Below are 72,089 nucleotides of genomic sequence, written 5' to 3'. Positions count from 1 at the left end.
GTGTGGACTGGGGTGTGCCATTGTAGGCTAAAGCAGTACATGTATGCTTATTGATTGGTATTGCTGGTGAATCCAAATCCCGTATGAACTGTAGTACTACCTGAAGCTATATGTCTAAACAGCACAGTATGGTGTATGTCCACATTGCTTGGAAACACTGTAATGTGTGTTCCCTGTAGTCCTCACAGATTACATACCTCAGGCATAATGTTTTGTAAGTACTGACACACAGTCCTGTATGGTACATAGGTAAAGCTCATCTGGGTTGCCATACCTTTGTGTCTTGTATGTATGTGTGATGCGTGTGTGGGTATGCCTGTAACATAACCTCGGTCATATGTGTGTTACAGGATATAAGTGCTTATCTAGCAACATGTATAGTCTAGTACAGCAGTATGCCGCATATGTTAGGCAGGGGTTTGCCAACAACAACTAGTGTGGTATACTGGTAATACTGTAACTGGACTTTACAATCATTGCAATGGATGACATATTTCTTTATGCATTAGCTTGATATATACCTCCTGTGGCTAGGTGGTGCATTGTGTCACATACAGTGTGACATGTACTGTTGTATAGTCTTACATACTGGTTTCCCTTTGTTGCTGTGCAGAACATGGTTTGATATACAGAGCGTGCCAGACACTGTCAGGCAATTGTGGTATGAGCACTGATATGTGGTATTGAAAGTGTGTGACAGCCAATAGGTTGCTATATATGGCAGTTCTGTGATATCTGTACTTTAGAATGTTAAGTGTGCCACATGACTTGCTCACACATATTGATTCATTGTCTTCCAGGGTCATGGCTCACCATCGCAATCCGACATATAGCCCAGACGAGGATGAGCAGATCACAACCAGCCTGATTCAGCACTATGCCCTGCTGTTCTCAAGAACCAGCCAGGGCCAACATGAGTGGACTGCACTGTAGCAAGATGTTGTCCGTCGAGTAAATGACATAGGCATGCATAACCGGACATATGAGCAGGTACACCATCACTGCAGTGATTTACTTAGACATGTCCGGCAGCGTGCATCTGATGTCCGTAGACAACAGCTTGCCACAGGTGGTGGGGTAGCCATCCATCCCCCCCTCACCAGAGTGGAGGAGCTGCTCCTCAGCCTGGTGGCTCCTAGCCAACAACAACAACAGCAAACATGTATCATCATGGAGGCTGGAGCCATCCAGCGAGTTGACACGGAGAGTGCGGGTAACATGGCATGTATATAGACTACTGTTACTATTGGTAGATCATGCATATGTGAGATGTGTACTGTGTAATTAGAAGATGTGGAGCCTGGTGTTGTGCAATACTGATAATTTTGAACATAATCTGTAGGCCTGTGACCGTCAACCGTTGTACTACTCTAAGATTGCAAAGCCACAGTAGCAATGCCACAGTTGTTGCCACTGACAAACTGTCTCCTATCCTTGTAGGTCCCTCTGGTGTGACAGCAAGGCAGCAGACCCATGCTAGTGAGTGTGTTCTACATTTAATATTGCATGATATATGTGCATGTCATAGGTGAGGCGTAGGACATGTACACGTAACACACCTACACATAATGCATGTTGTGTATGTTTGCTGTGAGACTATGCACATCCCAGTAACGTGTGTAGCTGCTTCAAACACATGCAATGCACAAAGCATCCCACACAATTGTGGCAAAACTGTAGTGGACATTGGATAGGCAGAGTCGATACACATGCACACAACATACACAACATTGTCATATGCAGTACATGTTAATATGCTACACATGGTGTATTCAGACACCCGCTGTAAGGTCACACTCCAGTATCCCAAATGTCATCCACACAGTACACATAATATACCTGAGGGGTAGGGGCCTATCATGGGTCTGTGCGACACTCTGCAACACATAACACATTCATGTTAGGCAATGCTCCCTATTGGGCACCTTACAAACCCATGTAACAACTGGTTGTGAAATGGTGAATGTAGCCATGGTACTGCAGTTCAGGTACAGCATGCTAGGTGCCAGTCTGGCACACATTACTAGCCTTGAGTGACCACATGATGCTGCATGATGATGGCTCATGGTACTACACCCCATCCAGTTACAGTAACCACAGTACTCACATAGCATTCATTGTTATGCACCTCACTGTTGTGTGTGTGCAAACATATGCACCTAGACACAATATGCAAAGCAATCACCATTTGTACAAAGTGACACATATATGTCTTGTAATGCTATGGAGTGTATAGGTCACATGACACACATTGGGTATGTGTGAAGTTTAATGTTGCAGTTGTGTTGTAGCATGCCATGTCATGGCTGGCACTGGCATGTACACAATATGTCCTACACTCACCATAACCACTGTACAATGGCTATGTTGAGCAATGGTATTCCATCAGGTATACATGCACCACTCATCCTGTGTGTATACATAGCATGCATGTGCTAAACCTGTGTCCACAATTATCTGCTAAAAATACAGGCGCTCTAACCAGAAATGGATATCTATGTGACACACAGATACACATGCAGACATGGCATGTATACCTGTGAGTGATGGTACACAAGATATTGCAGAGCTTTCAATACTTGCACAGCAATGTTGTGTCCATGTACACATTGCATTCCAGGGTGAGGCCAATTACTGAACAACAACACACATGCATCAGAGCCATGTATACTGTTATTAGCAAGGGCTGTCTAAACCCGCACTACATGTTGTTGAGCAACACAAATCCTGCATGCTGACACATGTGATATGACTATTTGGCTTGTGATACTTTACCCCACCATCAACCGCTATTGAGTATGTTCTGGATTGCTGGTGGTGTGTGCGCGTGTGTGTGTGTGTGTGTGTGTGTGTGTGTGTGTGTGTGTGTGTGTCTGTTTAAGTGAGGAGTGTATTTGTGTGCATGTTTGCATGTGTGCATGTGTTCATGTATTCATGTGTGCATGTGTCCATGTGTCCATGTGTGCATGTATGCATGTGTTCATGTGTGCATGTGTGCATGTGTGCATGTGTTCATGTGTTCATGTGTTCATGTGTTCATGTGTGCATGTGTGCATGTGTGCATGTGTTCATGTGTTCATGCATTCATGTGTGCATGTGTGCATGTGTTCCGACATCATGTACAGGTCATAAAGTGTGTTTTCTGTCTTCCTCTCACAGGTGTTGAGGTTGGGTTGGTTCACTGCAGCAGGGAACTTGAATATAGTGATGATGAGGATAGGTGTGTTGAGGCACAGGCATGTTTGCCAGGGTCTGTCGTTGGGCCACCAATCGACAGAACACATGTTTCCACCCATCCATGCACACAGTCATACTGCCAATACATCCATCACCAATGCCCTTAGCTGAGGGACAATGTGCAGTCAGCATTGGCCAGGACAGTGTGGTATCTATGGCACATGCATCCTGACACAGCAGCCATACCCAGATGTCTGGAAGGGTACCACATAGGCAGATGTCCAGGGGTTCTTGTCAGAGCACTGCTGCTAATCATGCCCCTGGCAGATGTGCCACAGGTCTTACAACCTCATGCATGTTCCAGGCTGTCATGGAGGCACAGACACGTATGGAACGGTACACCAGACAGGGACTAAGGGCACAGTGGGCACATAACATCACTGTAATTGACAGTATCCGTGACCTAGCAGGTGCCATCCGTAATTACACTGAGGTCACTGATAGACATTGGGGTGAGACATTAGATGTCCTCCGTAATGTCATGTCCATGTGTCAGGACAGTGCGGGACAGTTGAGACGTCGACGTGGACGTATTCCAGCAACATCAGCAGCTGGCAGTCGCCGCGGATGTCCCTCAAGCCACAGCCACTCCCATAGTGCCAGTTCCAGCCCCAGCAATGTTGGGGGTGGGCTGTCCATAGACCATCCTAAAAGACCACGTGCACGTGGCTCTGGACAGTCCCAGCAGGGACCTGGGTCCAGTGTACATCTGTCCACCTCTGAGGATAGTACCCAGTCTGGCTTAGTACCTGATACTGTCAGTAGCACACCTGCCAGGTACAGGTACCGTGTTCTTGGCCAGAGACGGTGATCTGTAAAGCCTGGCAGGTACAGTCTGTGGCTGTCCCACAAACCCTGTATATGGCAGCCACATGGTGGAACTGTGTGCATGCAGACACACACACACATAAAACAGACACCTAGGGCTAACACATACCCGCACACATTACATCAACATTGGCCCATAGCAGTACTCTTGGCCCTCACACACACACACACACACACACACACACACACACACACACACACACACACACACACATACATGTCGATTGTATGGCTCAATGTAGGCCTCTGGCAAACCAACAACACACCCTGTGCATATGATGAAACCTGTGCCACCTCCTGTCATTTGTAACATTGATGCAGGAACAGGCTACCATAGTGCTGATGCATAGGGTGACTTTACAGCAGTATAGCAATGGTAGCATGTTGTCAGCATTAGAGTATAATGATATCCTTGAAGGTGTAGCTGAGCAGGCATGATGCATTAAAGCTATGATTGTCAATGTAGTATTGTTTACACCACTGTCAGTTCCAATAGTGTATTGTCCGCCCACATGCCACTTGGCTGATATGTGTAGTATTGGCAGCATGTGTTAGAGAGTGGACAGTATGTGTGGGATGTGTGTAGCACAGATTTGCAGGTGTACATTTGTGAACATGGTGGAGGTGCACTGTCTGCATGTACATGCATAGTGGATACATGGGCAGGGTGACATGCCCTGTGTTACACAGTAACACTCCATAGTTTCTATTGGTGGCCAGTATGCATTGTACTACACACATTTTGGAACTTGAGTACACATGTGTGTATGACATGGTTTGACACTGTGCTGTGGGTGATACTGTTACTATCTGTCATTGTTTTGCATTCTGGTAGTATACATAACCTCAACAGCCTGACCATAAACAATCGTTAGATGATGTCTTGACAACTGACACACAGATGTAGAACACACAGTAACATTTGGATCCTTCAGGTACTATACTATGCCAGTAACCAGTAGTATTCACCTGCACCCATTCCTGAGACTACTCCTGTTTGCCATATAGCTCTCTTAAGTACAAGCAATCACAGTAGGGATATGTCCGTCCACGTCTGGAAATGCATACTGTGACCTATAATGCATTCTCCAGATGACACACACATCCTCCACAAGGGTATCATACAGACAGATACCTGTTGTCAAACCCATGCTATAAAGCTATAAGCCAACCAGAGCATAGTCATCCACCTTTACGAAGCATAGTATCCCCACAGTACCACATAGGGTAGTAGCCGCCAACATGTTGAACAAGTATCGATGTGTATATGCAGCCAAGTGTTACGTCATCTCTACTTTGGTAATCACATTTCCAAAGGTATTTAGAAATCTCTTGCTGGATCACATAAGCAATAAGGGGTCTGCATGCAAATCCACAAAGGTTGTTGTACACCTATAATGAATAGTCATCACTGACAGACTTTGCTGCGTTTGAACAGGTCTGTAATATACCTCAGCTATAAACCCTCACTCACACAATTCAATAGAAACTGTAATGAGTGTGTGTGACACGGATGACCTAGGCTAGGGATCTCTGCAGTGGCTGGCCTTGTCACAAGCACACAGATGTGACCTAAGGTCTGGAAAGCGGCAGCACACTCTGGCAAAGATGACAGATGTGTTCATGGAGAAAGCAGGGTTCCCACCTATGAAATAATTGAGGTCACATGTACGTATATGTATTTGCCACACAGTTACCTGACATGTGCAATGCACATATTGTTGTCATACTAATATATCATACAGTAGTAAAAGCAAAACCCACAACACATTGACCAACAGTGTCACACACGTAGAGCACACACACACTCACCAAGTGCAGGATTCAAACCCCTACTTAACTACTTTATGATACTAGAAGAGTCCACATTAACTCGATGCGCTATACACATTACTGGGAGCTGTCTGTTCCACAGGTATATTTGTAGGATGGTGACATCATCAGACTTGACAAAGATAAGTATACCACTTTTAAGGTGTTCTACTACTCACCAAAAAGGTTGCTCCTCTCCAAGGTGATTACACACACCGCTGTCAAGTGCAGGATTCAAACTGCTTCCTCACTACTTCATAATACTAGAGGAGTACGCATTAACACAATGCGCTATACACAGTACTGGGAGGTCTCTTTTCCACAGGTATATTTGTAGGATGGTGACATCATCAGACTTGACAAAGATTAGTATACCACTTTTAAGGTGTTTTACTACTTTCCGAAAAGGTTGCTCCTTTCCAAGGAGATCACACACAAACACTTGTCAAGTGCAGGACTCAAACCCCTACCTAACTAATTTATGATACTACAGGAGCACACATTAACACAACATGCTATACACATTCCTGTGAGTTCTGTTTTCCACAGGTATATTTGTAGGATGGTGACATCATCAGACTTGACAAAGATTAATATACCACTTTTAAGGTGTTTTACTACTCTCCAAAAAAGTTGCTCCTTTTCAAGGAAATCACACACTTATCAAGTGCAGGATTTAAACCCCTACCTAACTACTTTATAATACTACAGGAGTACACATTTACATGACGCACTACACACATTGCTGTGAGTTCTCCTTTCCACAGGTATATTTGTAGGATGGTGACATCATCAGACTAGACAAAGTGGATTACATTAGGTGACATTAGGTGGGCTACATAGAAGGAATGTCTCTACACTTTGGCCATGTGATCATCAAAGGGAGAGTTTACTATTTACCTGTGTCCCCAGGGCCATAATGACTTTCTCCATACATACTGGATTACCACCTATGTGGTAATTTGTGTGCAGTTTGTTTTATCCAAAGGGGATGACTATGCATTCTTTGGCATTCTGCTTGATGGCATTGTTTTGACACCGGGTATCTGTCTCTGTAAGACCCTTCTAGAGGATGTCTGTGTCAGCCATAGAGTCAATTATGGACCACAGTTAGCAGTCATCTGCAAACCTGTTCAGCCATACTCCTCCCGTGCTTGCCTGTACCTCTGAGCAGTATCTACTGAACAGGTGGGATCCCAGGACCAAGACCTGTGTGATGCCATTTGTGACTGGTTTAGAGTCGGACATGGCACCCGCAACCCTGAACATGTGTGTTTGATCTGTGAGCCACTTGGCCACCTATCCTGCGACATAGCTGTTAATGTTCAAGCTGGTAAGCTTGTCCATGATGACAGAATGCGGAATGGTGTAGAAAGTCCTTAGAGAGGTCCAGGTGGGCTGTGTGGACTACTTTCACCCCCATCTATGTCCTTGGTAACTGTTTCAAATAGGTCAACTAGGTTTAGGAGGCAGGATCTGCCTTTAACAAGGCCAAGTTGGGTAGAGTCCAGTGTCTGGAGGTCCCCAATGTCTCTGTTTATGGGTTCCATGATAATTTTCTCCATAGCTTTGCAGACCAGGCTGAGTAGACCTATAGGGCAATGGTTTCCAGGTTCTGTTGTGGCACCCCCCTTGTGGAGCTGGATGACTGTTGGTGTATGCCATTCTTTGGGCACACAGCCTGTGGTACTATTGAGTCTGGACAGTAAGACGCAGCCTGGGACACCATCCAGTCCCATTGATGCTGTGTTCTTAGCTTTGGAGAGGGCTGTCTTTACCTGCATGTCCATGAAGTCTGGGGCTCTGCATTCTTCTGGGATGGACACAGGCCCTTTTGGGGGTGATGGGGGGGAGTTTGCACTGAACCTGTCCCCCAGGATGTGGGCAGTGTAAGTTGGTTCAGTGTATTTCTTGCCATTTTTCAGTAGCTGGCAGCATATTTGGAAGTTGCCACCTACATGTTTGGTATAGCTAACAAAGGCTTTGTGGTTGTTATTCTCACATTCCTTGACAATTTGTCTTTAGAAACTGGCCTTGGATTATTTTATGAGCGATCATTGTTTCTTCCTAATAATGATCAGTGATGCCTTTCCTTTAGTGAAGTTTGCTCTATCATGTGTTCATTTCCTTCTGCTGTTGTCTAGCTTATTTATGGACGATGACCACCAGATTGGTTTCTTATTTTTGGAGGAGTGCATCTTGGTTTTATTTGGGATGTCTCAATCCATGCATCCCTGTAGATGCTAATAGGATGCACTTGTAAATGATTCGGCAAATTGTATAGCATTAGCCTATAGCAAGGGGGCTTTGGAACTTTCCACTTTGGTCTTGGGAAGTGTGCAGTTTGCTTTTGAAAATGTCTTCACAGTGGTTTCATAGACTGGGGGGGGGGGTGGATGTCCAGTGTGATTACTTTATAAACTGATATTACCAGCGAGGGGTTTATTTCTGTTGTGGTACACCGGTACCCCATGTTGGTGATGATCAGGTCCAGTATGTTGTCACCTCTAGTGGGCATGGTGACTGGCTGTTCCAGGGTGTTAGAGTTTTTAAACTCTAGGAAACATTGGGCAAAGGACGTTGTACACGAGTAATTCTCCCACTCAGTGTTTGGCTAGTTGTAATCTCCTCATATGATGGTGTTTGATAGGACCTTTGTATTTTCCACTGTTCTCAGGAATACTGAGTCAGGTTCCTGAGACAAGGTAGGTGATCTGTAGCAGGCTACAATCTGTTAAGCAGCTTTGCCCAAGTTTAGTTGCACTTGCATGGTCTCCAAGGCCTCATGCTGTGCCACTAACCTGAAGGTGTGGGTATCCATAAGGTAAATGGATACACCCCTTCCTTTGGTATTTCACTCGTGGTTTTGGGTCCGAAGATCAGAGGGAATGTGAGTGTTTTACGTGGAGCATGTCCAACAGCTCTGTGTTTGACATAGCTTTGTATGTTAGGCAGAGAACACCTCTGAGTAGGCGATATGCAAGAGAGTACGGCTGGAGCATTTTGAGATGGTCTGTGTATGGCATGTATTTCAGGCCGCTAATGCTCTTTGTGAGGTATTGCTGCAGGCTTTCCAGTTGTTGTAGTTGTCTTGTGAGGTACATATCAAAAGGGGCATTGTACTCTATTATGGTTCTAGTGAGTGATGAGTAGAGGGGAACAATGTCCTCTTCTATCCTGCATGAGACACCTTTTGTGATGAGGTGTGCCACATAGGAGGATTTCCTGACTACTGTGGGGGATGTGATTATCACAGTTGTGTCCACTGTCCACCTGTGACCCGAGGTCTGTTGTCACACTTTCAGTGTTAAGTGTACTACCGTCTATGTTGTAGTTCATGACTACAGAGTTTTTAACAAAGGGGATGACAATGCACTTTTTGGCATTGAGCTTGAGCCCATGGCTTTGACAGCAGCCATCTGTCTCAGTGAGGCCCTTTTGTAGGATGTCCACATCTTTAGTGTTTACAATTATGGCTCCTAGTTTGCAGTCATCTGGAAACTTCAGTAGCCACAGACCTTCCATGTTAAAGTATATTTCAGGGAAGTAGATACTAAACAGGACAGGACACAGGACTGGACCTTGTGGTACTGCACTCATCACTGCTCCAAAGTCATATATGGAGTCTGCTACCATCACAGTGTGTGTTCTGTCAGTAAGCCTGTTGGCAACACATCTTGTGACATAGCAATTTATACCTTGTTTAGTGGGTTTATCTGTATTTACAGAGTGTGGGGTGGTGTTGTAAGCCATAGCAGGATCTACATAGGCTGTGCGAACCACCCTTGTCTATTGTTCTGGTGACTGCTTCAATGTCATCTATCAGGTTTAGGAGACATGATCTGCATTTTACAAACCCAACATGGTTGCGGTCCAGAGTTTGGGGATACAAATGTATTTTTTTATAAGTTGTATGATGATACATTCCATGGCCTTGAAGGACAGGCTCATCAGGCTAATGGGGCGCTAGTTCCTGGGGTCCGTAGTGTCTCCACCCTTGTGTAGTGGGATAACCATCGCTCTGCACCATTCAGCTGGCACAAAGCCTGAGGTGTGGCTATGACTGACCATGGTACGTCAGTGTAGTGCCTGTTTATTCGGTGGTTTGTGTAGAACACAGCCTTGGAAGTTTTCTGGTCCCATGGCTGCTGTGATACTGGCTTTGGAGAGTGTTTTTTACCTGTGCAGCCGTGATGACAGCAACTTTGCAGTCTTCCATTATAGTGATACGCTCTTTCATGGGTGAGAGGGGGGTAAAGATAACACTGATCCTATCTGCCAGGATGTTGGCAATATCAGTTGGATCTGTATATTTAGTGCCATTGAGCTGTAACTCAGAACAGATCTGAGTGTTGCCATGACATGGACCTGTCTATTGTGCAGAGATCTCCTGAGTAGACAGTATGCAACAGAGGACAGATCGGGTTAAATTCAGTCTTGTTGCATGAGGCAACTGTTTGAGGCCAGTGATCCTCTTGTTGAGGTACTTCAGTGGTCTTTCCAACTGCTGACGGTGCCTAGTCATATTCATCTCAGGTGTGTTGTGGTAGTCTCTGACGGGTCTGATGACTGATGAGTAGAGGGAACCTCCTTTGACCTGCATGCACAGACCTTGGCAGGTTGTGTGAACACATAACATGATTTTCTGACCACTTTGTGAATATGTTTCTGGAAGTAGAGATGACTAACCACATTTGTCCATAGATCCCTTATTATCATCTCCATATTTAGCCTAAGTATGTGAGCATGCCCAGTATGACCTTTCAGTGTGATGCTGAATGAAATCCACTACATTTGTTGAAGTGTGTGAGCACGCCCGCTATAGACATTTATACTAAATGTGTGTGGAAAATCAAGTTGTATTTTTACAGCAGTTCTCACCTTTGTGTCATAAATCAACAGGGATCATGCTTTGCCTGCAGGGCTTCCATGAGACACTTTGCATAGACTTATCAACATTTCTACATACAGGGGGGACAGCTATTCTTTGTACATTTCTACCCGGGGGCACACCTGATTGTTACTATGTGTGTACATAGGATGAGGGGTACACCTGACACTTATACACATTTGCTAGGCCTGCACTGCTATGTAAGGTACTCCATTTCAGTCTGTACTGTTGCCTATCATACTGGCTTGAGGCATACTACTGTACTACAGATCTTGGCGTCCACTGTCACGTATATTAGATTGCAAATTCATAGCCTACCCAACCCACATCACATCGCCTGGCCTGCTGTTCTCTGTCTGCATAGGCCTGTGGGGGAGGTTACCCATATGCCTCTTCATGCTACAGCATTTATTTGTGTTTGCATTAGTGTACAATTGTCCTGCTGTGTCAGTGCCAGCAAAATGCTGTCATGGCTTAGTGGTTCAGTACTGTGACTATAATACACAGTATCCTGGGTTCGAGCCCTGTCACTGCTTTTTATTTTCATGCTGGGCAGACCAGACTGCTTAAGGAACAGTAAAGCAGATATGAGCATGTTTACCTGACTTTGCCCGACTTTGCTCAACGTTGCCCGATGTTGCGCTAGTTGGCGCGGGATATTTTGTTTACATATACTAATTAGTGGTAAAATCTGCCTAGCACTGCTTTATATTGCTTAAAACATGGCAATCATGCCTCAGGTGGTGCTGCAGGGCTGCCTATGTCGGATGCACATAGTACACTCCCTATACATGTGTGTAAACAGGTAGTGTCAAGTCAGGCATCCCTTTTATTTTATGTGCGAGTCAGAGAGAGGTATCATTTCCAGGGTTCCTACTGAGCCAGTGTATGTGCTATGTGTTGCCTCTTTGCCAAGGCCAAGGCATACTGGGCACGTTTCCTTCTCCCTACTGGGGCAGGCTCAGGTTGTTCCTCCTCCAAGTCATGCTGTGCCTGTGCAGGCCTTGGCAATGGTGGGGGGCTGTTTGGCCCTGCCCCATGCTGTTTCTTGCTGCGGCTGTTTTCGCAGAATCATATTGTGTAGCATGGCACATACCATGACAATTTGGGTACATGTAGTTGGTGAGTACTGCAAGGCTCCACCAGATGTGTCCAGGCACCGGAACAGTGACTTGAGCATCCCAAACACATGCTCTATTACATTTCGTGTTTGTGCGTGTGCCTCATTATGGAGTTCTTGTTCAGGTGTGTGTGCATTTCTGATGGGTGTCATCAGCCACGGCTCCAGTGTGTATCCAGCATCCCCCCCTAGGTGACCATCAGGGATGTCCCCATTGGCAAATGTCTGGTACAGCTGCATCAGATAAAAGAAATGGGAATCGTGGTAGCTTCCAGGGCAGCCAGCACACACATTCAGTATTATGCCCTGGGCATCGCACACAACCTGGCAGTTAATGGAGTGGAAGCCCTTGTGGTTGATGTAGGCCCTATCCCACTCACCAGCTGGTGCTTTGATGTGTATGTGCGTGCAGTCAGTTGCACCCACTACCTCAGGATATTCCACTATTTGCTGGAAGAGATGCATATTGCTGGCCAATACCTCACGGGAATTGGGGAAATATACATGATCACCGACATGTGCTGACATGACATTCATGAACTGGTGCAGTACCCTGGATGCTGATGCCTGTGAAATCCCCATCATGTCACCAGTTGGACTCTGGAAGGTACCTGCTGCTAGTATTATTAGGCCAACACATACCTTGGTTTCCACTGGAATGGGTTCCCCTCTGTTGGTTCTGTGTGTGAGGCGTGGCCTGCACAGCTCAACAATTTGCTGCAGGAGGTCTCTGTCCACTTTATAGCGCTCCACTATCTCCAGCTCATGTAGCCTCTGGTATGTTACCCTGGGTCTGTACACTCTTCTCCGTCTCCTCACTGTGGGTTGCTCAGCAGCATTCACAATGGCACCACCCTCAGCATCTTGCACATGTTGCCTTATAATAGCAATGGCAGCCCCTAACATTTTTTTGTCTCAGTTAAGCTTTTTAAGTTTTCACTTCTCTTTGTATACTGCAGTGTTGCAGTGTTTCTGAGAAAAACATGGGGGAATGTTGTTTGCAGAGTTTTAAGTGCTGGGCTGGGCTAGTGTACTGCCTGCTGCCTGTGTAATTGGCTGATTCTGATTGATTTCACCTGGCAGCTCTGCTAGTTCTCCTTGGTTAACTTCCTACTACTTTTTTCCTTCCTTTTCCCTTTCTGTTTCCACAGGGAGCAGTGACACGCAAACAAGTGCAAACATGCACACATGAGTGCCAGGGATGTCGGGAGGTGTACGCACTGTACTGATTTCAGTACAACTTTTTTAAAAGGGGGTAGCATTTTTGAAAAAAAAACGTACGTACATATTTCTTCTCCCTTTCCTTTTTAAGGAGGTGCTGGCTCTTTAAGGAGGATACCAGCCAGTCGGAAGTGAGCTCACATCATGTCCGGCTGGCTGGCTGTGAGCGGGAACCAAAGCAAGCAAATGGAGTTGGAAGGCAAGAGCAGGATTATCGGAGTTGGAAGCAAATGGAGTTGGAAGGCAAGAGCAGGATTATCGGAGTTGGAAGGCAAGAGCAGGATTATCTGAGATGGAAGGCAATCGAAGTAAGTGCACAGTGTGTATGCAAAGGCTTTAGTGAAAGATCGCAAGTGGCTATTTGTGTGTTAATCAAGTTTATTATGTGAAGGGTGTGTGAACGATCACTTATTCAAGTTTTGTGTGTGAACGATCGCTTATTCAAGTTTTTTGTGTGTGAACGATCGCTTATTCAAGTTTTGTGTGTGAACGATCGCTTATTCCAGTTTTTTGTATGTGAACGATCGCTTATTCAAGGTGTGTGTGTGTGTGTGTGTGTGTGTGTGTGTGTGTGTGTGTGTGTGTGTGTGTGTGTGTGTGTGTGTGTGTGTGTGTGTGTGTGTGTGTGTGTGTGTATATATATATATATATATATATGTATAAAACAGATCTGTGACCCATTGCTAAGGTATTTTTCTTTCTTACCTGCACTTGTGTAGGTTTGTAGTAAATGCTTAAACAGCTACACTAACAGGAGTAATATTGCTATGCACTTTATATGTAAAATGCATTTATTTATAGAATGAATATGCATCAAGGAATCAAGATTCTGAAAAGAATCAAGAGAACACTGTCTGCAAAATGCACAGTAAACGGAACAATGAAATTAAATATAGAATAGTATTACAAGTTTTACGTTGGTAAAAATGATAACCTAGTCATCTGAAAGACACACATATTGGTAATCATAATGTTTGCCCTCTTAACATCTGGTAATTTCTGAAGATGATGAGTATTCGTACCTATTCAAATATTCTGAAAAGACACCTTTGATGACAATGTTAGCATGCTTACAGAACAAGACTGCAGGGCACCTTTCTAGAGAGTATGTGTGCTGTATTACTCATCAAACTGGAGTATATAAAAGTCCCAGTCAAATTCTTGGGTTGCCAGCTAACTTTCTTTTACGATTTTAACTTTTTACTAAATGTGACATCAGATCCTGAGCCGTACACATTTTTATTTATTTATTTGTATTAGTTTACTAGAGTAGAGCACTGACTTATCTGGACAACTTACAGGCTCATATTGGAAATTAATCTGTCTCCAAGGAAATTATTTTAATGTTTCCAAAGAATGATGGATAGACACAGTTCAGATATGATAGACTTATCCATCTGAAAGTAAACCCTCTGTGGCATTTTCAGAAAGATGCAAAGTGACATATCTTAAGTCAAGGTTGTAATAATTTTCCACAGGCTGCCACTGGCTGACCAAGGCCTTAGGAATGCTGAATACTTTATTAAAATTACAGTAGTCAGTTTTAACATTATTATTGTTTTCACATAGTAAGGGTCTTACAGTGAGCAAGGCACCGCATTTGATTTGCTCCTCATTCTTAATTAAATAATCTACATGTTATAAAAACGATGTTCATTGGTTCTTCTCTTCCTTCAACATATCTGGTAATCTTACCTTTGTCTATGTTTTGCAAGGTTGTCTCTTGATAAAGGACTATTGGGATACAGCTCTGCCAAATGAAAATCTATTCTGAGAATGCTTTATGTTGAATTCTGATTTAAAATAGTTGGCTTTCTGTTCTTGAGACTTGCAACTCCATATATAATCAGAAGAGAAGAGTTGTAGTTTCTGTAAAAGAAACACTTCCTCCATTTATTCAGCTGGGCTGTTTTTTAAACAGTCTTCACATGTACTGTATCTATTCCACAATAGTGAATAAGGTGAATACTCCTTAGTACAGTAATTACTGCCATATCTGTGGCCAGAGATGTGTCCTCAATGTAGGCTGTTTGAGCTGTTCAACAAAGTGGAGAGGAGGCTGTTTCCCATTGGCTCAAGCTATCTTAGAATCAATGAGGAAATAATTCCTGTAGATGGACTGTGATGGAAAAAGAACAGGAATGCATGTTTTAATCAATTTTATGTTTATGAAACAATACTTAGAGTGCTGTGAGATACAGATTATTAGGTCTTTTCAATCTTACCACAAGGGCCTTTTTAAGCCTAGCCATGCATCCCAAATCTATGACAAGTTCGGATACCCTTGATAAGTGTAAGAAGGGGCTTTGGAGATGAAACATTTACAAGCAGGGATCTGGGAGATGGACCATTTACAGGTTTATGATCTCTTTTGCGGAGGGCATTACAAGTCAATAGTGCTAGTACCACTGTCAGTCAGTTCACAGGAGTTCACAGGATTGTATATATTTCTTTATTTTTATACAGTTAACATTTGTGTATGTGTGTGTGTGAAAGAGAAAGAGAGTGAGTGCATGTGCATGTCTGAGTGGGCAGGGGGTTGCAGTGGGTTGCACTTTATGTGGTAGACAGTAGCAAGCTAAAATACATTATTGTGATATATGTGTGTATATATATATATATATATATATATATATATATATATATATATATATATATATATATATATATATATATCTATATATATATCTACTTTCAATTACCAGAAGCCCATATGTCAAACAGAACATTATTTTCTCAAGATGAAAATAATGAAAATGAAAATCCTGAACCATATAATTTTTCCAAGGGCAAGTAAACACTTGCCCAAAAGTACACAAAACATACTGTACTATCTGAAACCCACTTAGGTGGGGGCTACACCCCCACATAACTATATATATATATATATATATATATATATATATATATATATATATATGTATATATATATATCAACTCTTTGATTACACCACAATGGACAAAAGGGCATAAAGGGCATATTTCTCCATGTTGGGCAAGTATTTACTTGCCCTGGGAAAAACTATGGGGTTCTGGATTTTCATTTTCATTATTTTTGTTTTGAAAATTTGAGAAAATAACAGTCAACATTATGGGCTTTATATATATAAATATATGTATATATATATATATATATATATATATATATATATATATATATATATATATATATATATAGATTCACTTTAGAAGCTCGAAATACTGAAATATCGAAATTCAGTATTTCGTGCCCATAAAGTGGAATCATGAAAAGAATGAAAACTCAGAAGCACAAAATTGAAAACCTCGCATACCAGAGATTTTGAATTAGTGCTGATTTTAAATTAGTGCTTCTGGTGTTTCGCTGTGGTTATGGATTCAGGTAAGTGTTTTAAGGGTTTTAGGTAGGGGCTGTGGTGTGTGTTAGTGTATTTTGTTGCTGTGATATGTGTGTGTGAGGATAATGTAGCTTGTGTGGTGGTGTTTTGTTGTGTTTTTATATGTAGTGCGACCTCAGAGTTATAATATTTACGTGGGCGGTTGTGGGGGTGCAGCCCCCCACATGGGGAGGTGCAGGTGGGCTTGCCCCCTTCTTTTATGTAGGACAGAGCTTGTGTTTGTGTGTGGGGAGGAAGGTGTGTGTTTGTGTACAGCAGAAGCACTAATTCAAAATCTCCGGTATGCGAGATTTAGAATTTTGCGCTTCTGAGTTTTCGTTCTTTTCAGGATTCTACTTTATGGGCTCAAAATACTGAATTTTGATATTTCAGTACTTTGAGCTTCTAAAGTGAAAATGGTGTGTGTGTGTGTGTGCAAATGCCCCCCACATAATACACCTGTTGGTTATAGGTGTTCAGGTTTAAACCCTGTACCTTTGCTCCCGGGTAAGAAGAGCCTAAAGTCCCTAACCACCACCATTTCTGAACTTTGTTCAGATTTGCTTTTATAATGGTTGTGAGCTATGGTGAGAAGTGAGAACTGAAGTTGTATTTCTCCCATTATTGTTTTTGTTGTTTGTCCAGGCTGTTTGTGCTAAGGTGTGAAGTGAGAACTAAACCTGTATTCCCTCATTATTAGCTTTGTTTGTCCAGGTTGTTTGTGCTAAGAGGGTGAGAGCTATCTAAATTATTACTATTAAGTTTGTCTTCCTATTTTGCAAACTGCTGATTTAGCATAGTGGTATGTTGCACTGACTATAGTGCATATGGTTCAGGGTTCAAGACATGCATGGTGATAATGCAGCATTTTATTCTAGCAACTTTCCAAAATTATACAAGCAATGTTTAAAATGTGTCCCTGTTTTTTGGGCTTTTGCCCCCCCACCATAAATGTTGGCTTTTTCCAGATTTCTTGTGCTGCAAAGTTTAGAGATACAGCTGAGTGTCGACATTTTACAAGTAGCTGAGAGCTGCAGGGGAACTTAAGTTTAGTGCTGCTTATGCTTCTGCTTGTACTGTTAATAGCACAACAGGTAGTATACTGGCTTTTTGATGCAGAAGGCTGTGGGTTCTTCTCCCACAGTAGTTATATGCATTGCTGATACTGTACTGTGTTGTAAAGGGGGGTGGATGCTATATCCTGTTTTGGCGAAGATATCTAGTAGCAACTATGAACCTGTTATCAGCTTGCCATCCATTCCCTATTGCAATATCACTAGCGTATCATTCTTTTTAATGCAACATAGGCAATTTATTCCTCAAGGACAACAGGCACATTATTTGTAGATGAAACCATGAAATATAAAATTGTTTGCTAGCAGCAGCCTCTTCATTAGTTACAGATTTCTCTAATGTGGAATTATGTAGATGGCTTTTACTAGTTCAGAGATTGTGCATATTTACTGATACTATTGGACTGTAGATGTTTGAGTAGACTTTTATGATGGAAGGTGTATCAAAGAGCATGTGTATGTTTCATGTGCAAGGGGCCTATGATTTGAAAACAGCCCAAAGTTAATCTTTATCTGCCACTGGCAAAATATATTTTCTTCGAATGTGGGTTTCAATGCTGTCTCAATGAATGTGAGTTTCAAGGGCAGAGAAGTTTTAATGCTAAGTCTAGTTTCATTGTGAGACTGCATTGCTTTGTTCAACAGATATTTATTGGTGTTCATGCTGTAAAATGCAAAATAAAACTTTTCTGGCAAATCATTTAGGAATGAAGTCACTAAATGACCGACGTTAAGTTTCAGACATCATAATCTTCAGAAAAATGCATGCTAAAGCAAGACCTGATATTCTATTAACTGTCTTAAGTTTATATAAGGTCAATTTTTAGTACTGTTTGTATGTTCCCCCAATATATTTGGCCTTGTCCAGATTTCCTGTATTAAGAGGTTGAGAGGTATGTGCAAATAAATCGCTTTATAGAATTAGGAATATCCACACCTCTCAACTGTCCCAATTTTGGCTCAAAATGTTGCTCTCCCCCTAATAATCTCTCCGCAAAATAGCAATTTTGGAAGAAAACGTGGAGTGCTTACTTTTATAAATAACTGTAATGATCAGAGTTATACATTACTTTTATTTCAGAAATGCATGTAGATTCTCTAATTTTGTCAGCTGCTCAAGTTAACTGTGCTCATATTAAAATGGTGTCCCTTCTTTGACAGGTTCCCAGCTGTATTGTCTGGCAATTTTATATTTTTGCATCACATTTTTGGTCAGTTTTTCATAAAATTGCAGTTTTCTGGCAAATTAGTGGCAAGTCATTAAAGACTGAAGTTAGAAAATAATGGCAGACATTTGAGTTTCAGATTTCATACCTTTCAGAAAATTCGTACTAATGCAAGACCTACTACTATTCTATTATCTTTCTAAGTGTATAAGAGCAATATTTAAAAAAATGCCCTTATTTTTGGGCCTTTGCCTCAGTTTTATTTATGAGTTTGTTGCTCTAGAGGTTGAGAGGTGTGTGTGTGTGTGTGTGTGTGTGTGTGTGTGTGTGTGTGTGTGTGTGTGTGTGTGTGTGTGTGTGTGTGTGGTAGGTAGCATACCTCTTAACTGTCCAAGTTTTGCAGAATGTCCAGATTTTTGCCCCATATTTTTTGTCTGTTCCTCATACATTTTGTGATTTTCTAGAAAATCATTGAAGACTGAAGTATGAACTAAATAATGACAAACATTTGAGTTTCAGACTTCATGTCCTTTAGAAAAATTCATAATAGCACAAATCCTGTTATTCTAGCAACTTTCTCATACTAGCACAAATTTTGTTATTCTAGCAACTTTCTAAGTTCACAAGAACATTATTTAATTTCTGTCCCTGTTTATTTTAGGCTTTGTCCATATTTCTTGCACTAAGAGGTAGGTAGGGGTGTGTGTGTGTGAATGAAACACTCTAGTTAGGGGTAGCCAGGTGGTTAGTAATTTACTCAAGCTCAAAACCTGTACCTTAGTTACAGAAAACAAAAGCATGAATCCTCTACCCCAACTACCATGCTGCATTTTTCAAAGAACTGACTTTCAGGTTCATTTTCAATTCAAGGACCCGAATTTGAGTGAATCTATATTATATTACTGAAGAGGCATTACAGCGAATGCCTCTTCATCGACACTAAAAGAGGGAACCGTGAATTACGACAATGGCCATAGCTTAGCTGGGGAGGGGGGGTAGCAGTTTGAGAGCTGTGAGTACAAATTTGAAAATCCTAGCTACACCCCTGATGAGTGAACATGAGCGCACACACAGGCTTAGGCAGGTGCACATCCATGCACACAGGCTTAGACACACACAGTGTAAGCATCTTTGCAAGAAACTTTAGTGATATCCACGGCGTACACCTTCAGTTTCTGGGTTTCAGTTAAGACAACTGTAGACACGCCTCTTCCAGTCCTGAGTAAGTCACAGCAAACACATGCCACTCTGCTCCAATAAGCTTACAGTCTTTGATACATACCCCCTCATGATGTCACCTGTTTTCTACTCTACTACTCCCCTAATCCTACACTTACACTCTAGGGACATTGTTCACATGGCAGGGAAAATTGGGATTCACTATCCTTATCCTCATTTGCATAGGATTGCCTACTAATGCTTGGTTACATCTCTCAAACTGAGCTTCCCCCCTTAGCAACCACTACTCAGTAGCCATGTTGTCTTCAGCTTGCCATTCACCTGCATGGCAGAAGAATATTTTTAATAAAATGCCTATTTTTGGCTTTTTTGTTTTTATTTTCAGGTTTTTAGAGCACTGCACGTTTGAGCAGCTCTGCTCTATGCTTAAACATCAGAGATTGGGGAAAAAATGTTTTATTATTTTGCAACAGATAAAAATGCCAATGGCCTTATATTTGGCCATTGGCATGCTTCCTCAACTGGATGCATCCTTTATTTGGAGCTGTCATAGCTCTGTTTTGCTATTTGCAGAACGGTACTCCATTACCAATGGAGTACATTTCTGCAAGTAACTCTACTCTTACTCGGACAGGTTAGTGTTTCCTGGATCGCAAATTTACCTAATTTGCATAGCTTTCAGCAGCAAATGAGGTAATTTGCATAACATAACACTGTCCGTGCAAGAGTAGTTTTAGGAGCTCTCATGCACGCCCCTGCCGGCTGTACCTGGATCACTCGGCAGACATATTGGCTGTCTGGAGTCTTACTCTACTCTTAGACTCCGTGCAAGCCTTCGTGAATCCGGCCCAGTAACTATTACATTTTGAATACTTTGTAAACAACATACAATATCTCAGCAACTATTCAAATTACACACAAACTGTCAGCAGCATTTTATTCATCTAGCTAAGAGCTTTCATGTGAGGCTAAGGAGTTTTGTCTGTGTTACTGGGTTATAGAGAAATTTAGAAAAATGTGAAAATGATATCTATATAAATTAATATCATAAAAACAACCATTATCATCTTTATAACTGCACTCGACAGAGGTCAAATATTAATGCAGTTGAGTTTGCCACTGTGTAAGCTTTAAGATGAAATATTTTAAAACCTTGAACATGAAGCAAAAAAATCCAGATGACCACCACAGCCAAAACAGGTTTATTTAGACAAGCACTTTCACGTACAGCAAATCACGCTTTCTCAAGTCTTCAGTAAAACAGTAAAAATCCATGCACATTTTATATCAAAAAGCACTATCAGTTAATCAATTAAATACATCATTAAAATTAATTCAGCCTTAAATACATCAATTAAGTCTTCAGCTAATGTTACATCTTATTTAAGTGAGCGAGCTTCTAACTCAGTGTTAATGCAGACATAGTTGTTGAGCCCAAGTATACATGAGCTTGCAGCTTTAATATCCACTTTAATTCAATTCTTTCAATTAAAATATTTAAATTACCCCCTCTCTTGTCATTATTAACATTTTGTAGGACTCTAAACTTAAAATGATGTGAAGGGAATCCCATTGTATACTTAACTAAAGTATTTAATTTGTTCTTATTTTTTCATCATACATATGCTGATAGATTCTGTCTCTGAGCCTTTTCTCCGTTTTCCCTATATAGAAACATGTACATCCTGTGCACTCTGCCATATATATTAAGCTAGGTGTTCTACAAGTAGCATAGAATCTAGGCTGAAATATGAAGGACAAAATAGGGCGTTTAAATTCCTGTACAGAAGAAACATATTAACACATTTTGCACTTATTGCAGGGATATGTTCCAAGCTTCAGTGGGGACACAATATTTTTTAGCCGATCATTACAAAGTGACTGTTTTAAATTACTCTTGTTCTTATATGCAAAACTGGGTGCTCTATCTATAACATTTTCTGCTTCCTTATCAGTTATTAGAAAATGCCAGTTGTTCTTAATTATGCCACAAACCTTGCTAGTATCACTAGCATACTTAGTAACAAAACGTACTTTATCATTATGCTTGAGGTTGCTTTTTACACTTGCATTAATTGGTGGCTTTACACTGACAGAATGAATTCCTTTACTGTTAACAGCAGTTTCATTCTTTACAGTTTGAAACATGGTTTTATCATACACCCTCTCCAGAAATAGTTGCTCCAAGTAGTTAACTTCTTTCTCTCAGTTTGCACATTGCATATATTGCTAGCTCTAATTAATTGCCCTTTGAAAATATTTGGGAATATATGCTTAGGATGTATACTATTATGAACTAAGAGACTATTTTTCCAACAGGCTTTTCTAAAGAGCCTGGTGTTGATTTTACCCAAACTGTCTCTATATACAGAGACATCTAAAAAGTCTATTTCTATGAGCGAAAAAGATGTAAATTTCAAAAAGTCAGTTGTAGATTGCAAGTACTTAATGAAATCCAGCAGTATTGATGGCTCCCCCTCCCACAGCATAAAGGTGTCATTGACAAAACATCTATACATCTTAATGTATTTAGTGTACACACTGTTGAATAAATTCTGTTTCTCCCAATAATAAACTACCATGTTCGCATATGAATTTGCACAGGGGGTGCCCATGGCAACCCCCCATTTTTGTAAATATATATTGCTATCATATACAAATATATTGTTATATAATATTAAATCTAATAATGTGCAAATCAACATGATTCCATTTGTATCACTGCTCCCCATTTCTTTCAGTTCACTTCTTATTGCCTCAACTCCATACTCATTGGGTATACAAGTGAACAGACATTGTACATCAAGGGTCACCATATAGCAACTACTTAACCCTGATCAGGGGCGGCCCGTGCTATCGGACTGCCGGACTGCAGCCCCTTCAGAACGAAATAAAAATAGAAAAAAAAAAACATTTTTTTAAATTTTCGCGGACTTCGCGCATGCGCAGTAGTCCCAACTACTGCGCGTCTATGCGCATGCTCCAGGCAGTCCGGCAGGACCCATAGGGAACACATGGAGACGTCTGTGCACTTTTAAAGTGCACAGACTCGCTGGGATGATGTATCGGGGCCGGACTGCAACAGCAGCAGTCAGAACAGTCTTAGTCTCGTCGGGAGCGGGAGGTTTGCTTGCAGGGATCCCGCGGGTCTTCAGATTATTGCGCGGGCAGGATGTACGTTAGCTGGATATTATGGAGAAGGAGAACGGACAGATAAGTGTATGGTGCTTTTTACGTTTACAATGTATGGTACTTGCTTTTACTTTGTGTATGGGACTTGCTTGGTACTTGCTTTTACTTTGTGTATGGGACTTGCTTGGTACTTGCTTTTACTTTGTGTATGGGACTTGCTTGGTACTTGCTTTTATGGTGTGTGTGTATGGTACTTGCTTTTATGGTGTGTGTATGGGACTTGCTTTTATGGTGTGTGTATGGGACTTGCTTTTATGGTGTGTGTATGGGACTTGCTTTTATGGTGTGTGTATGGGACTTGCTTTTATGGTGTGTGTATGGGACTTGCTTGGTACTTGCTTTTACTTTGTGTATGGGACTTGCTTGGTACTTGCTTTTATGGTGTGTGTATGGGACTTGCTTTTATGGTGTGTGTATGGGACTTGCTTTTATGGTGTGTGTGTGGGACTTGCTTTTATGGTGTGTGTGTGTGTGTGTAAATGCCCCAGGTGCTCATGGTGGTGAGGTAGGGAATACCTCAGGCTTGAACCCTGTACCCTGTATGCAGGTGTTAAAGACTTGAGTTCCCTACCCACCACCATTTGTAAAAAAAATTGCAGATTTTTGCCTCCTATTTGATCTGATCTGTTCCTCATAATATCTGTGGTTTGTAAATGTTGCAATGCTTGATATTTGATGGTGTAGTAGTAGCATTGTTGCCTCACAGCTGCAGGTTTTCAGGTTTGATTCTTGGCTGGGGTTCCTTCTTTGTGGGGTCTGTATCTTCTCCCTGTGTTTGTGTGGGTTTGCTTTTGTGTCCTCCCATGTTACAAAGACATGTCTGCATTATTTCTTCCTGGGCCTCTGCTGAAAATTGTTTTTTTGTTCCAAGTCAGACTGTCCTGATTAACAAATGTTAAATAAAATTGACAGGCATTTATTTGAATTTCAGACTTCAGGTTTCTGAATGTTTAATTCCTTGCATATTTGATGGTGCAGTGGTAGTATTGTTGCCTCACAGCTATAGGTTTTCTGGTTTGGTTCTTGGTTGGGGTGGCTTCTGTGTGGAGTCTGCATCTTCTCCCTGTGTTTGTGTGGATTTGCTCTGGTGCCCTGCCATTTTACAAAGACGTGTCTGCAGTATTAATCCCTGCGTCTCTGCTGAAAATTGTTTTTGTTCTGTCCGCAGTAAAATTGACAGGCATTTGAATTTCAGACTTCAGGTTTCTGAATGTTTACTTTCTTGCATATTTGATGGTGCAGTGGTAGTATTGTTTCCTCACAGCTATAGGTTTTCTGGTTTGATTCTTGGTTGGGGTGGCTTCTGTGTGGAGTCTGTATCTCCTCCCTGTGTTTGTGTGGATTTGCTCTGGTGCCTTGCCATTTTACAAAGACGTGTCTGCAGTATTAATCTCTGCGTCTCTGCTGAAAATTGTTTTTGTTCTGTCCGCAGTAAAATTGACAGGCATTTGAATTTCAGACTTCAGGTTTCTGAATGTTTAATTCCTTGCATATTTGATGGTGCAGTGGTAGTATTGTTACCTCACAGCTATAGGTTTTCTCGTTTGATTCTTGGTTGGGGTGGCTTTCTGTGTGGAGTCTGCATCTCCTCCCTGTGTTTGTGTGGATTTGCTCTGGTGCCCTGCCATTTTACAAAGACGTGTCTGCAGTATTAATCCCTGCGTCTCTGCTGAAAATTGTTTTTGTTCTGTCCGCAGTAAAATTGACAGGCATTTGAATTTCAGACTTCAGGTTTCTGAATGTTTAATTCCTTGTATATTTGATGGTGCAGTGGTAGTATTGTTTCCTCACAGCTATAGGTTTTCTGGTTTGATTCTTGTTTGGGGTGGCTTCTGTGTGGAGTCTATATCTCCTCCCTGTGTTTGTGTGGATTTGCTCTGGTGCCCTGCCATTTTACAAAGACGTGTCTGCAGTATTAATCCCTGCGTCTCTGCTGAAAATTGTTTTTGTTCTGTCCGCAGTAAAATTGACAGGCATTTGAATTTCAGACTTCAGGTTCTTCAGAATACATAGTAGCACAACCTTTTTTTCTAGCAATTTTCTAAGTTTATAAGATGAATATTTTAAATTTGTCCCTATTTTTGGGACTGTATTCCCCCATTATTGGCTTTGTCCAGGTTTTTGTGCTAAGGTTGACAGCTATGGCAAGAACTGAATTCACTGAATATGTTTGAGGGCTGTATTCCCTCATTACTGGGTTTGTCCAGGTGTTTTGTACTAAGAGGTTGACAGCTATGGTGAGAACTGAATTCACTAAATCATAGCCATTTAAGTTTCAGTCTTCCTCTTTTACAAAGTAGCTGATGTGGCGTAGTGGTATGTTACTCTGACTGTTTTTTGCTCAGGGACCTTGGCAGTAAAATGTATGGTGGCAACACATTTTATTCTAGCAACTTTCCAAGATTATACAAGCAATGTTTAATGTGTCCCTGGTTTTTGGGCTTTTGACCCCCCCCCCCCAATACATTTTGGCTTTTTCCAGTTTTCTTGAGCTGCAAAGTTGAGATGCAGTTGAGTATTGAGTAGATTTTACAAGGAGCTGAGAGCTGCAGGGGAATAGAAGTTTAGTGCTTTCCCTAGTTAATACTATAGCACAACAGGTTGTGTGTTTGCTTTTGATGCAGAAGGCTGTGGGTTCTACTCCCACAAGGGGTGGATGCTGCCGTACTGAGAATGTTCTCCTTGGTGAAGATACTAACTATGAGTCTGTTATCAGTTTGCCATCCATTTCCTCTTGCAATATTACTAGCTTATCATTTTTTTAATGTAATATAGGCAATTTATTCCTGAGGGGCAAAAGACACTTTATTTTTCGATGAAACCATGAAATATAAAGGTGATTGCTAGCAGCAACCGCTTCATTAGTTACAGATTTCTTTAATGTGGAATTATTTAGATGACTTACTTCAGAGATTGTGCATATTTACTGATAATGGACTGTAGAATTGTGCATATTTACTGATAAAGGTGGACTGTAGAATTGTGCATATTTACTGATAATGGTGGACTGTAGAATTGTGCATATTTACTAATAATGGTGGAGTGTGGAATTGTGTATATTTACTAATAATGGTGGACTGTGGAAGTCTGAGTAGACTTTTTTATGATAAATGTTCTCAACTGGGCAGTTTTGCCATTATGGGTGCATATGGTTTGTTTCATTGCTTACTGGAAAAATGCTCAAAACAAATTTAAAACACCCTCTAACAAGTGTACTGTATTGTACAAGGAATAAAATTTTAGTACAGTGAGGAAGGTGTATCAAAGAGCACATGTATGTTTCATATGCAAGGGGCCTATGATTTGAAAACAGCCCAAAATTAATCTTTATCTGCCACTGGCAAAATGTATTTTCTTTGAATGTGGGTTTCAATGCTGTTTCAATGAATGTGAGTTTCAAGGGCAGAGAAGTTTTAATGTCAAGTTTTCATTGTGAGACTGCATTGCTTTGTTTAACAGATGACTTAGTGTTTGTGCTGTAAAATACAAAATAAAATTTTCAAATGAAGTCCAACTTATCATAGAAGTAAAGCAGTATGCACATTAGTGTTTATGGTAAATGGAGTGAAATAGCCAAGTAATGGTTCATTGGAATGGCTGCAGAGGTTCCATTCAACCATTATTTTGTCAGGGGGGAATGGCAGCAAACTCAGACAGGCCCAGCTGAACTATACCTCCCAACTGTCCAGATTTTCAAAGAATGAATAGATTTTTGCTTCTTATTTTTGGTTTGTTCTTCATAAAATTTGTAGTTTTCTGGCAAATCATTTAGGAATTAAGTCACTAAATAATAAGTTTCAGACTTCATAACCTTCAGAAAAATGCATGTTAAAGTAAGAGCTGTTCTATCAACTGTCTCAATTTATACAAGAGCAATTTTAGTACTGTTTATATGTGCCCCCAATATATTTGGCCTTGTTCAGATTTACTGCATTAACAGGTTGAGAGGTACATGCAAATAAATTGCTTTATAGAATTAGGCATAGCCAACCTCTCAACTGTCCCCAATTTTTGGCTCAAAATGTTGCTCTTCCCCTAATAATCCCTCCATAAAATAGCAATTTTGGAAGAAAACATGGAGGGTTTACAATTAAGAAATAACTGTAATAATCAAAGTTATAGATTACTTGAAATGCATGTAGATTTTTTTATTTTGTCAGCTGCTCAAGGTAGCAGTACTAATATTAAAGTGTCCCTTATTTGGCAGGTAGCAGCTGTATTGTGTGTCTATTTTATATTTTTGCATCACATTTTTAGTCCATTTTTCATAAAGTTGTGTTTTTTGGCAAATTAGTGACAAATCACTAAAGACTGAAGTTAGAAAATGACAGACATTTGAGTTTCAGATTTTATACCCTTCAGAAAATTCATACTAATGCAAGACCTATTCTATTATCTTTCTAAGTTTATTAGAGCAATATTTAAAAATTGTCCTTATTTTTGGGCCTTTGTCCCACTTCTGTGTATGGCTTTGTCCAGATTTCTTGCTCTTGAGGTTGAGAGGTATGACAAATGTGTCAGGGCCATCACAGTCAGCCAGAGAGATTTCAAATTGTGACATGCTTGTTGCACCCCACTCCCCATGTAGTGACTCTGGATGTGTCCAAGCAAGGCAAGGAGTAGTTGTATCTACCTTGGATGGGGAGGACACACTGCATAATCATCTGTCCTTGATTTTGCAGAATGTTCTGGTTTCTGTCATATTTTTCTACTGTTGATTTATGCTTATTACTCAGATTTATGCTTATTACTCAAAGTGCCTGTTGCTCTGTGTTTAAGTAGCAATGCTTTAATGACCATAAGGTAAGCTTGTCTGAGATTGTAAGATGCAAGTAAGCTTTAATAAGCATACTGTTAAAGAATTGCCAACATTGAAAGCCTTTCTGTTGTTGCCATGCAGAGAATACTTGACTAGATAATGTATAAGCCTTGGGTATTAAAGGACAGGATTCCATTATTTTAAAAAGCTCATTACACTTGTTGGAGACTTCCAGTCATCTCTACAGACTTTACCCGTAAACTAAACAGAATGCCAATCATGTGTGGTCCATAACCTGTACAGTAATCCTTTAAGCAATGTATCTTGAGCTTGTTTCTTGTTTGCTTTTCATTTTTACTTTTATCATGTTTTCCCCATGAAACAAGTTGTCAGGCAGCAGGTCTTTTTGGATAAGAAACATTTTTACAAGTGGGGGCATCACATAGATTTCTACTTTCAGCATGTTACTTGGTACTTTAATAAAGCTGAATATATTATAATTAGAACTGCAGTGCAAGGAGAAGTGGTTTGAGTTGAGTGCTTCTGGTTTTTCTTATACTTGATTTTGACTGGCATTCCAGTAATGTATTTAAAAAGTAATTTATTTTTCATGCCTCACAACCTTTTGTTTCCATCTAGATATTAAGTAAGCTGTCATGCAGCCAATGCATTGAAATATTTTTATTCTTCTACACTTATTTTTGTTTTGATTGGACTTTCATAATGATGGTTTGCCACCCAGGGCAGCGTATTTAATTAAAGTTAGTTTTTTGTGGTTTTGTGCATAGCTCCTCCCCTTTCTGGTTGACCACACCCCCTCCCCTTGACCCCACCCATTCAGCTGTCTCCTGCAGCCCCCCTGTGATTTGAAGTCACCAGCCGCCACTGACCCTGATGTTTCATTTAATCTCCCAAGATCTCTCAAAAAATGGGTCATATCTTTCAAAATGGTGGGATCTGCCTTACTATAGGTCCTAATTTACTCTCCACATATATCGAAAGGGGCTCTTGTAACCCAGCCCCCTCCATCTACAATTGGTCTCAGTGGTGGTTTGTCCAAGCATTTATGTATTCTAGGCAACCCTTTGATGTAAGTTATTCTAGGGTAATCAACTGTGAGGAACCTATATAGCTGCTCATCTATTTGTCTGCACATTAACAAACCATATAAACATCCGTTAATATTTTTAACAATTTTCAAATGCCTTCAAAAACTTGAACCTTGAACATAGCATGGTTTTGGAATTATTGATGCAAATATGAACAAGCAATATTTCACAACTAGAGGCATCAGTAGGCGATAACTGCAGATGCACTTGGAGGGGGGCAATCAGATGTAATGAGTTAAGAATTATATTATCATTAGAAATTTAAGCAACACCCTAGTGGGTGAATCCCTACACTTAGATCATCATACTTCAACTGTTGCTAGAAAATCTTCCTTCTGGCTCACCTAATGAAGGGCATCTCATCCAGAACCAAAGAAGCCTTATTTCCTTTGTAATTATCTCTTATTTACCTAGTTGTTTAATAAAAGTCCTGTTTTGGCATGTACTTATCAAAATGTATCACTCAACGTCAGGGACCTCAGAGATTTTTAACCAAAAAATGCAAAGGCCTCAGACCCCTAGTTCTCTAGAACAAGTGGCCACCCTCCCCCTGTATTCTGTTTCTTATAGATCCTCCAGGGTGATCTATGTTGTATCTGACAAATGATTTGCTTTTCAACAAACTACAGAAGTCCCAACCCTTCAAGACCTACTATGCCTGCATAGAACTAATGGCTCCTCAAACACACAAAGTACTGCAGTCTCAGTCAACAATTTAGTAGGCCCTGCTGATATGTCAGATTTGTATCCTAGTATATTCCACACCTATAGAATAAGCTGCCCTTGCATATTAAGTAAAGTAGTACCCTAGCTACATTTAAAAATAACCTAGACAATTATATGGGCACTCAGATTTTCCTCAGACCTACTTTGAGTGCCTGTTTCTGAATCAGGATATAACGTCTGAAGCTGAGTGTTCTAGATTAGGCTGTTAAAGGCCTAATGACTGATTGCCTAGTATCTATTTGTTAACCTATGTGCTTGTGATTTAAATGCTCTGTTTTTTTTTTACTGTGGACTACTTGTAGCCAACTACTGTAGCAGTATGTTACCAGATGGTGCTGAGCAGTAAAGGTAACTACTCAACAGTGCATTTAAATGTCAACTGAATAGTCTGCAGACCACTAGACTTACTATGTCACAGCCATGTGGTTTGCCACGACAGGTATTCCTGGCAATAGCCAGCTCCTCTGGTTTAATTATCTGAGATTTTACTTTAATTCAATGCAATATTTTGCTACCAAATTAAAATGCAAAATGAGCAATAGCCAATGTTTCACAGCTAATGCATCTATTATAGTTTACTTAAGTAATTGTTTTACTATTTTCAAAAGTGGTGGTTATAATAAAATTATAACTACTAACTTGTATAATGGAATGGTTGGAACATTTCTGCTTTGGTCAAGCTCGGAGGTACAGGTGGTGGTAATGTCTCATGTTTGTTACTTCTCAGAACATTGCAAATACCCTACATTATTTAACTTCTTGATTTACAATAGCAGCAAGGAAAACATAAGGAGAGATGATACGGCCACCGTAAAACTTTATGGTTGCAAACATTTGTTTTCAACTACCTTTCAAGTGTATTTCCTTGAATCCTGTACAGTTTCCTAGTTACCAGCTTCACATGAGTTACAGCTAAGCTTATCTTGTTTTTTCATATACATAATGGAATGGAAATGTTACAGAAGGGAATAAACAGCAAAATCATGCTTTTTTTAAAATGGTGACACCAGGGATCATGATGTTGGAAGGAAAGTACCCTTTGGTAAAAGGAAACGTGGAAGATGTAGATGTCTTTTTAACACCCAGCATTTTCTTTGATCCCATACTTTTTTATGTAAATTCACACTGATAACAGGAATTTCAAAATCAACCACACTTTTCTTGGGTGCCACAAATTTTCATCATTCCTCAGCTCTAAAGCTAGCCTAGACATTTGCAAGGGAATCCAACAATCATAATTCAGTACGGCCTCCCACTTTTAGTTAATGCCTTCAACAAAAACATGCATAACCTCAAATACTTTGTAACATAATATTTGATGACTCCTTTCGCCCTCCAGATCTGAATATCGCTGTGTACCATTTCAGGTAACAGATTCCCTATAGATATATATATATATATATATATATATATATATATATATATATATATATATATATATATATATTTATATACTTTTTCTACTTAAAATCTTCAAAATGTTTAATTTTGATCTTTCTTGTCAACTTTCCTAAAGACTGTGCCCTAAGGTAACATTGTATTTCTTAGTTTTATTAGACACATACATATTTACTAATCTCTTCCATTTTCTTGGCTCTCTGCTCTAGATGGCCTGATATACCCTTCCTGCATACAACAGAGACAATAGGATTACTTCAGAGTTAGCAACCAGACTGATGCAGTCCTTAAAAAAAAAAACAGCTTGTTTCTGCTTTTCCCACCTTTTGTTACATAAATCTGGCAGTTTAGCACTGAAGCCTACGAGCTGCTGACAGGCTTCATCCTGTAGTCTTGGGTTTGATTCTGTCACTAGAGATTTGTCTATTGCGTGACTCTGAGCAATACATACCAGTGTTAATGAAACAGCCTCTGTGCTAATATTTTAATACTATATTCAAACAGAAAATTTTAAGCAGCATCTTTCTTTTTGCTGACTACCAGGAACATTGACAAGCATGTCCCAAAACAGTGTCACCTCAAGCTTAAATAAAAGGATATGTAAAAACCGAGCTGTAAAATATTTAAGCTTATGGCTGCTATTCTGTAATGTGTTAACTATAAAGCCATTTGTTTAGGGATGTTGTGCACTGAGTTGTGTTAAGTCTCATGCAAGTAATGGTTCAGTTCGAAAAGCGTTAAAATGTGTTCCAAATTATGTACAATATTACTCTGTCTACCTGCATGTCCATGATGTAATAGCTAGGTGTTATATGTGTAAATGTCTGTGAAAATAGTCTATATGTTGTCTGCACATTGAGTCCGGAGACATGGAATCTCCTTCAGTTTTTGCACTTGTGTGATTTCTGAATGACAATAAAGTTTACTTTGACTGACTTGACTTTTAATCACTCAATACGTCTTCAATAGGAAGTGTAAGAAACAAGTATATGTAGCATAAAGTGCATTTAAGTAGTAACTATAATATAATAGTCATGAATGCACTAAAATGCAGTAAATTGCTGGTGTACTATGGTGCTGAAAATTCTGAATTAATAAGTCCTCCATGGGAAGCTTTCAAATGAATGTAAAAATGCAAGACTGATACACAGACCATGGTTTTTGAATGGATTCAGAGAACCAGCAGAGGTATTTGTGTGTTTGGCAAAGTAGCATGTATCCAGCTCTCTTTTCTCTCCAGGGGGTTCTGTCATATATGACACCCTGGGACATCAGGTGATGCAGGATGTACAAGTCTCAGGGGCTTTAGATACAGCAAGTATAGTTAGGTGTTTGGCCTGACTTAGCACCTCAGCATGTGCAGGCAAGAAATTGGACTTATAGAGGAAAAGGTCTTGTATATCAATAATGGGAGCTACAAGGACTGCACCACAGGTAGCAATAGGAATGCACATGTGGTAACACCAAGGACCTCACCACAGGTAGCAATAGGAATGCACATGTGATAACACCATGGACCTCACCACAGGTAGCAATAGGAATGCACATGTGGTAACACCATGGACCTCACCACAGGTAGCAATAGGAATGCACATGTGGTAACACCAAGGACCTCACCACAGGTAGCAATAGGAATGCACATGTGGTAACACCATGGACCTCACCACAGGTAGCAATAGGAATGCACATGTGGTAACACCAAGGACCTCACCACAGGTAGCGATAACACTGCACATGTGGTAACACCAAGGACCTCACCACAGGTAGCAATAGGAATGCACATGTGGTAACACCATGGACCTCACCACAGGTAGCAATAGGAATGCACATGTGGTAACACCAAGGACCTCACCACAGGTAGCAATAGGAATGCACATGTGGTAACACCATGGACCTCACCACAGGTAGCAATAGGAATGCACATGTGGTAACACCATGGACCTCACCACAGGTAGCGATAGGAATGCACATGTGGTAACACCAAGGACCTCACCACAGGTAGCAATAAGACTGCACATGTAGTAACACATTGGTACACAGTAACTCTTGAAAAGCACCAGTCAAGGAATGCAGAAGTCAAACTATGAGGTGTGAGAGACACTGTGGGTAGACAGACCTATTGAAACAAATGCTGATATCCAAATCTGAGAAATTATTCTTGCACTACGTGACATGTTCTCACATAGTGTGCATTGCTTGAAATGTGAAAAAAAAAACATTGTACACATACTCAGTAAATGGGATGAACTGTTAGGTAATCTGTCAAGCATGGGGCTGGGCCAGATTACATTGTGAATATCCCAGCATGTAAGAGAGAAATAAAAAAGATGATTTTTTTTTAACTGAGTTATGTGTTTACAAAAGGAATTTATCTTTATTTCATTGAGAATGGAGAATTATGATAAGGAGGTTTTTCCTTATCCCAAGACTACCCAGTCTCAGAGTTAACACACTAGAGATGCAGGGGTGCAGGGAACACAGGAGGCATGTCCTCGTGCAAAAAATGATTTTTTTTTTTTAATACTGTCAAAGTAAACAATATGCATGGTTAACTTAAAAGTTTGATATCCGGTAGTGTCCTCTATGATCTCTTCACATTAATATTCTCCATCTGAGGTCATGCCAACCTCAGACCAGGAAACTAAAGTAGAAAAAGGATAACTCAGATATGGTGCTTTTTAACAGCTACTGGGCATGAAAAACTCATAGCAATGTCAACAGTAAATTCATTCATTCAATGACCTACATTTCCAAAACAGCATTGCTCAGAAAAGTGTCCTATGGGAAGTGACTTCCCTTCTGAAAGGCCACATGATTACAACATTTATTGTGGATTTATTTACTAATACTGACCTCTGAATCTTGTTGTGCACTCAATTTTATATTCCGTTCACCCCGCTAAATTCCTTACTTCTTCTTCTTCTTTCGGCTTTTCCCAGTTAGGGGTCACCACAGCAGAACATATGTCCGCTCATGATTGGCAGTAGAGTTTTACGGTGTCGAGTTGCCAGCCCGGCACCCAACCTTCCACAGAAGGCACACACACTCACACCTAGGGCCAATTTAGAGTGTCCAATCCACCTACTGCATATCTTTGGGATGTCGGAGGAAACCGGAGCACCCAGAGGAAACCCACACGACAACAGGGAGGACATACAGACTCCACACAGAAGGCACCCCAGCCAAGAATTGAACCAAAGAACCTCTTGCTGTGAGGTGGCAATGCTAACTGCTGCACCACCATGGCTGCCCAACTAAATTCCTTACTAATGTTGGCAAAATATGTATATTAGTTTTGTGTGCCAGATGTGTTACTAAAATGTAGGTTGGCTTCTCTCTGTACAAAGCATCCAAGTATATTTTACTCTGGTGAAACAGTAACTGAGCTTCATTGTACTTGTTTCACATGGCCTTTCTGCTGTCAGTCCATTCAGTCTTGTGCCCTTCATACCTCCGACTATGGTGTACTCACATTTCTCCTCCGACTATGGTGTACTCACATTTCTCCTCTGACTATGGTGTACTCAACACATTTCTTTCTAAGTGATGCTCTGAATTTCCCAGTCACTGAGGTAAAACTAACTGCTGTATAGCCTAGCTTCTCCCACTGCTATCACTGCTTTAAAGTCGAACTTCACTTCTTTCTTGCATTCCTCTTCTGCAACCCTGAAATCCCCTGACCTGTTCAACAGAGTATTTGTAGATGTTATTAGTTCAACACCCATCTCTTTCAGAATCCCAAGGGAAACTCTACTGTGTGCAATTGCTTTGTCCACCTTCAGGTTAAGATTTCATTCCAAAAGCTTTTTTATGTGCATAGAGAATTAACTTGTATTAACCCTGTCCCTCCTTTAAAATCTCCTTTATTATTTTTGTCACATTTTACTACATTTATTTACTTACTTACTTGTTTAGATTTGTTAACTGGGTAAAATGCTTTTCCACTTAGTACCTATTTCAGGCTCAGCCCTGGTGTAAAACACATTATATTGACAGAGTTAATATCTTCATAATTATTGTTCATAGTTCAAAAGATCCTATAAAATGCCTTATCATCCTTCTTAACAGTTTATAATAATCTTTCTCAGTTTGAAATTCATCTTAGAGTACTGTTTCATCTGACATCATCTCTTTCTCTCCCCCTTCTTCCTTTATATTTCCTTATTCTCTGAATAACACTCCTTTTCTCACATTTGCTAGCACAAGGTTTAAAACACATAAATGACATTTCCTTTTTAGTCTTGTTTTTGTTATTTTACTTTATATAGGTTTGTTTTCCAGTGATGCCAAACTTTATTTTTCCCCACAGCTTTCCCATGCCTCCTTCTAGACTGTTCCCTAATACTTCCCTGGAACACGCATTCAGTTTGCCAAACTCAGCCTGCCTGAAGTCCATTGCTTTTAAAGAAATGTTAATTTATTTCAATTTGTTAACCAGGTTAATCCCGCTGAGTAAAAGTTTTCTTTACAGGGCACATCACAATTAGGATCAGATGATCAGGTTAAGCAGTATGCTTTCTGGTGGTGAGTCAAAGTTGGACTTCTTGAAAAAAACAACAGAGACATCTAGAGAACACGAAGACTCAACACAGCCAGCTTCCCAAAGGTCAATAATCTAAAATAATCCATTAATTCAGATTTTAGACTAGCACATCTAAGTCCTCTGCTGGATGGGTTCAGACACATTATGCTTACAACCTCTTCCAGATGTAGTTTCAAGGTTATCGTTGTTCTTCTGTTTAGCTGCCATTTTGTTTTTCCTGCTAACATCTACAATGTTTATGTCTTCTATAAACAATATGTCTCCATTTCCCTGCCATTCTAATCTTCCTACTAGCACTGCTATGTCCTTGCCATCCCTTTGCAAATCTGCTTTTTAAAACACACAGGTGAAGTACCTCTTTCTGTGTCACACACTAAACTGACCGGTACAGTCTGCTTCCCTCCCTGTGCATCAGTTATTTCTGCTCCCCCAAGTCCTTCTGATATTCACAAAACTACTTTCTCACCATTATTATCCTTCCTGGAGACAGTAAATCTTGGCATGTCAGCAGTGGTTTCAATGCTCTTTGTCAACTTCCTTATATAACATTGTTTTAAGGTATGTTATTATACTATTTCTGCATTCAGAAGTATAAAGTTGCTATGTAAATAGTTTATGCCAAAATGTGTCTGGCACTGCACTGTTTAATTTTGTATTTGTTGTTTAAATTAGCAGTTCTGCTCTGAGCAGTACCAGGTAGTTATGTAAGAACTTTGCATCAAAATGTTCCTGATACTGTTCTTTATATTCTACGTTTATTGCTTTTATGTCTTTTTCATATAGCTGTACTGTACATAGAAACATAGGAACAATAAATAGGGTCTATATTATATCATAGAACGCTTAAAAAAGCGAACGTTGATTGATCAACCTAACTTAAGTGAAAGCTTACAATCTTGAACTGTCAGATCAGCGATTTTTTTCCCAGGGGAAAAAAATCGCTGATCCAAAACATACAAACACAAGCACACCAAACAAACAGAAATCCACATACATACACCTAAAATCTGATACCTAACCCTACACTAAACTATGCACACACCACTAACTATCCACTTACCTTAACCCAAACCCTAACCCTAAGGTCCGCCACTATCGCACACTCACCTCACCCGCTTCCTAACCCTAACTCTCTTAAATCCACCCTAACCCTCATGTCCACTCAATCACACACACCTAACCTGAGCCCTAACCCTAACTCACCTAAATCACCCTAACACTCACATCCACACAATCGCACACTTACCTGAATCTGACCGGTAACTTTCCACTATAACACTGAAAATACTGAAGCAATAGAAACAGACAACTGAATTCTTTCCCTAGGAAAAAATTTGAGTTTCTGCTGCTTCGATATTTTGCAGTTTCACGAAAATAAGTTAGATCAATCAGCGTTCGCTTTTTTAAGCGTTCGAGGATATAATATAGACCCAATAAATACTAAAGCACTAGTTCACAAGAACCATGAGATACCTGGCCATATACACCTTTAAGCACTAGTTCACATGAACCATGAGATACCTGGCCATATACACCTTTAAACACTAGTTCACAAAAACCATGAGATACCTGGCCATATACACTTTCAAGCAGACATACAAGACAGTCTGTGTAAGCACTTAATAGTGCTCACCTCCCAAATCGGGAAGGACCATACATGATACCTTAGTGTAAATCTGTGTCTACCCATTCAGTCATCAAGTTTATCCTTGAAGGCAGACATTTGTAATTTGTTTGGCCTGAGGTGATAGCTTATTCCATAAGCTGGGACCACAGTGAGTTAGCAACCTATTTCCAGCAGGACTTATTTGTTTGTGCATATTCAGGTCCCTAGTGCAGGTGTTTGTAGTGACACTAGTTTTGTAAAGAAATTGGAGGTCAAATCGGATTGGGTCTTTCCTGTAGTTTCATGTATTATTTATTTTGTAACAAGGTTGTAATTAATAATGGTCCCTAGTGGTCCAGTTCAACTAAATACTGAAAAAATTAATAAAAAAATATTCTCTGAGTACCATAAACATTTCTAATATGTATTTTCTTTCTTGTTTTATTGTGTATTAACTAGGAAAGTGGTGGGTTCATGGATAATTTTCAGACATAAACCAGATGAGAAATGCAAGAGTAAATGCACTGTCTGTGTGTGTTGGGGGGGGTGCATATGCACATCTGTGTATGGGTATTAAATGTACGTGTATGTGCGCGTGTGTGCATGTGTGTGCGTGTGTGTGTGTGTGTAACTCAGGAGGGTGCTCATGCACACATGCATACATACACGTGTATTAAATATAAACACGTGTATGTGTGTGCATGTATGCATGTGCACATGTGCATAATTACACAGTTTAATATCTCCAATCTCTCACCTTATTTTGAGGAGGCATGCAGAAATGAAATTACCCAGAGAAAACCTGAGAACTTCCACAAAGATAGAGGGAAACTTCAAACTGTACACAAATAGTGACTGGTAGTCAGGACTGAGCCTGAGACCCTGGAGCTCAGTTGCAAAGAAAAGCCACTATGCTGTCTCTTACCACTAAGACACCATTCTCTGGCTGCCCATGAATGTACCTGCATTAAGTTTAACAGCTGAAGAGGCTTCTCTTTAGGTACAAAGGGAATTGGTAGTTATTATTGTCAGGTTGTTATACCTCTGCTGAGTCTTGTTCTCTCCATAACATTATTTCCTTTAGTAATAAAAGAACACTTAATCTTCTTTCCAACGGTCAGTGCTTTTGTGTCTATAGTTCTGATTTTTTGGAGATGGTTGGGATTCTTTGTGGTCTTATGCCTTCTCCATTATTAATTTAAAAGCTTGCTAAGAAGCAGTAGAAAATAATTACTAACTACAATATCTCTCATTGACAACTGATGCAAACCAGTCCCTAGCAAAGCCAATGCCATGTGATGTATGCTAGCTACACTAATATATGCTGATCCATTTGATAAACACTGTAGCATCATTCACTCCACATACAAGGTGCACCTCAGAGCTTGTAATGCAAAATGTAAGATAATTTGTAAACTTGCAAGATGTGTTAGGCTGGAGTTCCTACATAACTTCAAACAGAGTTAAAGTACTACATAGGAATCATAGCAGTCAAGTAACTGAAATTAGAACATATGACAAGAAGAAACAGGAATGGAAAAAGTGTTACAACAGAAACATTTAGTACTAAAAAGTAATGCAGTGACTAACGCAATACAGTTTTTTACATTTCCTTTTTTCATATAAATGTCTGTGTGGTTTTAACACTAAAAAGTAAAACATTTTCTGTCATTAAAGTCTGTTTATCTGCTAGAAAACAGACCCCTAATTTTAATATGCCTTTTAAACTTTATTATGGTTATATAACCTGACATATTTGCTTTATTCCTATAGTAACTTACAATAAATTACTCACAGTACCAATGATATGTTTAAAGAGGTTTTATTTTAACTGAATTCAATACAAGTTATCAGACATTTCTTTAACACTGAAACAAATTATGGAATAAATGACAACAGGCATGTAACAGCAGCCAACAACATTCATTAAGAGCACACCATGCCTGAGGATTGTTAATTCCAGTATGAGAGGAAATAAAAGTTGTTTGGTTTAAAAAAGAAAATGCATACAACAGCATACAATTTGTTGGCAGCTGGATTGTCCTGTTATGAGTGCACTGGGTGTTGTTTTCTTCATTAAAAATCCACTGGAATTGAATCCTAGCTGTAATTTTGATAGTGTCTGATGACCCTCTGTGCCATACTCGGATGGTTTAGTGGTACTGTCTGGACAGGCCATCAGCAATCTCAACCATTAGTTTATGGCAGGCAGCATGTACATCAGGAGTGAACCCGGCACCGACAGATTTGGCCAGGACAATTAAAAAACAGTTTCCCAGAAGCTGCAAATAACACAACAGGTATGGATAAGTTATAAACATAATCAGCAGGATAAATGTGAGCTACATTTTGTTGAAAGCAGCAGCAGAGGTATTTGAAGTGCATAATTTATCAAATCAGGTGTTTTCAATAAGTACAGATTTGAAACCCTCAGCTATCCTTGCAACACCTGACCTGGTTTTCTTTGACTCTTAAACACTTAGACCCAAATTACCTCTCTGCACTAAATTTGCTGGGATTTTACATATTTTATTTTGCTGTTCTGCAATTACATTGCATACTTATCACACTTATGTATTGCTTTTAAGTATACATTGATCTGCATTGTGACCACCTGTCCTGGGTACAGCTCTGTAAAATTAGTAATGGCATTATTTTTCTATACCCTCCTCCTCTTTTTTACTGTAATAAGAACTGTAAGTGTTTTTATTTCTTTTTCAGGTGAAAAAGCTAGCATGTTGTTTGAAACTGCAGAATGAAGCTGACATTAGCAAGTATAACTTGTTCTTATAAGGAAAACATATTAATTAATAAAACATGCCAGTAAAACTAAAAAAAAAAAAACCTAAAAATAAAAACAAAGATGATACCAGAAAAAAATCATTATGCCTAAGCTAAGTGGATGGTAATGACAAAAGACAATAGTTTCCCTTTATTATTTCTTATGTGGTGAATATATATCCAAACTGATCTTAAATTGGTATGATAAACTACTTTACTAAGTTCACTTATCAGGAGAAGATATGAAACTTAACTGAATTTGCTTGAGAGCAAAAATTGTGTCCTTTGAAAGACAATCACTGTGGCGTGAGTGAATCTAGATGGAACACTGTAATCTTTTGTTAACAATAGTGTAGTGTACACACGGGGGCTGGGGTCTTGGGATCAGGAGAAATGAGGTAATAATTCACCTCTCCTAAACTCCATTTAATCTACTGCACTACAGCAAGCAGATCTTTGGGTTCACCTCTGAAGGGATCTGGATGGGATGGAAGCTGTACACGTGCAGATGCTGTGCAAAACAGTAACAATGTTCATGGCTTTCAAGTCATATCTTATTGGAATTTATATTCAGTGGGCACCAGAAGGAAAGAAGGTAGATCTGCAATGGACCTACATATTTCTCAAGAAAACCATTTAAAGTTAGAGTTGTTTATCCTTAAGCATTAACTCAAAATCATGTGACAATGAGAGAAAGAGAGAAAATAAAAATGCATAAGGTTTAAGGAAACACGTGGAACTATTAGGCACAAATGAAACACTAACAGTATACCTGCTTAGGTGGATTACAGACAGATACTTCAAGGAGATGGTAAGGCATGTGTGAAAATGAGAGCAATATAGAACATGAGAAAGTAGAGGAATGAAAAACATATAGTGTAACTGAAGAGAAAACAAAACAAAACAAAAACAAAAAAATAAAAACATTAATTATCAAAACTGCTGTACCTAACAACTAAACTGACTTGTAGAAAGACATAAAGTTCTAAAATATTAAGACATGCAAACAGAAACTACATTAATGTAAAACAAAGAAACCAATATATCTCCAATGGTACTAGCAGGAACTGAAATTCTGAAAAATAATTTCTAAGTATACTTTAATATATTATTAAATCAAGTGGCAACTCTGGGTACAATGCAGTTGCTGAAAAGAGGACTTTGGCAAACATCAAAGATGGAAACAAAACTGACTTTGTGAATTGTTAGTATGCACTAATTAAAAAGGGAACTAATTCATGTCACAGTATGAGAAACTGCAAACGTGGAACAATTAAACAGAAAAACAGTGTGAGGGCATTGCTATCCTGGTAGGAGAACACCCAAGTCAATCATTCTATGGGAATACAGTCTGGCTTTCTGTCATTATGGTCGATATTTCTGATTATAATTTTATCTAGAAGCAGTATGAAAGAATGGGGTCACAATTAAAGCCCGTCTCCCAAAGAACACAACTTGAGGAAATAGACAAATTTGGCCCATGCAGCATGTAAGTGCCATGGTATCAACACATCACAGGAAATAACTGCTGTGCCCTTCTAGGCAGAAGAGTAGCCCACAGTTATATACAACAGCAGGAAATCAAGAGGGACTTTGGCCAAACTAACAACACCTACTGTTCAAACCTTTCTCTGATGATAACTTTGTTAGCACAGCACTTTAGCAATTATTCTCTAGAGACAACTTAGCAATAAATTCTTACTAGAAACACTCAGCTTCCTCATATTACTGCAGACATTTAAAACAATGGCACTGAGCTACACTTCAACATGAAAGGCTTTAGTAATGCAGTATTTATAGCCATATGATATTTTCTAAATTACTTTTATGAGTCTAAAACATTCTTTAAACATGATTGCAATAAACTGTCCAGTGTAAAGTCCTGCAATAAACAAAAAATAATTTCTATGAGTCAGGTTGACTACAAGTGGTTAATTATAGGGAGGATATATGTTATAATATGGAGGATTGTTATCGGGTCTGTGACCGTAACCAGATTATTAAGTTTTCGAGGCATGGATGCAAAGAAATTCACATTGAGAGTGAAGCTTGAGGGTGAAACCTGGCGTCCATGTCAAGAAAGCATAATAAAGAGTTATGATCAGAGATTCGATCATAATCCTTTGTAGTACAAGGAGCTTTATCAGTTAAATGTGCACACCGTTTTACTGCTTTTGAAAGATGGTAATGTTCTTAGCGAACTCCATCAAACAGACAACAGCACATCCCTCATGTTATGTGCTTAAGAATTCTGAGGGAAACACGTATATAACTTTAGGGATACTCTTTAAATATTCAACTAATTAATTGAAACAGTTAGCGTTCTTTTACATCAACGTGCGTCTTCTAAATCATAACATGTATGAAATTACCGTAATTTTCAGTGATTTATCAGTAAAAAATTACAATAACGAGAATCCGAGCCAAAATATAAGGCAAACTCAAGGGTCGTTTGACAGGCATAGACAGAAGGCAAAAACAAGAGTTGTTTTAACTTCTGCCACTGTCTTTGCAGGCTGCCATTGAAAATTGTTAGAGTCTAGCACGAATCCCAATTCCCGATTGTAAAAATGCTTAGGGAGAAGTGCAACAATTGTTACGATTGCATCTTGTGCTAGAGAAGCACTTAATGAGTTCAGGTATTCACCAATTTCAGAGCATAATCACATCGCTCCATGTACTGCAAAGTTACTATAATGCATTAACAGTTTTCTTTTCTTATTAGTATTCTATTATGCTATATAATACAATTAGAATTTGTAGAAACCTACTGTGAAGTTTGCTGGATCCACATGGAGTGTATCAGAGTGCAGAATGCTGAGTTGGGCAAGATGACCCTTGATGTCATCCATGTGGTTTAGGCATTCAACAACAGCACCCAACACTTTCGCGCCATGAGTTCTCACATGGGGGTTTTGTCTAATGGCACTAAAAGTAGATAGGTCACCAAATTTACCAAAGTATCTGCGAGACCAGGGATAGACATGCAGGAGCCTATAACAAAATATAAAAAAACAGTGATTGGAGAACAATGAAGTAAAATAAGAACAATGAAACATTCTTGATGTGATATATTTTAAAACAAAGTGTTAAATACAGCAAAATACCAACTTGGAAAGGACAGTCAATACTGAAATAATATAAAATGTATCTTAAAACAAAAGTTATACAAATGTTACCATATGAATTGGGCTTATGTATGGCCCTCTTCACCAAATAATATTAAATAAATGCATTTAAATGAAACTTCAGTAATGACCTATTTTCATAAAAATAGATACTACTATAACTTGATATTTAAAATGAATCTTTTGGAATCCCCCAATCTCCCAAGAAGAGATAGATTACATAGCTCAGTCAATATGTTCCCTACCATATCCTTCAGATCTATCAATACTAGGTTAATTTTATCTGCCACTAAAACCTTAGCTCTTTGAAATCTTTTCTGAGCTCTTTCTCTTGTTTTCCTTCTTTCCTTCTTATCTGGCTACCTGTCTACAATATTGGTCCCTTTCACCTTTGGCACACTACTTCTCTTTCCTCTGTAAATACTGGGCAAAATAACTTTTTCATTATATTATTCCTGTCCTTAGTATTCTTCTGCAATCTGACCTCAAGAATGTTTCCTTCTGTTTCTTCATGCATATGTCAACAACTCCATATGTCCATCCTTTACTCTTCCTGTTAAACCTATTTCAAGATCTATGTGTCCTATAATATTACTCAGTTAGTTGTTTCACCTTTACAATACTGCTGAAATCAAGTGCATGTGTTCTAAGACTTTTCATTCCAAAGAGGGGAGTTGACTTTGGATACAATCAACGAGGATGGGGGTTGGGGAAAGGGAGTGGGTAGGTCATTAAAAAATTCCTCTGAATGGAAACACAGATGAGCAGAGCCCCCAGGACATCCTCAGGATCCACAACCAGCCCCAGAAAAATAAGAAAAGTCTGGGGGGGGGGGGTTGGAGAGTAGCTGGTAGACCCAGAGTGGACATTGGCTACTCGGGGACAGGCTAGTAAAAATGAGCTTCAAGGGGATCAAAAAAAGAAAAATACTCTTTCCAACAACTAGTTTCATAAATATCTGAACAGCTTCCAGGAACACTATTCCTACTCCTGTCCAGGACTGAGATATAGTACAGCATACTGTATTGTGTCTGAGGTCACACGTAACTTTGTCACAATTAACAGAATATCTCTCTCCGATGTTATTCCTCTTTCCTATCATCACTGGGCTAACTTTTAATGTAGTTTGCTGGCCCATTCAGTAGAAGTTAGTGACAACAACAGCTTAGAATGTCATTAATACCCTCACAGCTTTTAACAACCATTTTGCAGTTTTTGTTTTGTCAAAGTAGCAACATTATTTTAACATAAAAAGCTGTCCAATCCTTGAGCACTTTCTAATTCTGCCCCATTCATTTGTCTATTTCCTTGTCACCACTTTTATCAGATTGTTATCTTCCACAGAACTAGCCCATATGTTACACTGCTTACCTAGCCTGGAGATTCTTAGATCATGCTAAAAGGGTCCATTTTTCTCCAATTTGGTGGCACTGGCCAGATCTCTTAATACCAGGCAGAATAATACTTAAGTGATGGTACTAATGTCAGATTTACCTGTCCAGTTGCTAGCATTTTAATATGATCCTAGCGGAAGGACATGAGATATACATTGACATAGTGCATGTGTATTTAAATGCCTCTGTCTTTAGCATCAATGATTTTCATAAATGCCTAACTTCTATCAGATGTCATTCAGTAGACTGGCCCCTTTCAGAAGCAGGAAAGCAATCCCAGTGGAACTCAATTGTTCTCTCCCAGTTTAATTGGCCAACACAATTGTGCCTTCAATCTTATCAAGTGCCCAAGAGTCCAACACACCATAAAAGGAATTCCAGCACTTATACCATCCTATTCCTTAGCTCCTGGAACTTTTCAAAGGTTTTCTATGGAGCGCCAAGTCACATATTTGCAATTTCCAAAACTGATAAATCTATAATGCTCCAACCAAAAGTATATAAAATCTATAAGGGATGAGCTGTTTCATATGAAGTCACACATCTGCATATGGAAACAAATGGCATGACACTGTTTCCAATCCCCCCCCCCCCCTCCACACACACACACACACACACACACACACACATACTTTTGAAATGGCTTCACAAAATGACTTCTTTAAAAAGAAATTCTGCCCATAGTGTCTTAATCTTCCTTCTTTATTCTTGCCATTTCATGCGCAGCCAGCACTGTCTTATGTGCCTCTAAAAAGTACTTTGAAGGTGAAAATAAGGCATGAAAGCGCACCACCAATTCATCAGTCACACACTCTCTCACTCTTCCTCTCCCCCCCCCCTCTCTGAACTGAAAACCATCAAGGTCTGGACTGTTATCCAGTTTAAGGGTACTAAAATATTTTAACTTTCCAACTGCATTTTCTCTCAGTTCAGATCTTTCCAGTCCTGCAGCTAGAGCCCGTTGTATGCAACCAAAATCTTCTTTAAGAAGACAAAAGCAAAACTCACATTTAGAAAATCATTTGTGTACACATTATCTTCATCCACCATAGCATTTGCCCCTTTTTCAGAAAATGAAAGTTTTAATTGTTCATCTATGTAGTTTGCTGTATTTTTGGTTCAATATTTACTATATTCTTACTCCTCCTCCTGTTCTTAATCCTAGGCCTGACTCAATTCTTTGGGTGTCATTTTATTATACTACATAGACTTAGAAATATTAGAAAAAGATAAAAAGGAAGCTAGAGATACTCTGCATATCATTTAAAACCAAACCACATTTTTTCTGCATAAGTTTCTCAAGCTTGCTAATGATATCAGTTCATTATAATTTCTAAACTTTTTAAAATCATAGACTTATCCAGTTATACAAAGTGCAAGAAATTAGCTAACTGGTTATTAAAATGAATGAAACTCACACTTTGCTGCTTACCTTTCCAAAGTCTCTTGGCCATGACCTGCAGCGTCAATGCTTGCCCAGACAGAAGTGACAGCTTGTCTCTCGTTGGCTTTCCAGTTAACCATGGCTGCAAGGTAGTGGTCAGTGGCTGACAGATGGCTTTACAAGAATCTGTTACAAAATCACACTGCCTGCACCAGTTTATATGAACAGAAGCCTGCTCCCACCCAGTGATGTCACTTCTCATAATGAGTTTCATAAAAAAACATAGTCACTTATCAGAGCATGGCTGTCTGAAGGCAGTGAATATTTGATAAAAGCACTGCCTGACCACACCCACTTAAAAGGATAACATAATTGATGGATGCTTTAATAATAGAGTTTACTGTCCTCTAATGTTTTTGTCTCTCCCCAGAATTAGTGAAAGGTTAGAAAGGTTATAGCAGTACAACTGAAGCAGACTTGCCTGGTTAATCAGTTACACTACATTTTCAGGCTGTGTACTGTGTAAGGACACAGCAGCTAGATACAGCTGCTGCATCAGTCCTGTAGTAGGAGTATATGTTGGAAAGAACCAGGGCTACAACATTTTCTTGAATGGATATACGGATTCATCAAATGCAGTTAAACAAGTTTATTTCACAGTATGACAAAAATAAGACAATAGTAATGCATATCTACCTATATATGCAAACACACAGATGAATAGTTTAACTGCATTTTAATTATTCTTTTTACAGCTGAATACACAAATCAAAACACATGCCCTGCTGCTAAAAACAGCCTGCCAAAAAAAGCCAAGATAATTCCTTCAGCATCACATGGAAATGGTTAGCAAAGAAGAATATTTACTTACTTTGTTATATTTCAAAACTGTTCCCTGTATTTCAACATAAATAATATCAGTATTATGCACTTTTACAGAAAACTGTAGACTAAATTTGATACCTGTGGTGTTACAAGCAGTGAAGTTTGTTAAATGTTCACCATATTTTTTGAGCAACTTGGGTGAAAAAATTGTGTTCCTTTGTAACCTAATCTCATAAAGATAATTCCCTGGATGTTTTCTCTTCTTCAAAGGAGAAATAATAATATAATGTGCTGCATTTCCAAAAATAAACAGCCTGACCACTTGTCTGGTTTCAAAAAGAAAATTAACCTACGGTTCATCTATATCTACTGTTTTAGTTCCCTTCCAGCAATGTCAGTGTGGCCTTTAATGTATTCATCAGAACTGTACAGCAGATATTCTGTACACTCTATGTTATTCATCCATCCATTCCACCACAACCCTTTTTTACCCCATTTTTATAAATGGGTTCAGGGTGTCACATCAGTGATGGCAATCATCTAGAGCTAATGTTTATACCACCAGGTGGTTCAGCCTGCCACACTTTTTTATTCACAGCAATGAAAAGTAAATAACTACAAACATCTAAAACTTATCAAAATAGCAAAACAGTGTCAACAGAAACATTTTATATCCCAAGTGTATTAGCTACATAAACAATCCAAATGTTTACAAATAAAAGTGAACCAAAACATATATTTTAACAAGCTCATTTTATACTACACTAGATCCATTATACAAGAAGTAGTAAAAATTGTAATTTCTGATCACTGCATGCTCCCTGGGTCTCTGGAATGCTCTACATCTGCAGAGCCTTGAGAGCTTAATATAACATAAGAACTTGTGAAATATGTTCCATTTAGTGCAAACTTTAAAGTGCAACAAAAAGGACATAAAAATGAAAGTTCTGTACTTACTATAATGCTAGATCCATGTTGTCTCCTTCTGTTCATCTCAACCTGTGGGTTATCAGATATGATGGATCGAAGGTTGGCATAATGATTAAGGCGTTTGCCTTATAAACCAAAGGTGCAGGGTTTGATTCTCGCATGGGGTAATTGGCTAGGCTTAAAATGGCCCACAAAAGCAGTTAGCCTGGTATTGTTCTGTGAACCTATGATCAGATCCAAGGCTGCCCCCCCATAATGCTCTACTAAGTCTCCTCAGACCTAGTCCCTACATGATATGTCACCTAAAAAATCAATGGGCCAAAATCTAAGTAGGTCCAAAAAACAAGACTTTGAACAGGCCCATTAAGGGAGGGATGTTTAAGCTAGAAGGAAAAAAACAACAAAACTCTAGCTTTATGGAAAGTACATAACTTTCATTTCTGATGTGTCTTTTCCATCTGCCTCAGCGTGTGGGACTGCCTCAGCCAGACTCGTCACATGGCATTAGGAGAGAACATTCCAAAGATTGGTGGAGTCAAAGCAATACTTGATCTAGATCAAATCTCAAGCTTGTAAATAAAAACAAAGGTATGAGTGTTCGACCCAGTTATGGCCGAGCAAATATCCAAAAAATGTGACTGAAAAAGGCTGTTGAGTTTAATATTTCCCTTGTAGAATAAACCTTTGATTTGGAAGACAAGGATAAACCATTAAAAGTTTTACTCAAGTGATATGCAGTCAGAAAGTCATCTGGAGAAGGTGACCTTAGAAACCCCTTTGCCTAACTAGACTTTCAAAAAAGCCAAAACAGTCATTGGTTATATTTAAATAAAATCTTAATTGTTGATGAAGGTCCAGGCAGTGAGGAATATAATCACACATCAAAATTTGGAAAGAATACTGGCAAATAAATAGACGGATTCAGGATAGACTCTTAAGTTCACTTTAGACAAAAGGCTGGGTCAGTTTGTAAGGAAACTAAGAAATGTAAATGTAGAGTTTCTGTTAGCCTGGGGAACCAGAGAATTGTTAAGAATGATGTAATCTAAAATGAGTCAGCAGGATGTATTATCAATTTAAAGGACTTTCTCAAAGACAGAGAGAGCATTTTGTATTTTGTCTAAAGCTGACAACTCACCAGTACTCTGCTTTTGCTCTATATGTAAGTTTATTTAGAACTATAAAACAAACCACATCAAAGGCACAGTAGCAATGCAACACAGGCAATATATAGAGGATCGAATACTCACACAAAACGAAAAGTCCACTTAAAACAAAGTTAAAACAGCAATTTCTTGTAGCAAAAAAAGACTTGGCAAGCTCTTTCACCTGAATAGGCTTCTTCAGACCTTACAAGTCAATCTTCTACACTCTTAATATACAAGAGTACACAAAAAGTGTGCCAAAAAATCAATCAACATTTAAAGGTACATCACAATACATTAAAATGCTGAAATCACAATGGATCTAAACCAGGCTACAATAACAGACAAAAATAACATATAATATGTATATAAAAAATATAACATATATAATATATATATATATATATGTACATAATAAAATTTATATATATATATATATATATATATATATATATATATATAAAGACATATATAACATAATAAGATGTGCTCATTTTAGTTTTCTGGACCTCAAGAAGGGTCTCAAAGGTACCTTCTCATTGAGTCCAGGAAACACATCGCCCTAAGCCTAACAATCCACTTGGACTCTGCACTTTCCGCCTTACCCCTCACATCACCCCCCCCCAAAACTGTGATGCATAACATCTAGCACTTTGAAACAAAACACGTGTGAGATTAGTGGATAAAGCATGTTTATATAGGGCATTTACAGTGGAGTGGACCCTAATCTGGTAAAGGTGTTTCCTAATCCTGTCCTTCAGCCTCATGTCTGTCTTACCTACGTAAAACGCAGCACAGGCATTACAGCAGGCTACATAGACCACATGGGAAAAATTACAATCAGCAAACACTCTGACCTTATAGCTCTTACCATACACAGGATGATAAAAACTAACATCCGTATCAATATAGGAGCAATGATTACAATGGCCACATGGTACAGTACCAACCCTCTCATCAATGTTGGAACCCAACTTAGGATAACACAACATTCTCTTCAAATTCGGTCTATTCTTATAAACAAAACATGGAGTGGCACCCACAACATCTCTTACATCTGGGTCAATCGTTAACACACCCCAGTGTGACCTAATCACATCCTTCAAACTCCCCACATCCTTCGTATAATAAAGTGGTACTCTAAAAACACCATCTCTCTCCCTCCTGCTACCTATATTACTCTGACCATTGCCATCTGATTAATTCATCGCACCCTCTGAAAAATATGGTACAGCATCACTATCCCTCAACACAGAGAGTCCTTCTAACCCCTTTTCTATATCAGAACTCTGATACTCTCTATCCCTAAACCTCTGACACAAGTCCTGAACACCATCTTCAAAACCTACCTGACTAGGATTGTACCAAGAGGTCCTGTAAACCTGGCCTCTCACTATATTATCAGATATATAGCCAGGATGCATACTATGTCTGTGAAGGAAGGCATTCTGCTGGCAAGTCTTCCTATACACACCTGTATTCAAAAGACCACATTACAACCTCTGAATATAAACATCAAGGAAAGCAATCCAAATCTCAGAGACCTCATAACTAAACTTCAGGAACTGTGTCAAACCATTAACCCTCTCTATAAACATGAATAACTCATCCTTAGAACCTCTCCAAATGAAAAACACATTGTCCACAAAATGCCTGTAAAACATAACATGCCTAACGTACCCCTCCAAGTTAAACAAAAATTCAGTCTCCCATGCAGCCATGAAAAGGTTGGGGTAGCTATTGGCACAAGAAGTGCCCATAGCTATGCCATCCCTCTGCAGGTAGCACTGCGTACCAAAACAAAAAATATTATTCTCTAATACAACTTCCAAAAATACATTAATCGATCCACCACATCACTGCTCAACTCAGATCTAGCCTTCAGATAATCAGACACTAACTGTACCTCTTCCCTATTCGGGATAATAGTAAAAAGAAATTGAACGTCCATCGTAACTATAAAATAAGAAAGATCAGCAGGAACCAAACTCATACATTCATACAAATTCAATAGGAACTGTTTCGTATCCCTTAAAATATAACCATTGGCATCAACCACGGGGTGCAAATGCCTCTCCACATATAAAGAGAAAGGTTCCGTAACCCACCCTCTGCCAGCAACAATAGGTCTCATGGGTGGACATACACCATCCTTATGGATCTTAGGTAAGTCCTGTATTACTGGCAGAAGGGAGTCACTAACAAACAAATAATCATACAACTCTCTTGAAATAGCTCCAGTCCTAACCAGTTCATCTAGCATCTCCCATATCCTCCGTATGTGCATATCAGCCATACACCGCTCTATCTGGGAGTAAAACCTCTGGTCCATTAACATCAATTCCATGGAATCATTATAAAACCCAGTGTCCATAACAACCATGGCACCCCCTTTGTCAGCAGGTCTAATGACACGGGATGTTTCCCTTCTTAACTGTTGCAGAGCTCTCCTCTGTAAATATGTCAAATTACCGTTCCTTACACTAGACCTACAGACCTTCTTCTCCATGTCATATAAGTCATTCTCCACTAATTTACTAAAAGCAGCTACCAGTGGCAGCACCCCTGGCATATAAACACTAGGCCTTTTAAAAGATCTCTTGTCTGACACCTGTACCACATCCTTAAACTCCAATCTGAGGCATAAATTCCTAACAAACAATTTAAACTGCACCAAAGTGTCAACATAATTATTATTGCAACTAGGTATAAAAGTCAAGTAGAATTACCGTATGTACCTGAGCAGGGTGTTCCAGTGATTGGTGATCATTTTTCCATGTGTGTATCTGGGGCTGTGAATCCATTGGCGGTGTCTGAGGGAGGAGAAGACGAAAATACAGTGACTTCGGCTGAGCCGTTTGATAGGGTTGAACTGCGTACGTGCATTGCCAGGTTGGAGGCTGACTTTCTGAAATTGAAGCGGTTGCAGACCCAATGGCAGCATTTTGAAGTCTGCATTTCTCGGAGGATCATACCAAGGGGATTAAGGGTATTGAAAATGCCCACTATGGGTAATTTGTACCCAGAGTTACTGTTCAAATGGCAGCAGGCAAATATAGAGGTAAGCTTCAAGTACATGTCCATCTTAAATGAGTTTTTCTTACCGGAGGAAATAGAGATGCGTGAGAGCATTAAGAGGCAAAAGAGGGAACTAAATCATCGTTTCCCAGTGGATGTTGTTAACAAGTTTATTGACTCTGTGTTAGATACTGTACAGTTGTATGAGAGACAATTGTTGGCTCAGAAACAGCATAAGCTTAAGAGAGATATGGATGATTTCAAACTAGGCCAGTTTTTTTTCATGGCTGAGGACTTTTAATATAGGACATACGTCTAGTGACTCAGTTCAGTCTCAACATGTGGATGTACTTGATGGCCATAGTAGAGATGGTGACACTAATGTAATTACTAATGTGACTGAAAATGTGATTGATAAAAATGGTTTCAGTAAAGCAACTCCTGCTGTATCTGTGGAGACGGTCTTTGATAATGTTGTTTCCACTAATATAGAACCCTCTAGTTCAGCTGTAGTGGGGAAAGGCCCTGATACATCCTTTTCTGACCAAGGATTGAGCATATTTGAATGCTCTGCCTCTGATAATCCGAATTTTGAGCCAGTGGTTAGAAGGAAGGAACCGGTTCATTCTATAGATGGTGTATCCTCCCCTGGTTTTGATCAGGGTGGTGATGGGGCCACTAACCGCCCTTTCCCCATCAACAAGGTGTATAGGGGAGGAGGGAGATCGAGATCTATGAGCAGGGGCAAGACAAAAAGGAAGTTGTCAGCGGACTCTCAGTTGAACCACAATTTGAAGAGGATGTGTGACAAGGCTGGGAGACGTTAGTACATAATATCTTGTCCCGCCCTCTTACACCTGATGAGCTAGGTGTTTTATCAAAAGGGTTGACTTTTATACCTAGTTGCAATAGTAATTATGTTGACATTTTGGTGCAGTTTAAATTGTTTGTTAGGAATTTATGCCTCAGATTGGAGTTTAAGGATGTGGTACAGGTGTCAGACGAGAGATCTGTTAAATGGCCTAGTGTTTATATGTCAGGGGTGCCGCCACTAGTAGCTGCTTTTAGTAAATTAGTGGAAAATGACTTATATGACATGGAGAAGAAGGTCTGTAGGTCTAGTGTAAGGAGGGGTAATTTGACATATTTACAGAGGAGAGCTCTGCAACAGTTAAGAAGGGATACATACCTTGTCATTAGACTTGCTGACAAAAGGGGGTGCTATGGTTGTTATGGACACTGGGTTTTATAATGATTCCATAGAATTGATGTTAATGGACCAGAGGTTTTACTCCCAGATAGAGTGGTGTATGGTCGATATGCACATACGGAGGATATGGGAGATGCTAGATGATCTGGTTAGGACTGGAGCTATTTCAAGAGAGTTGTATGATTATTTGTTTGTTAGTGACCCCCTTCTGCCAGTAATACAGGGCTTACCTAAGATCCATAAGGATGGTGTATGTCCACCCATGAGACCTATTGTTGCTGGCAGAGGGTGGATTACGGAACCTTTCTCTTTATATGTGGAGAGGCATTTGTGCCCCATGGTTGATGCCAAGGGTCATATTTTAAGGGATACGAAACAGTTCCTATTGGATTTGTATGAGTGTATGAGATTGATTCCTGCTGATCTTTCTTATTTTATGGTTACAATGGACATCCAATTTCTTTTTACTGTTATCCCGAATATGGAAGGGGTACAGTTAGTGTCTGATTATCTGAAGGCTAGATCTGAGTTGAGCAGTGATGTGGTGGATCGATTAATGTTATTTTTGGAAGTTGTATTAGAGAATAATATTTTTTGTTTTGGTATGCAGTGTTACCTGCAGAGGGATGGCGTAGCTGTGGGCACTTCTTGTGCCAATAGCTATGCCAACCTTTTCATGGCTGCATGGGAGACTGAATTTTTGTTTAAGTTGGAGGGGTACATTAGGCATGTTATGTTTTACAGGCATTTTGTGGACAATGTGTTTTTCATTTGGAGAGGTTCTAAGGATGAGTTATTCATGTTTATAGAGAGGGTTAATGGTTTGACACAGTTCCTGAAGTTTAGTTATGAGGTCTCTGAGATTTGGATTGCTTTCCTTGATGTTTATATTCAGAGGTTGGAATGTGGCCTTTTGAATACAGGTGTGTATAGGAAGACTTGTCAGCAGAATGCCTTCCTTCACAGACATAGTATACATCCTGGCTATATGTTTGGTAATATAGTGAGAGGCCAGGTTTACAGGACCTCTTGGTACAATCCTAGTCAGGTAGGTTTTGAAGATGGTGTTCAGGACTTGTGTCAGAGGTTTAGGGATAGAGAGTATCAGAGTTCTGATATAGAAAAGGGGTTAGAAGGACTCTGTGTTGAGGGATAGTGATGCTGTACCATATTTTTCAGAGGGTGCGATGAATTAATCAGATGGCAATGGTCAGAGTAATATAGGTAGTAGGAGGGAGAGAGATGGTGTTTTTAGAGTACCACTTTATTATACGAAGGATGTGGGGAGTTTGAAGGATGTGATTAGGTCACACTGGGGTGTGTTAACGATTGACCCAGATGTAAGAGATGTTGTGGGTGCCACTCCATGTTTTGTTTATAAGAAAAGACCGAATTTGAAGAGAATGTTGTGTTATTCTAAGTTGAGTTCTAACATTGATGAGAGGGTTGGTACTGTACCATGTGGCCATTGTAATCATTGCTCGCATATTGATACGAATGTTAGTTTTTATTATCCTGTGTATGGGAAGAGCTATAAGGTCAGAGTGTTTGCTGATTGTAATTCTTCTCATGCGGTCTATTTAGCCTCCTGTAATGCCTGTGCTGTGTTTTATGTGGGTAAGATGGACAGGAGGCTGAAGGACAGGATTAGGGAGCACCTTTACCAAATTAGGGTCCACTCCCCTGTAAATGCCCTATCTAAACATGTTTTATCCATTGATCTCACACATGTGTTTTGTTTCAAAGTGATAGATGTTAGGGGGTGATGTGAGGAGTAGGAGGGAAAGTGCAGAGTCCAAGTGGATTGTTAGGCTTATGGCTGATGTGTTTCCTGGACTCAATGAGAAGGTACCTTTGAGACCCTTCTTGAGGTCCAGGAAACTAAAATGAGCACATCTTATTATGTTATATATGTATTTTTATATATATATTTTTATTATGGTGTGTATATATATATATATATATATATATATATATATATATATATATATATATATATATATATATATTATATATTTTATATACATATTATATGTTATTTTTGTCTGTTATTGTAGCCTGGTTTAGATCCTTTGTGATTTCAGTATTTTAATGTATTGTGATGTACCTTTAAATGTTGATTGATTTTTTGCCACACTTTTTGTGTACTCTTGTATATTAAGAGTGTAGAAGATTGACTTGTAAGGTCTGAAGAAGCCTATTCAGGTGAAAGTGCTTACAAAGTCTGTTTTGTGCTACAATAAATTGCTGTTTTAACTTTGTTTTATGTGGACTTTTTGTTTTGTGTGAGTATTGTATCCTCTATATATTGCCTGCCTTGCATTGCTACTGTGCCTTTGATGTGGTTTGTTTTATTCGGATTGTGTTTGGCACAAGGAGCGTTTACCTGGTGAGGAGTGATTCTTTTTGGATATCTAATTATTTAGAACTATGATTGCTCTTAGATATAGATAGAAAATAATAAGTTTAGTCTAGCTGTTTTCTGTATTCATGTCAAAACTATTCTACTGCATTATTTAAGCATCTCCCTGTGATCTCTGAACTCTTGAATAGCACTGTGTAGTAAAATGCATTCTCTTGTGTTTTTATCATTTATTATTAAATATTTTTAAACCTTTCAACTGTGGCTGTTTTATGTAGAGATAATTTAAGCTCTAGAGTACATTGGATGCATATAGTGATACTGTCCAAGCCACTCCAATAGCTTTAGTCCTGGGTCACATTTACTATTTGGATAATAATATTGCACAGTAATAATTGGACACCCTTTGGTAACGACCTTCTAGTAGCTGATATTAGTCATTGGATGGCAGTGATTACTCATATCTTACCCATTACAAACATTACAGTCCACTTATCAGCCAACAAAGAACCCTATTTGGAGATATACTATCAGGATGTGTTTCTTGTGGTCATTGTAGTGCTTGCACAAATGTATCTCAAACTAAGGAGTTCACTAGCTGTAATACATCCAAAATTTATGAAATAAGATGTTTTGGAAATTGCAACAGTGATTAGATTGTTTATTTGGTTGCTTGTTTTTGTTCTTCATTTTATGTTGGACAAACATGCAGACTCTTCAGACATAGAATCAGTAAACATCTAAGTGAAATAAGAAATAAAAGGGCTTCCAATGCCCTCTATAAACATACTTTAACACATAAAACTGCTAAATTCACCTTTACTATAATAGACAAAATACATATGAATAAGTTATTTAAAGCTGGATGGCATAATTTACTAAACCAAAAAGAATCTGCTTGGATTATTAGGTTAGGAGCTCTATTTTAAACCAGGCTTGAATGAGTTAAGTTATCTGAACTAACTGATAGATTATTTCAATTAGGTGATTAGATTTTTGATATATATATATATATATATATATATATATATATATATATATATATATATATATATATAAGCAGCTGTAAGGGTTTGCCCTAATGAATGTTTTTTGATGCACTGAAGAAGGCTATAACTTTTTATCCAAAACCGGTTTGTTTTTATTGTATTCATGGGATTTGCCACATTAAATTTCTAATATATTTTTCATCTTTCCCTTGTGCTGGATTATTTTTGGACTCAACATTACATTGGTTTGATCCATGCGCTTTGTCTTCCCTGCCTATTTTTGGTTTGGTCTGCTGAGATATTGTTCATACGCTGGAGATGCTTGGGATGGGTGGTGTTTTAATTGGTGGCTCTGTGACCCTTTTTGCTTCTTAAATCAAGATAGACGTTTTTGTCTTTACAAATAATCTATGGTTTTGGACCAGTCTATCTCATTCATTGACAAGGATACATGTTTTATGAGTGGGTTTTAATTTATACACTTTTCATTAAGTGTTTCAGTTCACTGCATACTATTGGGTCTTGCCCTTAAGGAGTGTTTGGTGTTCAGTCCTGCTTTCTACTGATACTGCTCGTTTTGAAACAGTCTCTTGCATGAACTTGGTCCTTAAAACACAGGATTTACATTGACAAGTTCGGTAAGATGAGACTAATGTCTTTTGGGCATTCACATTTGCTATTTACAAATTCAAATTTTTTTGATTGAATGGGCCTGTTTATCAATGCACATTTGACGCTTCATATTAGGCATTTTGGTGTCACAACTACTGACATTGCTTTCTTGAAATACTTTGGCATACAAATTTTCTGCTCAAAAGAGGGACTAATTTTTCTAATGTCTTTAATAAGGTGAGATTGTTGACTGTTGGGACGCTGTTACAAATCTCTAATAGATTAGCTGGAAATCTTTGGGTTTTTGGTTATCTGCGGGGATGCCATCTTTATTTTTTAACTGAGGAACTACGAACGAAACATCTAATTTTCACATAACTGTTTTTCAACCAACATTGTTTGTTGAATTCGAAGGTTGTGACTTTTCTTTATTGATCGGATCTATCTGTGGCTTAATGTAGAGGCTTGGACATATGGTATGATGTCATGTTATATTACGTTTTTTTTTAATAACCGGATATCTTTTGAAGAATGGTGCATCGGAACTGTCTATACATCATATATTTTGGACTCTTTTTGATGTAACTTATGTTGATTTATGAAACATCTACAACTGTAACTTTATTATATTTTTTCAGGATTATTATGTTTAGATGAATCCTGGTTGTTTTGTATACTGGGACGATTTGCAAACAGATATTATGTTTATTTATGATATATGTATGAACAAAGTGGGGAGTCTATTGTCTCTATATGTGAACTACTTTAGATTATAATACTGCTTTTATAATGTAGATTTCCATTATTAGCTGTTGCTCAATGGCTTTATTGAGGTCCTAATATATGTAGATATATTGGGTTATATCAGGATACGAACTAACTTACATCCAAACTATTTAAACTCTATCATACACCTGCTGTATGTTTTGAATATGTGCTTTACGTGATCTTTACAGTGTGTTTTAACTGGGAACTAACAAGACATTGCAGTTCAATAATTTTGGGTCACGTGGTTTGTTGGCCTCAACTACCTCTATTTTGAGAATTATTTATGAGGTTTGCTCATTTTTGGATGCCTTTTATTGACCCAAGATTTAAACCATTTTCAGTCCTATAAGGACGCAGTTATATTATATATGTCTATGGGTATCGGTTTAAACAAATTATTAGTAATGCCTAGTCAGGCATAAGGATCTTGTTGTGTTATAAAAGTGTCAGAGACAAAGTCGGTCACCTTTTATCCACCAATATATGTTCTTATAATCAAAGAACTCTATTGTGAATTAATATTAGGTTGAACTTTTTATAGTGCTTTTATGCATTAACAGTCAACATTAGTGAGTGGCAGACATAGGTCGGCCACTACCAACTTTTATTGTTGTCAGTTTTTTATTTGGGTCTAAAAAGACATCAACATTTAATGGTGTTTGATATACTTGGAATTTTCCTTAGACAAGGGGTTGATTAGGACCAACATCCAGCGACTCATAACAATGGTTTATATAACCTGTTTTGGATCATGTTCTGCTCACCATTAGAGTTTAATTTGGGTGTTAGTTTTGTTCTTTTCCATGGTTATATAGTTATTCATTTTGGGTTAGATCTATTTCAACATTTTTTACTTACAATTGATGGTTGAATAACAGAATTGTTTCAACTACTGATATATTTTTAATATTTATTAAACATTATGGACCTCACGAAGCTATTACAAGGTTTATCAGCTGACAGGGACAATTTAGAGATTTTTGGTTTTAAACTATCAAATCTCACTAATACTGTTGCAGATAAGGATGACCCACAACATCTTTGTGGTCTGTTATTTCAAACGTTGACAAAAAATATGAGGACACTTAGGGCCAATATTTGGCACCTTAAATTATTTAAAGCTTACAAGCTTAAGGATATCACACCACAAGGTTTACAAGTCAGGATTCAACCCCTGGTGGGACAGATAGATGATCAACTTTCTCAGGATTGGGCCTTAGCACAGCATAAAGCATCTATGCGTTTTGTAGACATCCTAATTGCATATTATGAAAGGATGATTGATAAATGCATAGGGGAGATTACTATTAGTTGTGAACAGGCCAAAATATATGAGACAGAAACCTTTTTCAATAGCTATTTAAGCAATTTGGCCAAAGATCTATCAATATTGGAGGAACAGCTGGTTAAGAAGAAAACCCAAAAATTCCAAAGAGACATCACAGATTATGAAAAGGGAAAACCCTTTGTTACCCAAAAAAGTGTGCGATTTTTGGATTCTGGTTTTAAAACCACCAATCGAAAGAAAAGACCCAGATCAATACTTAGAAAATCAACACAGACTTATAGTGGCACTTTTGAGGAGGATTCATCCTCTGCAACTGATTTAGACTCTCTTTCTACCCAAGAATCTCCAGTGGCTAAAAGGAAACCTCATGTAGACCCTTTAGGCATAAAAAACACAGGGGGGGGGGGCAGGAAACATAGAAAAAACATACATTATTCAACAACTGTTGGAGAAGATTGTATCTCAGTGAATAATGTACACAATATCTCTTCATACCAATTGTCTGATGTGTAAATTAAACTACTGAACAAGGGTCTCAATTTTGTGCCAACTTTTGTGGTACCTGAACATACTCTGGTTAATGAACTTAATGATTTTTGTAGATTACTTAATTTGAAAATATTTTTTTCAGATACACAAAGTACTCAAGGATCTACTGGTTTCTATTTTGGAAAATCCAATTTTGAGCCCCCCATGGATAAGCATGTTGCAGTTTTCAGGGAGTGTGTAATAAAAGACCTTCACTTTTCTCAAGAATACCAGTTGGTTAGAGAGGTTCTCCGGTTCAATCCTTGGCTGGGGTTCCTTCTGTATGGAGTCTGCATGCACTCACTGTGGTTGCATGGGTTTCCTCAGGGTGCTCTGGTTTCCTCCCACATCCCAAAGACATGCTGTAGGTGGATTGGACACTCTAAATTGGCCCTAGGTGTGGGTGTGTGCATGTGTGTGCCTTCTGTGGAAGGTTGGGTGCCGGGCTGGCAACTAGGCACTGTAAAACTCTACTGCCAATCATGAGCGGACAGGTGATTCACTGTGGCGACTCCTAACCGGGAAAAGCTGAAAGAAGAAGAAGATATAATTTGTCTAAAGCAGAACAACAAGCATTACAGGACCTTAGTAATAATCATGACCTAGTTATTTTGCCGGCAGATAAGGGAGGTGGCATTGTGGTTTTGGATTGGAACATGTACCAGGCAGAGGCTGAAAAACAACTGTCTAATCCCCGATTTTATATACACATGGTATTTGATCCTACTCTGAATTTTAAAAAATAAATTGATTCCTTCCTAGACCTAGCAACAGAGGAAGGCATAATTAGTCAGAAAGTGTGCAGACAACAGAAGGTTTTAGATCCCATGCTCCAGTATTTATACCTACTAACAAAGATACATAAACATCCTATTAACCCTCCAGGATGGCCAATAGTATCTGATAGGGGATCATTAACTGAACCTTTATCTGCCTTCCTCACAGAATACTTGCAACCTTTGCTATCTATGGTTAGGTCTAGGTTGAAGGATACTACACAATTTCTTAATATTATTCAGGACACACAACTGGAACCAGCTTGGTAGCTATGCACACAAGCTGTAACCTCCCTCTACACTAATATACCGCACTGGGCAGGTCTACAGGCTATTCAGTTCTGGATTGACAAATCACAACTATACACTCCTGGGTTCAACACACTCCTTATATGTTTAACTGAACACGTGTTGCCAAAAATGTTTTTCATTTTCATGGGAAATCATACTGGCAGGTTCGTGGTACGGCTATGGGAGTATCTTTTGCTCCCATTTATGCTGACCTGTTTATGAGTTTTTTGGAGGAACAGTTAATATATGATGACAATCATAATATATTTTTGGATCAGCTTGCCATTTGGAGATGATATCTGGACGATTGTTGGATGGTGTGGCAGGAGGATCAGCAATATGTGCATGAATTTATAGAATACCTTAATGAGAACAAGTGGGGTATTCAGTTTACGTTGCATATTGAATATCAACAAATAACATTTTTGGATGTCATCATAACCAGACAGGAGGATCATACACTGGAATCACAAGTATACAGAAAATTCCCAGAATATAACACCTTGTTACATGCCTCCAGCTATCATCCTCGCCACATCATCAACAATATTCCTAAGTCTCAATATCTCCGTATTAAACATATTTATTCCTCTGAACAAACTCTTAAAGCCTGCCGAGATGATTTAACTAACAGGCTACTTACTAGAGGATATCCTCAGGATCCCATCATTTGAGCATTACATCAGGTTGATCAAATAGACAGGGGCCAATTGTTACAATACAAGGATAAAGCTAATCAGGCTGAAAATCATAGTCCACAACCAATCAGACTAGTTACTACTTTTGGGACCAATACCAATAGATTTAAAAACATCATAAATAACCATTGGGATATTTTGTTAGCTCAGGACAAATTGAGTGAACTGCTTAAACCGAGATGTCTATTTTCCAAAAATAGAGGTACAACTACCAACTCATGTCTAACCCATTATAAACATTACAGTTCACCTATCAGCCAACAAAGAACCCTATTTGGAGATATGCTGTCAGAATGTGCTTCTTGTGGTCATTGTAGTGCTGGCACACCCACATCTCAAACTAAGGAGTTCACTAGCTGTAATACATCCAACATTTTTGAAATAAGATGTTTTGGAAATTGCAGCAATGATTAGATTGTTTATTTGGCCACTTGTTTTTGTTCTTCATTTTATGTTGGACAAACACCCAGACCCTTCAGACATAGAATCAGTGACATCTAAGTGAAATAAGAACTAAAAGAGCTTCCAATACCTTCTATAAACATACTGTAATACATAAAACTGCTAAGTTAACCTGTACCATAATAGACAAAATACATATGAATAAGTTATGTAAAGCTGGATGACATAATTTACTAAACCAAAAAGAATCTGCTTGGATTATTAGGTTAGGTGCTCTATTTAAACCAGGACTGAATGAGTTAAGTTAATTCTGGTCTGTACTAATTGATGGATTATTTCAATTAAGGGATTAGGTGTTTGATATATATATATATATATATATATATATATATATATATATAAGCAGCTGTAAGGGTTTGCCCTAATTAATGTTTTTTGATGCACTGAAGAAGGCTATAACTTTTTAGCCGAAACCAGTTTGCTTTTATTGTATTTTTGGACTCAACGTGGCAGTACCTTATATACTGGCAAGAAGGGGCATAGCTGGAGAACCTGTGCCAGCCTTCCCCAGGAGTGTCTGTGTGGTTGTATATAACTTATCTCAAAGTGTGTACATGTCAGCTACTTGGGGAGGGACACAAAGCACTGGTTGGACAGAGAGGGTGCTCGAGGTTTGAGCTTGACCACTAGTCTGAGATCTGGACCCTATAGCTGTACCAGTGGGAAGTTTTATTTGGGATCTGGAGAGAAAGGGAGAAACCAGCCCCAGACTGACTGTGATCTCTGTGTGCTCTTAAGAGAAATTGTACTTTACTTTATCCTTCCCAATGTGGAAGCCCCTCACTGATGTTAGTGGTGAGGACTGAGGCTCCTTGATTACTGGGCCAGTGCATGGGCATCACATATTAATTGTTTGACAGTGGTGAGATATCCACACCACCTATTAATTGGTTGGCAATTGGCTTGTAATGGTGTGGATACAGAATTCCTGTAGTTTATGTACAGTGATCACTGAAGGTGTTTTTGTACTGTAAATCAGGCATGCAGTTAATATTCAGAGTTCGGATCACAATTGTTTTATTTCTTTTGTTAGCTTAGTTAGTGAGGGAGCACAGGCAAGCATATCAGCAGAGGAGTATGGCAAGCTGTCAAGCACCCAGTTGGCTGAGATGTGCCAGGCTAAGGGACTAGTGCATGGAAACCTGACTAAGGCAGACATGACTGTAGCTTTGGTTACAGCTGCATCAGAAAACAGCAATCAAGAGGGCAATCAGAATGGCCGTGGAGATGTACAACACTCAGAGAATGGACAGCTCAGCCTTTCTGCAGGGGACTTAAAAATCCATCTGGAGCTAAAGAGATTTGAGTTGGAGGCCAGACATTTGAAAACAGAAGCAGCAGAGAGAATGAGACATCTACAGGGTGAGGAGAATGAGAAACTGCTACGCCTGGAAGCTGAGGAGAAAGAAAGGCAGAGGCAGCATAAAAAGGAGATGCTGACTCTTCATCAGAGTCATGGAGGTAATGGGGAAGGGAGTAACTGGACCCCAGAAGCAACAAAATATCAGTAAATTTCTTCCACAGTTTACAGAGGGGGATAATTTTGATAGTTTCATTCATATGTTTGAGAGGGTATGTAAACAGTATGATGTTGACCAAAGGCTTTGGGTATGGTTCCTGGCCCCCTTACTCCATGGTAAAGCTGTAACTGTGATGTCTAAACTTTCTGATTGTGAATATTTTGATTATACTGCTGTTAAGAATTGCCTGTTAGAATTTTGTAAGCTAACACCTGAAACTTATAGGAAAACATTTTGTGAGCATAGATGCAAGGCAGATGAAAGGATGTGTGAATATGTTGCTGAACTGAGCACTTATTTTCATAGGTGGGTCAGTGGATGTTAGGTCACCACTTTTGAAGGGTTGGCCGACCTTTTGGTGAGGGAACAAGCCCTTAGCAGTTTGCCTGAGGACATGAAGATCTGGTTAGCAGACAGACAATGTGGTACTTCAGATGAGTTGGGGAAGAAGGGAGACTTACACCTAGCAAGCAGGGTATCCCTGCACAGGAAAGAGACCCACAGTACTGCTCATGGGTCTAAAGGAACTCATGGTGGGCAGCTCAGATTGCCTCAACAGAATCTGCCAGTAGCAGAGGAAGTCACTAGTCCAGGTACACATCCAGGACCTAGGTTTAAATGTTTTGAATGCAACCAGTGGGGCCATGTGGCATACAGACGTCCACGGAGGCAAGGTGGGGAACAAAAGGTGAGGGAGCCAGCACGTGGGAAAGACAAAATGCCAATATGAAGTTATCTCAAGACAACAAGGGTACAGAACTACCATCCTGCAGATGTCCTGATAGGCAAAGATTTGGATGAGGCAGTACCATATGTTAATGCAGTTGCACACAGTCAGGCTTGGAGACAAGCATGCTGGTCTGGTAGCCTGAGGAGACCCAGACAGATGATGCCAGATTTCCTGTGGAAGGGGAGCTGGGAAGGGTTACAAAGAGAAAGTTGAGAGAGGCTCAGCTCTCAGACCCTGCATTGCAAGGCCTGAGGCAGGTAGCTAGTGAGGCACCTGATTTTCATGGGAAGGGGGAGTTTGTATACTGGGACAAAGGGTTACTGTATAGAGAGTGGACCCCTGAGGGAGGGCTAGAAGGTGAGAGAATATAGCAGTTGGTAGTGCCTAGACCCTACCATCTAGCACTTCTACCCCTAGCCCATGATATTCCCTTAGTAGGTCATATGGGCATAAAACATAAAAAAGGGACGTATTATGCAGATCTTCTATTGGCCTGGAATTTCTACAGATGTAACAGGGTACTGCAGGACCTGTGAGCAGTACCAATAGGTAGGCAAGCCAGGAGACAAGGTGAGAACTCCTTTGATTCCTTTGCCTGTGATTGAGGAGCCACTTCAGAGGGTAGCTATGGATATTGGGGGCCACTGAGTACCCCAAGTTCCACAGGGAAAAAGTATATCCTAGTGGTAGTAGATTATGTTACAAGATACCTTGAGGCAGTGGCTTTGCGCTCCATTGAGAAGGAGGAAAAGGTGGCAAATGCTTTGTTAGAGATTTTCAGCATGGTAGGTTTCCCAAAAGAAATACTGAATGACAGAGGTGCTAATTTCATGTCAGACCTGCTGGCTTGTCTGTGGAAGTACTGTGGGGTGAAGTACCTGAAGACCACCCCCTACCATTCCCAGACAATGGTCTTACTGAGAGGTCAAACTCTACAATCAAGTCCATGCTACAGGCATTTGCAGACCAGTTTATGAGGGAGTGGGACAAATATTTGCCCCATCTGTTGCTTGCTTACAGGGAGATTCCCCAGGAATCCACACGTTTCCCCCCCTTTGAGTTGCTGTATGGGCATAGGGTGAGGAGACCTCTAGATTTAATTAGAGATGAGTGAGGGGGGTGAGTGTGAATCTCACAAGGAGTCTGTTGTGGCATATGTCCTAAACCTCAGGACAAGGCTCAGGGAACTCATGGGTTTGGCCCAGGAGAACCTGGCAGAAGCCCAACAACAGAAAAAGGTCTGGTATGACAGGAATGCTCGAGCCAGAGAGTATGCTGTGGGGCAGCAGGTTATGGTTCTCATTCCTGTCAGACACAATAAGCTGCAGGCAGCTTGGGAGGGACCCTTCAAAGTGGTAAGGAAGATCAGTGATGTTAACTACATGGTGGAACTGCTAGGCAGGAGGGAGGGAGGGGCACAAATTGTACCATGTTAACATTGTTATGAATGATGTAATCTAAAATGAGTCAGCAAGATGTATTATCAATTTAAAGGACTTTCTCAGAGACATACAGAGAGCATTTTGGATTTTGTCTAAAGCTGACAACAACTCACCAGTCCTTTGCTTTTGCTCTATATGTAAGTTTATTTAGAACCGTGATTGCTCTTAGATATAGATCCCCAAGGTGGTGGTGCTGTGGTAGCGTTGTCACCTCACAGTAGGACGCTGCCCAGTTCGATTCTCAGTTAAAGCTTCTTCTGCATGGAGACATGCGTGAATGAGCGTACCTTTGTTGAAGGTTATGCATCAGGGCTGGTAACTCAGCATGTAAAAATCAACTACCAATCATTAGCGGACGGGAGTTCCGCTGTGGTGACCCCTAAATGGGAAAAGCTGAAATACACAAATTGCTCTTAGATATAGGTTCATAGGTTCATAGGTTCATACTAGGCTATCTGCCCGAGGGCATTTACAAGCCTAGCCCATAGTTTTGTGGCTTACGCCACCCCTTTAGTATGGGGAACTATACCCATTATTTTGCTGTGCCTCTGTTGAGCAGTGACACTGAGGTAATCCCTGGGGTATATCTGCGATCTCCCATCCATTGGTCAAGATTTCTCTTGAACAAGGCCAGCGAGGTGCTCTGCCTCACATATACCGGGATTTTATTCCACAGCATAGGGAGTCTTTGGGTGATGAATCTATCCCTCCAGCACGTCCTATTAATAGCCGTGTCGAGGTTTAAGTCTCCGCCTTGTGGCTCTGACGGATCTAGATTTTTTGAGGTGAATTATATTCATCAAATCTGGGTTTGACATGGCCTTGTATGTTAGGCAAAGGTCACCTCTGAGCAAGCGGTGGCGACTGAATAGAGCTGGAGTTCTTTCAGTCGGGCAGCATAGGACAGATGTTTGAGACCCTTTATCCTTTTGGTGAGGAACTTTTGTGGCCTCTCCAGCTGCTGCAAGTGTCGGGTCAGATACATTCCGAATGGGGCATTGTACTCAATCATTGGTCTGATGAGTGATGAGTATAGGGAGACTATGACCTCCCTTGATCTAGATGAGAATCCCTTCATGATAAGGTGGGCAATGTAGAAGGTCTTCCTAACTACTTTAGCTACATGGGTGTCGAATGACAGACTACTATCAACCTGGGCCAGGTCCCTGATAACTTCTTCTGTGCTCAGTGGATTGCCACCTATTTGGTAGCTAGGGGTAACCTTGTTTTTCCCGAAGGGTATGACTATGCATTTTTTGGCATTTAACTTTAGGCCATGGCTCTGGCATCAGTTATCCATTTCTGTGAGACCCTTCTGAAGGATATCTGTGTCAGATGTGTTTTCTACTATGGCGCCCAGTTTGCAGTCATCTGCAAACTTTGTCAGCCATAACCCTCCTGTGTTTGCTTGTACTTCGGAAAAGTAGATGCCAAACAAGAGTGGGCCCAGGACTGAGCCCTGTGGTACACCACTTGTGACAGGCTTTGAGTCTGACATGGCGCCAGCAACTCTGACCCTGTGGGTTCTGTCACTCAGCCAGTTTGCAACCCATCTTGTGATGTATGGGTTAACATTTAAGCTGATGAGTTTTTCAATGATACCCGAGTGGGGTATTGTATCGAAGGCCTTCGCCAGATCGAGGTAGGCTGTATGGACTGCCTTTCCCTCATCAATGGCTTTGGTGACTGTTTCGAAAAAGTCAACCAAGTTTAGAAGGCATGATCTGCCTTTGACAAAGCCAAACTGGGATGGATCCAAAGTCTGCAAATTCCCTATGTCTTTATTTATGAGGTCCATTATGATCCTCTCCATGGCTTTGCAGATAAGGCTTGTCAAGCTAATGGGCCAGTAATTTCCAGGGTCGGTGGAGGCACCGCCTTTGTGAAGTGGGACCACAGTTGCAGTGCGCCACTCCCTGGGTACGTATCCAGAGGTAAGACTATGATTAAACAGCTGTCCTAGCTGTGGGTTTAATTCCTCGTTGAGTTCGTGGAGCACGATCTATATAGATAGAAAATAGTAGGTTTAGTCTAACTGTTTTCTCTATTGATGTCAGAACTATTCTACAGTATTAGTTCATAGGTTCATAGGTTCATACTAGGCTATCTGCCCTGTACTTTTGACTAGCACTGTGTAGTAAGAAGTATTGTCTTGTGTTTTTATTATTTATTGTTAAATATTTTTAAACCTTTCAACTGTGGATGTTTTGTATAGAGATAATTTAAGCTCTAGAGTACATTGCATGCATATAGTGATACTGGCCAAGCCACTCCAATAGCTTTAGCCCTGGGTCACACTTACTATTTAGATAATACTATTGCACAGTAATAATTTGACACCCTTTGGTAAGGGCCTTATAGTCGCTGATATCAGTGGTTAGTGGCAGTGATTATTACCTTATAGACTGGCAGGAAGGGGCATAGCTGGTGAACCTGTGCCAGCCATCCTCAGGATTGCCTGTGTGGTTGTATGTAACTCTTATCTCAAAGTGCATGTGTCAGCTACTTGGGCAGGGACATGAAGCATTGTTTGGACAGACAGGGTGCTGGAGGATTTAGCTTGACCACTAGGCTGAGATCTAGATCCTATAGCTGTGCCAGTGGGGAGTTTTACTGGGGATCTGGAGAGAAATGGAGAAACAAACCCCAGACTGACTGTGATCTCTGTGTACTGTTAAGAGAAATTGTACTTTACTGTGTGTGTATTTGTTATCCTTCCCAATGTGGATGCCTCTCACTGGTGTTAGTGGTGAGGACTGAGGCTCCTTGATTACTGGGCTAGTGCATGGGCATCACAAATTGAAAGCTTCCAAGGTGAAACTGGGTCCTCAAATGAAGTCTTAAAAGAAAGGTCCCTTTCAATAAGGCTTTCAATAATCTTAGGGATGCTGTGGGAAGATGGTCTTAATCAACATGGAGATTGGAAATGGCCACCAGTTGAACCTTAATTGTAAAATAGTTAACCCCAGATTGAGAGAGGACAGCTAAAAAAGTCCAAATAGCATATATGGGAGCAGAGATCCCTTGAAATGGTCCAAATACTAAATCATTTCCACTTACTGGCATACATTTTTCTGGTGGAGGGCTTCTGAGATTAAGAAAGGATATATACAAGTGTATCTGATAACTTGGGATTTCTGGCCATCACTGGAAGTGGAGAAACCAAGTGGTCAGCTTGAAGAGTTTGAGAGTCAGGTAAGGCTGACCCAAGGAAATAGGAGATTAGATCTGGAACTGGATCCAGGTCCAACATGGTGAACCAGCTGAGGCCACAGAAAGGGAAACCAAACTTGTCTGGGCCAGAAGGTAGTTATGAGGATTACAGTCACCTTGCAAAAAGCTGTTTTCTATGAGAACTTTATTATTAAAGGAGTCTGAGGATATGCAAAAAGGAGACCTGGGGGCCAAGCATGGAATAGAGTGTCTCTCTATGACATTCCTTGTGAACGATCAGGGCAAAGAATTTGTGGCACTTTGTGTTGTAAGGAGTCACAAACAGATCACAGCAAGGCTGGCCCCATTAACTCAACATCTGCACTGCCACTGAAGGATTGGGGGACCACTCATGAGGCATCAATATCGTTTTGCTCAATTCATCTGCTAGAATGTTGTATTTCCCAGGTATGTGCCTAACAATAAGAAAGAGTTGAGAAAATATCACCCATTGTCATACCCTCATGGCCTCTCAGCACAGGGGATAAGATCAATTTTCTTTTTTTTGTTAATGTAGCAACACTGTCATGTTGTCAGTCTGGAAAGAAATCACACCTTTGGCTAGATAGTCATGAAAAGCTTGCAATGCTATGAGGAATGCCCACATATCCAAAATATTGATGTATAAATAAACGTCTTGATGGGGCCAGGTATCTTGGACCATCTTCCCTTTGTAATGTCCCCATCTCCACCCTGGGAGAGAAAAATCCATGGTTACAGTAACTTTGATCTGTGGAAGAACAAGAGGGTGTCCTGAGGAAACATGGTCAGATGTCAACCACCATGAAATCTGAGGAAGGCAAACCTCCATATGGGGAACTGCATAGGGTAAGTTGTCAGAGACCACTTGACTGAAACAGTCAACTGAAGAACCCTCATGTAGAAACTGGCCAAGAGAATTAGTGATATGGCTGATGCCATCAAACCAAGGAGAGAGAACAATAGAAGCAGGTGACTTCTGGAGTATAATACCTGACTGACCTGAAGATGTAGAGATAACAACTATGAGAGAGGGAGTGTCATGCGTTGAATAGCTGTGTCCAGATGGAAAACTGTAAACTTCAGGGTCTGGACTGTTTCATGATTGATTTTCTTGAAGTTCACCACAATCCACAAAGAGAGACACAGATGGAGCAAGGAGTCCCCTGCCTAAAATAACAAAGCCCTTGAAGTCACCATCAGGATACAGTCATCTAGATATGGGAAAACTCAGAATCCTTGCAGCCTGAACTGAGCTGCTACCACTGCAATTCATTTGATGAGAGCAGCACTCAAAACTGACAGTGATTGACCCCTGGCCAGAAAGGCAAGAACCTTCTGGAATGCTTTTCTTCTTTATACGATAATAAGCATCCTTGAGGTCTGCCAAGCACATCCAGTTATCCTTCCTCAGCAAAGGCAGAATGGACTGCACCATTACTGTCCAAAGTTTGCTCTGTTTGACTAATGCATTATTTCTTCTTGACCTAAACTGGACCTGAGATCCTTGTTTTTTCTTGAGCACAAAAATAAAGATCTTGAATAGATCCCAGATTTTCCTTGATCTGGTGGGACATCTTGGATGACTCATTTTACAAGCAGCTTTTGAATCTCTACTGCTACCTCCATTCACTGGTGAAACAGAATGTACAGAAGAGATTTTAATGAAAAGTCAGCAATAACTAAAAGGGAATAGTGTAACCTCTGTTAACAAATCTCATTACCCAGGGATTTGGTATGATGGCCTCCCAAGCATGAGGGTGGAGAGCCAAGTTCCATTTGACTGCCTCTAGAGTGCAGCAGCTAAGCAAACCTGGAACACTGAAGGACTTGCTGGAGAAAGACCCCCCCCCCGAAACCCTGATGATGTGGACTACACCTGCCCTTGGGGCAGCACCCTTTGAAATTCCCCCTTGTGCCTCAGAGAGTAGGTACTGCCAACTTGAGTGTCCTGAACAGGTTGTTGTGACTTTTGGAAGCATAATTATTTTCCACCTCTTTGGTTGTGTAAAAATGTTCTCTCAGACAGCATCTTGTTATCCTGCTCTCTTCTGGTCAGGGTGTCTTTAACTTTAAGGCAAAACAAAGTGGAACCATCAATGGAGAATGAAGGAAGGATGCATTGAAGTACTCTGTAGAGTTACAGAGGCATACACAGACATGGTGACAAACTGTAATGTCGGTGCCTACCACGATGGCTGTACCATCTGCAATGCTGGATAAGAGATGCATGGATACATTTGAAACTGAAATGAAAAGTATGGTGGTCAATTGAGCTGCCATAATCTAATGAGTCTCATTTGCCAGCTAGGATGCTTACAACTTAGAACCATGCTCCAATGTGTCCTGTCACTGGGTAGAAATTAGATTTTACCTAGCTTCCTAGGGAGATGCTCCACTACATCAGATTCCCTCTCACCTTCTTTGACACTAGGTCAATGAGAGCATCAAGAGGGGTAACATTCAAGCCATGGATGGGACTGTACCAAAGTCCTCAAGAAATACTGACTTCTCAGGGGAAGGGGCTTCAGTGGTCCACAGCACTTTGTCTCATTCATTCAAGAAGGTAACCAAAAGAGGCATTATCATGAGGGAATTTTGGGGAACCTTTCTCCTCATCAAGATCAGACTCCTCTGTCAAAGATCCCTGAAGGGAATCTAGGTGCTGCCTTTTATACTGGTACTTCTTGTGCACAACCAGGGTGGGAGGGATTGTGGGAGACACTGAAGCTTGTAAGGGAACCCAGGTCTTGAGCTGTTTCAGACCTTGAGGTTCAGGCTGCCCCTGATCAAGGTGATGTGAAACTGAAAAGACAGGCTGGAGGACTGGTATGGATTTGACACAGAGGGTGACATGCCAGTTCCCACTGGGGCAGATTCCTTTCTACAACCTTGAGTGCTGATGCTGAGGCTAGATGACTGGGAAAGGATCTCCCCTGATCCACAGATCTAGGAGAAGCTCCCATTCCAAAAGCAAATTTGGGCATCTCTGAAGCCAAGACTAAAGCTGAGCTGTCCAGAGCTAAAGCACAAAATAGCAAGAATGGCTCCAAAAGCCTCAGCGTAGACCCCAACTCTAGGACCCTGGCACTGACCTGTCACCTCCAGGATGTAGACAGTTTAGATAGTGCAAGAGTTAAGTACATTAAGGTAGACAGTGGAGCCAAAGGCAGCCAAACTGTCAGCAGAGATGAGGGCCTCACATGGACAGGAGTCAGATCCAGAACTACATGCTTCTAAGGAAGGACAAGAGAAGGGGAAATAAAGTGAGGGCCAGTTGTGCCAGCTGTCTGCACCCTCTGAGCAGAGATGGAGGGAATGATACCTAAGTCAAGCTGGGCTTTCAAAAAAATGTCCACATCATCTTGTCCAAATAAAATTCCCTAAAGCTCCATGTGGA

General features: G+C 39.8%; 1 protein-coding gene across 1 annotated transcript; it reads right to left on the bottom strand.

Annotated features, from left to right (window-relative positions):
- Positions 1–39,022: 39,022 nt before the first annotated feature.
- LOC122816568 (hemoglobin cathodic subunit beta-like) lies at positions 39,023–46,108 on the bottom strand. Its single transcript, XM_044089432.1, has 3 exons — positions 45,952–46,108; positions 42,769–42,991; positions 39,023–39,498 (listed from the first exon to the last, which is right to left on the bottom strand). The coding sequence occupies exons 1-3, from the start codon at positions 46,041–46,043 to the stop codon at positions 39,370–39,372; spliced, it is 444 nt and encodes a 147-aa protein (XP_043945367.1). The 5' UTR covers positions 46,044–46,108; the 3' UTR covers positions 39,023–39,369.
- Between the last annotated feature and the right edge of the window lie 25,981 nt (positions 46,109–72,089).

The sequence above is a fragment of the Protopterus annectens genome, chromosome 12.part0 (genome assembly GCF_019279795.1).
Source record: "Protopterus annectens isolate FY-2018-M chromosome 12.part0, PAN1.0, whole genome shotgun sequence".
Taxonomy (NCBI): domain Eukaryota; kingdom Metazoa; phylum Chordata; order Ceratodontiformes; family Protopteridae; genus Protopterus; species Protopterus annectens.
The sequence above is the reverse complement of the archived record's forward strand: the minus strand, read 5'-3'. Positions and strand labels throughout refer to the sequence as shown.

Excerpts from the sequence above, each read along its gene's own strand:
- LOC122816568 (XM_044089432.1), bottom strand. The coding sequence starts at position 46,043 with ATGGTTAACTGGAAAGCCAACGAGAGACAAGCTGTCACTTCTGTCTGG. Across the intron at positions 42,992-45,951 it reads GGCCAAGAGACTTTGGAAAG|GCTCCTGCATGTCTATCCCT; the intron begins GTAAGCAGCAAA and ends ATTTTGTTATAG. Across the intron at positions 39,499-42,768 it reads TGGATCCAGCAAACTTCACA|CTTCTGGGAAACTGTTTTTT; the intron begins GTAGGTTTCTAC and ends TGTTATTTGCAG.